At 39.3% G+C, this 72089-nt stretch overlaps 1 protein-coding gene across 1 annotated transcript; it reads right to left on the reverse strand.

Annotated features, from left to right (window-relative positions):
* Positions 1-6946: 6946 nt before the first annotated feature.
* FDX1 (ferredoxin 1) lies at positions 6947-41200 on the reverse strand. The gene is made up of 4 exons (XM_006072575.4): positions 40848-41200; positions 35047-35171; positions 16524-16653; positions 6947-7609 (listed from the first exon to the last, which is right to left on the reverse strand). The coding sequence occupies exons 1-4, from the start codon at positions 41024-41026 to the stop codon at positions 7483-7485; spliced, it is 561 nt and encodes a 186-aa protein (XP_006072637.2). The 5' UTR covers positions 41027-41200; the 3' UTR covers positions 6947-7482.
* Positions 41201-72089: the final 30889 nt, after the last annotated feature.

Consider the following 72089-nt stretch of genomic DNA (forward strand, 5'->3'; position numbering starts at 1 on the left):
AGGCAAGAATACTGGAGTGGGTTGCCATGCCCTCCATCCAGGGGATCTTCCCGACCCAGGGATTGAACCTGAGTTTCTTGCACCTCCTGCGTTGGCAGGCGGATTGTTTACCACTGAGACACCAGAGAAGCCCCAAGAACAGCTATATCCCAAGATTTTAACCCTGAAAGTTGTTGATAGTATATAAACCTTTTGCTTTCCTTTGGTTTAGTGGACTCGTTTAACATAATCACACTTACTTAATCCAAACCCCTAACCTGAGATTTTCTCCTCTCGAGCCCCTCCCACTTTACCCCTGAATCCGTTCAGAGCACAGTGGTGGGCAAAGGAAGTGGGTCTTTTCATAGGAATTTCATTCAATAAATTCAACCAATATTTAATGACCACCACCTACATGTCAGATACTCCTCTCAAGGCATTTGGAACATAACAAGTAAAAGACTGAATGATTTACCTTATCATGAGCAATCATCATGCTTTAAAATATTTGGGGTGTCAAGAAATGGATAAAAATTTTTTGAGCTGATTTTAAAACTATATTAAAACTCATATGTATATCTTACTTTAGTGGGAAGGGAGTAAGCTGATTACAGAAGTGCTGCTATTCTTTTCAAAACATGTTTCCACTAAAAAAAAAAAAAACAGGTTTCCATATAGCAATTTGTATTAATATTTTAGTATATGAATAAATGTGTGGTTTGAAAGAACTGACATTGCTCTAAAAAGTAAAAAACTTATTCTTTCATTTTTCAGCAGTGGGGCCCTCACTTCTGTCACTTGTATTGAAAGTTGCTCCTTGCTTTTTCTTTCAATAAAAAGACAGCTATTTCCAGTTCAGACACAGCTGTATTATCTTATTTGCTTCCTTTTGTAGTTATTATAGCCTAGAAATTTTCAACTCATAACTACTTCTTGATAATTTAATATATGTGGTTATCAACAGAATATGTCTAATATAAATTATAATAAAGCACTATAATAAAACAATTTTTAGTGCATTCATCAGATGGGTAGTAGGCTTAAGATTAATCCCTTTGCACATCTGCTTTTCAAAAATAACATTCTGAATATAAAAGTCAAAGAATCAAGTCTCAGTTTGCAATTCATATGTAACAGGAATTTCATGTTTTAATACCTAAGGGTTAGATTTTGTCAAGAAGCAACCAACAATCACACAGTGCTTTACAGTTAACAAAAAACGTCTATATGCATCACCTTAAATAATTACTAAACTGTGTCCAGCAGATACAACTACACAGATGACAAAGCAGTTTGGTTCAAGTATGGGTATTATCATCTCTACTTAACAGACATGTAACCAGAGACTCCGCAGGGTTAAGTGACTACCTCAAGATGGAACATTCATGAGGAGGCATAGCCAGGCCTCAGGTGGACACTGTACAGTTTTCTACAAATTATAAAAAGCTCTCATACAAAGGTATAGTGACCACATGTTTAACTCATTAGCAAGGAGATTAGCAGAATGACAAGACTGGTTCAAAGAAAGACATGAGAAACTGATACACAGACACACACGTGCGCATGCACAAGGAAAAGAGAATGCTGTTTTAAGACTGCAGAGATACAAAACTGGCTGTCTTACAAGGCAAGAAAACCGTAACTCTTAAAGAGTTACCTTTTCTACCAAACTATTCCTTTGCAACTTACCAGTCTTCTCTAAATTATATCACATCTAACTTTAGAGGGACCGGGCCCTAGTCAATAGTAAGGACCAAGTAAGCTTCCTCCTCCAGAGCAGGAGTCAGCAAATTTTCTCTGTGCAGGGCCAGACAGCAAATATATATATACACTTCAGGCGTTCTAGGCCATCTGGTCCCTGTCATAACTACTCAACTCTGTTGTCGCAGCATCAAAGCAGCCATAGGCAATAAATAATGAATGAGTGTGGCTATGCTGCCCTAAGACATTACTTACATAAAACAGGGGATGGGCTTGATTTGACCCACAGGATACTTTGCCAACTCCCTTGCCCTAGAGCTTCAGATGATCCTTGGGTGGCCCAGTTAGACAAGCCACTTCACAACTTTGAAGTGACCTGCAGTAATCTTTCTGCTTTATTTCCAAGTTTTAGATAAATTTTTAAAATGGTGGTACCCAGGCTTTCAAACAACTTTTGCTGTGCTTTTCCTGCACAATGTAAGACAGCTTACTTTGCTGTCTCTCTAAGGCTCATTCAGACTTTGGATTTCTGTTACAGAACAAAAGGCTCTCCTTAAAAAACATTAGGGGCTTCCCCGGTGGCTCAGCAGTGAAGAACTTGCCTGCAATGCAGGAGACACAGCACAAGCTGTGCTTCAATTCCTGGGTCAGGAAGACCCCCTGGAGAAGGAAATGGCAACCCACTGCAGTATTCTTGCCTGGAAAACCCCATGGACAGTCCATGGGGTCACAAGAGTCTGACATGACTTAGTGACTAAACAACAAAAGAACATTAAAACAAAACCACTGAGTTTTCAATGTCTTTGCTTGCTTGGTTTGGGGCGATTCTGACTTCCTATTCCTTTTCACAGGCCTGAAGAAAGCTCATCAGAACCGATGGAAAACCCAATGCTGATGATAACTCACTGAAGGCTACCATACAGGGTGCCAGGGCTTTCCTGGCGGTCCAGTGGTCAAGACTCTGCTTCCACTGCAGGGGGTACAGGTTCAATTCCTGGCCAGGGAAAGTCACGCATGCCAAGCAGTGTGGTGAAAAAAATTACAGGATGTCAGACACTTCTAAGATGAAGCACCACTGATCTGCAGGCATGGTGGTAACAGTGTCACATGACTCAAGAGAATGGAGTCCATGTATCACCTATAGGACCTCAGCACTCAGACTTCAGGAACCAGTGACATCTAAGACCAGCAGAGGGATCTGCACTGACCTCATTCAAAACTGTTTCGGCCAAAATGTTAAAAAAAAAAAAAAAAAGCCCTCATTCTTCTCATGGCTGAGCAGCATTCCATTGTGTATATACAAAACTCCTTATCCATTCGTTTGTTCATGGGCATTTAGGTTGCTTTTGTACTTTGGCTATTATAAATAATGCTGTTCTGAACATTGAGAGACACGAATCTCTTTGAATTAAGTTTTCATCTTTTTCAGGTATATGCCCAGGAGTGGGACTGCTGGAACATAAGATAGTTTTGCTTTTACTTTTCTGAGAAAGCTCCATACTGTTTTCCAGTGACTGCATCAACTTACATTCCCACCAACAGTGTACAAGGGTACCCTTTTCTCCACATCCTTGAAAACCTTTGTTGTGTTCTTGATGATCAGCATTCTGATAGGTGTGAAGTAATATCTCATTGCGGTTTTGATTTGCATTTCCCTGATAATTAACAATGTTGAGCACCTTTTCATGTGTCAGTTGGCTATCTGCATGTCCTCCTTGGAAAAATGTCTACCCGGGTCTTTCACTCATTTTTAATTGGGTTGTTTTTTTGATATGATGTGTAGAGGATGTTTGTGTGTTTTGGATATTAACCCCTTATCAGTCATATCATTTACAAATATTTTCTCTCATTCAGTAGGTTGTGTTTTCATTTTGTCTATGTTTTCCTCTGCTGTGCAAAAGCTTTTAAGTTTAATTAGGTCCCATTAGTTTATTTTTTGCCTTTGTTTCCTTTGCTTTAGGAGACAGATCCAAAAAATACTGCAACAATTTAAGTCAAATTTTGTCCTTTACAACAACATGGATGGACTTGGAGAGTATTATGCTAAGTGAAATAAGTTAAACACTGTATGACATTACTTATATGTGGAACCTAAAAAACACAATAAACTAGTGAATATAACAAAAAAGAAACATGTACAGATATAAAAAAACAAAAGTGGTTACCAGTGGAGGGAAGGATGGGGACAATATAAGGCTAGGGGGTTAAACAGTACAAACTGTTACATATAAGCTACAAGGATACAACACAGGGAATATAGCCAGTATTTTAATTATAAATGACTATACGCTTTAAAAACTGTGAATCACTACACTGTACACCTGTAACTTACATAATATGGTATATGAACTATACTTCAATTGAAAAAAAAAAGATCATAAGTTGAACACCATCCTTTTAAATATAATGGAGATTATCTAACCTCTCAAGAAAATACTCCTATGTATCTGACTCCCGTTAAGTTGGAGTTAGGGTGCAGGCACAGTATAAGGCCTATACTGGGCTCATGTAATCCCATCAGTAACAGGTGACTACTGAAGAGCAAAGTGCCAGAAGCACGTTCCTTGTAAGACCAGGTTTTGATTAATTCACCTATGTACTGTATACCTTGTTGTTTAGTCGCTGAGTCACATCTGACGCTTTTACGATCACAATGGACTATAGCCTGCCAGGCTCCTCTGTGCATGGGAATTCCCATAGAGAAATACTACAATGGGTTGCCATTTCTTTCTCCAGGGGGTCTTCCCAACCCAGGGATTGAATCTGCAGCTTCTGCACTGCAGGCAGATTCTTTACCACCGAGCCACCAGGGCTTCCCACTGTATACCTACTATGGGCTAAATACCACAACAGAAACTGCAAAGCTGAACACAACGTAGTCCTTACCCTAGAAGTGACCAGCAGACAAAGGGACAGAGGGAGCCAGAAAGGCACAATGGCTTTTCTTAATTTTATAATATTATTATCAAATCAAGTCTAAAAATTAAATGACCAATAATATATCCAGATAATAAGATAAGCAAATGGGATTCAAAAGGGGAGAGGAATAAGACATTGATTGCTAAGTCACTTCAGTCGTGTCCGACTCTGTGCAACCCCATAGACGGCAGCCCACCAGGCTCACCCGTCCCTGGGATTCTCCAGGCAAGAACACTGGAGTGGGCTGCCATTTCCTTCTCCAATGCATGAAAGTGAAAAGTGAAAGTGAAGTCGCTCAGTCATGTCCGACTCTTAGCGACCCCATGGATTGCAGCCTAACAGGCTCCTCCGTCCATGGGATTTTCCAAGCAAGAGTACTGGAGTGGGGTGCCATTGCCTTCTCCGAAGACATTGATTAGGTGATTTATGACTAACAGTTTTTGCAAAAGTAACACCTCTCACTGTAAAGATCTTTCCCATCAACTTCTCAAGTTGCTTTGAGTAGATTTAAATTATCTTTTAACTTTCTGTTTCTGTTGTCATAGCCACATTTATTTCTGTCTGCTGGTGATCATGTCTTCCTCCTGCCAGCTGGCTGTCTAATTTATCAGTTTCTAGCAACTTTGAAACAGAAGAAAATCTGATAAAAGTAACTTGATATCATGTGATGTGTTGATATGTTAAAGGAATCCTGTTGCTGCTTTACAAAGATCATGCTTCTATTCTTCAAAACTTTTTCAACAAGAAACAAAGTTTACATGTAATTTCTGAATATCTATGAATGGTTTACACTTAGAATAAATTTTCACAGGCTGTTTTTAGGAATATGCATACAATTATTTTGTGTTTTTTTTAATTTATAGTGATGCTATCCGACAAATAAGAAAGTCATCAAAGAAATTCTGATCCCAAAATGTGGTTTACCACAAAATTTCAAGTAGCTTAAAAAAAGGAAAAGCAATTGTAAGAGCTGTAAAAAAGAAGAAAAGAAATAGGAAAACATATACTGAATCTAAATTTACCTCAGAAAACATTTTTCCAAGTGAAATGTTCTATTGCTTAATGACCACAAAAACCACATGGACCACCATGTGATACTTAAGTAGTTATTTAAAAAGGAGGAGAGTTGTCCTTTAAGACAAAAATTTGAGAGTATTTTTCACAGTGAAACTTAAGCAAAAGGTTTTGGAAATTCTTAGAATTGTTCACTTAAATTCAGCAGTTCTGAATTACTTCCATAGTTACAGGATGGTTTTATCTGTGAAAACCAAATTCAACATTAAGTATTAGCACGTAACCAACAATTATATCGAGTACTGTGCCAAAGGAAGGTGCATTTCTTGACGGCAAAGTGACAGAGAAATGTAAACTAAAAATTACCCAGCTTTGCAAGGAAGCCTATCTTTCTTCTCCTGGCTTTAAACCATCAAGAAGAAAACTATGAGGAGTCAGAAAAAAACAAACGAACCATCATAATAAAGGAGACGTAAGAATCTTTTGAAACACAATTCAAGAGTAAAACCTAGCCCTCTTAAAAAGTTTAGAATACTGTTAATTAAAAGGCTAATCTTCACAGGCAATGAAGTGCTAGTAAATTAATCTGAAAGTAATGGTTACTGTGATGGCTTAAAAATGTTGTCTGCAAATTCTCTGACATCCCACAATGCAAATGATGGGTCAGACTTGGTGTCTCACTTCTAATGAAACAAACAAGCAAAAGCAATACTCCATGACTTTCAGCTTCTGCCTAGCAATGCTTATATGCCCTATTAGGGCACTGGCTCTCAGAAACCACCTACCGCATTATAAGGACACCTGGCTTACACGAAGGGACCGTACATACATGAGGGTCCTGCTAGATCCCCAGCGGACACCAGCATCAACCTGTCAGTCACATGAGGGAATCATAAGACTTCAGATGATTCTAGTACCTGGCTTCTAATGCTCAAAGTGCACAGATGTACTTGAAGCTAACTCAACTTTACAATTCACTTTGCACTAATTTTTTTCTGCCCTTCCCCATTAGTCCAAAATAGTTACTGTTTCATTATACTTCCAAGAGCATACTTCATACCCTTTTATTGTCATTTATCAGTTTATTCACAATAAAGATAAAATGTCTGCCATGCATGGATGGTGATCTGAGGGGCTCAAGCCCCCCGTCCTCCAGGACCCTGCCTGCGTGCTCACTGCACACCACGTGGCTGTCCTGGCCGAGGGGATGGTAGCCCCCTCGTTCCCTTCTTAGGACAGAGAAAACCTAATCCATAAGATATCCATTCTGTCACAGGGAGAGATTTATAAATAAGCATTACTTTTTAAATATTATAAAGACAGACCATTCTGATCAGGATTTAAAAAAAAAACACATTTAATTTTTAGTTTACTCCTCCACCTCAGTCAGAATTGAGACCAAACATCTTTGACAGTGCTTGATTATCAGTGCTCAGACTTTAAATAAGATATCCCTAATTTTCCCAGTTTCGATCTAAACATGTACGGTTCTAGTACTGATCTTCTAATTTGCAGTATGACCCTAGACAAGCCATCTTACATCTCTGCCTCCATCCACATTCAAGAGAGATAATGACACCTTTTTAACCTACTTACTTATTGGTAAGTAGGCATAAGATTTATGTTGCTGATCAATCACAGGTAAAATATATAAGGTTTTATCATACTAACTACTTTCTAATACTTGTTTTTATAATTTAATCAAAATAAAAATGGCATACTTTCAGAACTACAAAATTCAGCAGTTATATCAGATAAATTTAGTAAATCTAGTCATAATGATAAATCCATTCATCCATGTTCTCATTTAATTACATTAAGAAATAATAATTATAAAAATAGGGTAAAATGTTGTGAAAATATTCCTATTTATTCTATCTTTGAGGAGTTCATGCCCATATCAATGGACTCTCTGGCATCAGACACGGCATCAGGTACTCGAACAGTCATATTGTCCATAGCCTTTGTCAAACAGATCTGGCAGCCCAACCGCGATCTGTATAAGAAAGGGGGAAGGTACGGTTTAGTATTAAGTATATCTTATTCACAAGGCAACGTAGTTAATAGGACCTTTTCTTACCCAGAACACTGGGATTTATTTACCCTTTAAGTTTTCATTAAGTCAAAAAAGATACATCCAACCCTTTCAACTAGAGAATAACAGAATGTAAACATGAAAACAAAAAGTTTGATATGTCAAAGTTTTATTTTAATCTCTAGCTTCTATCTTCTACTAATTGTTTCATCAGAACTACTGATTTTTGGTGACAGGAACGACAGGCAATGAAACAATGAGAAGACACAACATTGGAGAAGAGAACTGGGGTTTCAGCAATGCCAAGAAAATAATTACCTTACAGTCACAACTACACTGGGAGGTGCAGGCACATCAGAGGTATCCATCCCTTCAACTGAGTTATGGGAAATATGTTAATACTATGTATTGGATTTCATTACCATTCAAAATAATTCCAGCCCAAAAAGATTACACTATGGCTGATTCATGTTGTTGTTTGCCAGAAACCAATACAATACTGTAAAGCAATTATGCTTTAAATAAAAATAATTTCTAGAAAAAAAAAGACTACAAAACAAAAATTAAAAATACAGAAACAGCATAAATTGATAAAAGGAAAGTAAATATTTATCACTGGAAGAATAACTGTAATTCCATTTTTTTCACAGAATTATGACCAATTTTATGTTTAAAAAGGAATCTTAAACAGTGATGTACAAATCTATGTCTACGTAGCTCTAAGGATAAACAAATCTTTCAACAAGCATAAAATGTTAAGTTATAAGATCATTTTACACCATATTTTAATTAGCAGAGCTTTTTCTTTCTTAATGGCACATAAAAATAAATACTGTATTTGTCTCATACTCCAACTGCCTTCAAAAAATTTGACGGAATGTGATATGCAGGTCTTGATTTCATCAACATACTCATCAAGCACCTGCTGAACATCTAAAGGGACAGAACTAAACGTCAGTGGGTTTGCAAAGAGCAGTTCACTTCGATCCTTACTAAACACCTCTTACATGCCGGGCACCAGGGAAGGCAGGAGGAGGCAGCACGGGGGCTAGAACCACACAGACCAGGGGTCCAGATCCAGCACTGAATGTGATGTGTTCACAGGCAACTTTCTTAATCCTGACAAATATTAGTTTCCTAATGTCATCCTAAAGATGGATAATAAGTGGGTTCCTCACAGGACTGCTGTAAGGATTATTTGCTAATATCAGTATTAAGGTGTGAACTTTAAATCAAACAGAAGAGCTGAGACACATTCACAGGTAATTAACATGTGAGACTGTGACAAATGTCATGAGAGAGAAAGCTGAAAGGTCTGAGGAGAAAGCACTGATTTCTGGCTGGGCAGATGGTGTTCTACTGGGTTCTGAAGACTGGGTAGGATTTAGTATTTAATAAAAGATAAAGAAGAAAGGCATTTGAGACAAAGGTAATAGGGGTTCAAGGCATGTTTGAGTTAATATGGATTTCTGACTTGGCTGCTGTGCAGGCCAGACAAGGACAGGAAGAGTGATGGGCTAGAAAGGTAGTCAGGCCACGGACAGCTCTGAACATCAATGAAGGGGTGGTTCATGTTTTCACTAGTGAGCAATGAGGGACTCTGGGAGGGACCCTGAAAGGGAGTAAGTTCTACAGTCATTGGCTTCCCTGCTGGCTCAGTAGTAAAGAACGCACCTGCCAATGTAGGAGACACAGGTTTGATCCCTGGGTTGGGAAGATCCCCAGCAGAAGGAAATCAGGTTCAGTTCATGGGGTCAAAAAAGAGTCAGACACAACATAGTGACTCAACAACAACGAACAACTACAGTCATGGAAAACATTGACTGCTGATAGAAAAAAATCCCTTTCTGCCAGTAGTTCCTATTTGTTGAATTAGAAAATCTTGAGCAAAGAATGCTCAAACTACCACACAACTGCAATCATCTCACATGCTAGTAAAATAATGCTCAAAATTCTCCAAGCCAGGCTTCAACAGTACATGAACAATTAAATTCCAGATGTACAAGCTGGATTTAGAAAAGGCAGAGGAACCAGAGATCAAATTGCCAACATATGCTGGATCATCCAAAAAGCAAGAGAGTTCCAGAAAAATATCTACTTCTCCTTTATTGACTGTGCCAAAGTCTTTGATTGTGTGGACCACAACAAACTCTGGAAAATTCTTAAAGAGATGGGAATACCAGACCACCTTACCTGCCTCTTGAGAAATTTGTATGCAGGTCAAGAAGCTACAGTTAGAACTGGACATGGAACAAAAGACTGGTTCCAAATACAGAAAGGAGTCAGTCAAAGCTGTATATTGTCACTATGCTTATTTAACTTACAGGCAGAGAACATCATGAGAAATGCTGGCCTGGAGGAAGCACAAGCTAGAATCAAGACTGCCAGGAGAAATATCAATAACCTCAGATATGCAGATGACACCACCCTATGGCAGAAAGTGAAGAAGAACTAAAGAGCGTCTTGATGAAAATAAGAGGAAAGTGAAAAAATTGGCATAAAACTCAACATTCAGAAAACTAAGATCATAGCATCTGGTCCCATCACTTCATGGCAAATAGATGGGGAAACGGTGGAAACAATGACAGACTTTATCTTCTTGGGCTCCAAAATCACTGCAGATGGTGACTGTAGCCACAAAATTAAAAGACACTTGCTCTTTGGAAAAAAAAGTTATGAACAACCTAGACAGCATATTAAAAAGCAGAGACATTACTTTTGCCAACAAAGGTCCGTCTAGTTAATGCTATGGTTTTTCCAGTGGTCATGTATGGATGTGAGAGCTGGACTATAAAGAAAGGTGAGCACTGAAGAATTGATACTTTTGAACTTTGGTGTTGGAGAAGACTCTTGAGAGCCCCTTGGACTGCAAGGAGATCCAACCAGTCAATCCTAAAGGAAATCAGTCCTGGGTGTTCATTGGAAGGACTGATGCTGAAGCTGAAACTCCAATACTTTGGTCACCTGACACGAAGAACTGACTCATTGGAAAAGACCCTGATGCTGGGAAAGATTGAAGGCAGGAGGAGAAGGGGACGACAGAGGATGAGATAGTTGGATGGCATCACCAACTCAATGGACATGAGTTTGAGTGAACTCCGGGAGTTGGTGATGGACAGGGAGGCCTGGTGTGCTGCAGTTCATGGGGTTGCAGAGTCAGACGGACTGAGTGACCGAACTGAACTAAACTGAAAATCTTCAATTATGTATTAAGCTCTCTCAACAAGAGAGAAAATGAGGCAAGTCAATTTCGAGCCAAGGCAAGTCAAGCAAAAATAAGACAAGACAAAGATTGTGGTGAGCCTGAGACAGACTATTGGTTATACTCTTGGTGTTCATATAAAATTAAGTAGAGTAATGCTAGTCTTCAAGGAACTTGGGGAAGAGGATGGAAAAAGCTATCAATGATATAGGGCAGAAACAAGTAAGCACAGTAACAGAAGAACCAGAAGTACATAGGAGAACACGGGGAACCCCTCCTGGTTCTGTAACCTAGGAGGTAAGGAAGTGGTGCTGGGACCACTCTCAATTCCCTACTTTCTCCTGGAAGGTCTTCGGCTCTAAGGTGGATCAGTGTAGAATCTCTAGAGAAGGAGCCGGACAGCAAGTCTTCCTTGATTTCATTATTAATTAATTTTGGGAATTCCCATAATTTTTTTTTAAAGAAAAATACAGTTTATTTCAAGCTTACAGAAACTTTCAGAGTGCAGCTGTGCTCCATTTGTCCATCTGTCTGTTTGTCCAAAGTAACAGGTTGTTGGGGTAGGCCCAGAAACTGCTCCCTTGTTGAGCTCTGAAGCTCAGCTCCCAGAAGGATGCTTCCAAAACTACTCACAGGTCAAGCCACAGATTAAACAATAAGGTATTATTTATTGAGGTGACTTCGATGGGATGAGGTGTTTGGAAAGAGGTTGGAGGAGACAGAAAACAAAGCCCAGGTCCTCTGAGCTCACTGCCTAGACAAGGTCTTAGACATCCTGAAGGAACCTAGGGCCAGACCCTGGGCTGCAGGAAGGAAACATCCCTGGGAGGTTCAGGAGCACAGAGCTGTTCTGCTGGGGAGGGTGGGGGGGGGGGGGCAGGTACCACAGCTACTTTCATATCTTCAACTAATCTCTCTTCTATTTGCAAGCTCATCTCACCACTCCTTAACCAGCAGGAATACTGGTTCTCCTGCTGGCTCTCCCCCTTCACACATTCACATGCCTACTATCAACCAGCATTTAGCTTCTCCTCCAGTCATTCCCATAATTAATAATTCCCATAATTAATTTTCATTATTAACCCCACAAAATCTCCCACTTGTGCAAACCCTGAAGACATTTTCTACAGCCACTTTGTCATACACACCTGACAGCGAAATATACTAGGTGTGTTAACTTGACTTCTAAAGTTTGGTTTTCAAAGCAAAGAAGGAACTTCAAACTGTAAGAAACCAAGGGCTTTGGGGTCCAATGTAACTGACTGAAACCAGGGCTCTGTCATTCTCCAGCTATGTGGCCTTGAGCAAATCTCTGAGAACGAAGCCCTGTTCTATAAGGTGGTGATAATACTGCAAACTCTGAAGGTTAGAAACAATCTTTGTTAAGATTGTAGGCATTACAGTAAATGTCTGGCATTTGAGTTAATACTTTATAGTTAAAATGCCAACAACAACCATTGAGTGAATGCTTTTTCCATCAGACACTATTTAAGGAGCTGCACGTGCATAGCTGACATGACATAACAATCCTATGAGGTAGGTACTATTTTATTATCCCCATTTTACAAATATGAAAATGAGGCCTCTGTGTAGGTTATCCATGGAAACTGGTTGCAGGGAGCAATGACAACTATCAAAAATAGCAAAAGAGACACTGATGTATAGAACAGTCTTATGGACTCTGTGAGAGAGGGAGAGGGTGGGAAGATTTGGGAGAATGGCATTGAAACATGTAAAATATCATGTATGTAATGAGTTGCCAGTCCAGGTTCGATGCACGATACTGGATGCTTGGGGCTGGTGCACTGGGACGACCCAGAGGGATGGAATGGGGAGGGAGGAGGGAGGAGGGTTCAGGATGGGGAACACATGTATACCTGTGGCAGATTCATTTTGATATTTGGCAAAACTAATACAATTATGTAAAGTTTAAAAATAAAATAAAATTAAAAAAAAAAATAGATTCACAAATCATTCCTGAAGCTATCAACCATCAATTCCAAAAACAGCTGGTGATGATGCCCTTTCTGAGTCAGGCACTAGAGATACAATGATCAAATACTGGATCATCAGTTTCCTTTCAACAAAAGTAAAAAAAAATTAATTGGAAGTATTAGAAGATAAGTTCTAGATCCTAATAAATCTTCTTTCATCTATTTTTATTCAAGGAATTAATATTTGCCACAATTTAATGAGTTGAGATGAAATTTGATGCTTTTTATGGTATTCTTGAAGGACACATTTGATAATTGAAAATTATAATGAAAAGTTTTACCTACTTGAGAGAATACAGTTTTTAGAAAAACTTAAAATATAATAATAGTTAAAATGAATAGTTTTAATTGTACATTAAATAAAATTACTCAGAACTTATTCTTGTTATTAAAGGATCATCAGTCCATTATTAATCAAGGCTAAGTACACTCTCTAATAACATTAAAATGCTCTTCAATCTAAAAATTAAGGACACTTATATCTAACTTAATTTTAAAATAAACCTAGATCTAAAGACTGAGTTTCCTTTAATCTTTGGAAATACATAGTACCCTAGAAACAGAAGTTTACATGCCGTTACCACTTTTGAACAAAATTATTTTCATTCCATTTTATCAGTACTTTCTAAATCCTACCTGTTAAAAGCATTATACTCTTTCCCCACACCCTACTTATTTAACTTATATGCAGAGTACATCATGAGAAACGCTGGGAGGGAAGAAGCACAAGCTGGAATCAAGATTACCAGGAGATTCCTTAAAAAACTGGAAATAGAACTGCCTTATGATCCAGCAATCCCACTGCTGGGCATACACACTGAGGAAACCAGAAGGGAAAGAGACACGTGTACCCCAATGTTCATCGCAGCACTGTTTATAATAGCCAGGACATGGAAGCAACCTAGATGTCCATCAGCAGATGAATGGATAAGAAAGCTGTGGTACATATACACAATGGAGTATTATTCAGCCATTAAAAAGAATACATTTGAATCAGTTCTAATGAGGTGGATGAAACTGGAGCCTATTATACAGAGTGAAGTAAGCCAAAAAGAAAAACACCAATACAGTATACTAACGCATATATATGGAATTTAGAAAGATGGTAACAATAACCCTGTGTACGAGACAGCAAAAGAGACACTGATGTATAGAACAGTCTTATGGACTCTGTGGGAGAGGGAGAGGGTGGGAAGATTGGGGAGAATGGCATTGAAACATGTAAAATATCATGTATGAAATGAGTTGCCAGTCCAGGTTCGATGCACGATACTGGATGCTTGGGGCTGGTGCACTGGGACGACCCAGAGGGATGGAACGGGGAGGGAGGAGGGAGGAGGGTTCGGGATGGGGAACACATGTATACCCGTGGCGGATTAATTTTGATATTTGGCAAATCTAATACAGTTATGTAAAGTTTAAAAATAAAATAAAATTTAAAAAAAAATAAAAAATAAATAAAATAAAATTAAAAAAAAAAAAAAAAAAAGATTACCAGGAGAAATATCAATAACCTCAGATATGCAGATGACACCACCCTTATGGCAGAAAGTGAAGAAGAACTAAAGAGCCTCTTGATGAAAGTGAAAGAGGAGAGTGAAAAAGTTGGCTTAAAGCTCAACACTCAGAAAACGAAGATCATGGCATCTGGTCCCATCACTTCATGGGAAATAGATGGGGAAACAGTGGAAACAGTGGCTGACTTTACTTTTCTGGGCTCCAAAATCACTGCAGATGGTGATTGCAGCCATGAAATTAAAAGACGCTTACTCCTTGGAAGGAAAGTTATGACCAACCTAGACATATTAAAAAGCAGACATTACTTTGCCAACAAAGGTCTGTCTAGGCAAGGCTATGGTTTGGCAAGGCTATGGTTTTTCCAGTGGTCATGTATGGATGTGAGAGTTGGACTGTGAAGAAAGCTGAGCACTGAAGAATTGATGCTTTTGAACTGTGGTGTTGGAGAAGACTCTTGAGAGTCCCTTGGACTGCAAGGAGATACAACCAGTCCATTCTAAAGGAGATCAGTCCTGAGTGTTTACTGGAAGGACTGATGTTGAAGCTGAAACTCCAATAACTTTGGCCACCTGATGCCAAGAGTTGACTCATTGGAAAAGACCCTGATGCTGGGAAAGATTGAAGGCAGGAGGAGAAGGGGATGACAGAGGATGAGATGGTTGGATGGCATCACCAACTCACTGGACATGGGTTTGGGTAAACTCCAGGGGTTGGTGATGGACAGGGAGGCCTGGCATGCTATGGTTCATGGTGTCGCAAAGAGTTGGACACGAGTGAGCAACTGAACTGAACTGAACTTTCCCACAGAGCATTTCTACTAAAATTCTGTGCACTTAAGAATACCAGCTATAAAATGTCATAAAAGCTATTTCTTGCTTTCCATTATTTTGTTCTAAAACTTCTGAATTTTACTATCAAAATTTTTGGCTAGCTTACATTTGCAATAGGTCTTATATCTTCTCACAGTCTTGTATCTCTCCTTTAATGAAGCTCTCCCTTTCCTCCCATTTTTTCTTTTTGTTCAGAGTATTATCTGTTACATGCACCTATAAATTTTATCTGAATAAAAGAGCAAGCAGTTAGCTATGGTTTACCCCTCACACTGAGAGAAACAATTTTCAGAACCAAATCGACACAACCACTGAGTGTGTTGTGTGTGTTATCCTTTAAAACAGAAAAGGGGTTGTTGATAGAGAATGTGGCACCTGAAGATGTGAGGGGAAACTGGTAGGTGGCAGCCACAATAAATACCAATGAACTAAAAACTTTTGTTGAGGAAACAGAGTTTACATCAAGGGTCTAGGAAAATGGTGGTTACATAATACACATGAAATAAAGTTTATTATTACTTTTTTATTGTTTTCAACTATTTTTCATTAGGGCCACCAAACTGGAGTTAAAAGTCAAAGCCAACCTAAAGTAAACTTTGATTATCTTGCCCTTTGAAACATTAAATTAACTTCATATCTTCGCTAACTCAAACCAAAAGACTAGATAATTAAAAAAAAAAAAAAAAGTATCACTTGATTTCACTTACTACTATAAATCTTACCACTTCACTTTGATATATGGCAAAACCAATACAATATTGTAAACTTAAAATAAAATAAAATAAAATGAGAAAAAAAGAAAAAAAAGAATAATTCTATTAAAAACAAGAATAAGATCTGAGTTTCTTCAATGTACAATTAAAACTACTCATTTTAACATAACTATTATATAAAGTTTCTGAAAACTGTATTCTCACAAGTAGGTAAAACTTTTCATTATAATTTCTTTCAATTATCAAATCTGTCCTTCAAGAATACCATAAAAATGCATTATATTTCATCCCAACTCATTAAATTGTGACAAATATTAATTCCTTGAATAAAAACAGATGAAAGAAGATTTATTAGGATCCAGAACTTATCTTCTAATACTTCCAGTTAACTTTTTTTTTACTTTTGTTAAAAGGAAAGCTTCATAAGGGTTAAACTGTAGAATACATGGAGAAATGTCATATATTTGATATTCAAAGTTTGCGACTTATCTGTCTACACTGGGAGAACACTATTACATGCATGCAGATTACACATCTCTGGTCAGAGACAGACATGAACAAATAAAACTTTCACCCTCCCAGATGATTCTTAGAACAGAAATGGTCTGAAAATCTTACCTATCTGTTAGTCCATATGCCAGATCAAGCATGTCATTCTCCTCATCAGTGATTGCTTCCAATTTCTCAAATATGTGCTGTTCAAAGATGAGGTGACAAGTAGAACAAGCCAAGGTTCCCTCACATGCACCTACAAAAGCGACAAATATTGAACACGCTCCTCTCTACATTCAGCAAGATTCAAAATCGACTGAAATTAAGTAATTTCTAAATTTAAAAATCAGCATTAGCACACATCAATGGTAGGACTTTATTTCTGAATAATAATGAGAATTAGGGACAACTCCACATACCCAATACACACAGAGTTGGAAATCACTTTCAAATATTACTTTTAAGAGGTTATGGGTTAGATGCTGTGAGGGAGACTCAAAAATACAAATCCTAATATGAAAGTTTACTGTTAATGAGACATGTATAGATACAAAAATATATGCCTTTTAAATTTATATAGTTAATAATTTACATACAGCTGTGGAAGTTACTTACCTTTTCCTGGAGAACTCAACACAATTGATAGGAGCTTTTGTGGTATATAAGAGGGATCAGAAAGTAATCAAACTGACATCTAAATAAAGTTAAATATTCTTCCCTCTCAATCTTTCTTTATAATCAAGATTGCCGGAGAAATATCAATAACCTCAGATACGCAGATGACACCATCCTCACGGCAGAAAGTGAAGAGGAACTAAAAAGCCTCTTGATGAAAGTGAAAGTGGAGAGTGAAAAAGTTGGCTTAAAGCTCAACATTCAAAAAATGAAGACCATGGCATCTGGTCCCATCACTTCATGGGAAATAGATGGGGAAACAGTGGAAATAGTGTCCGACTTTATTTTTTTGGGCTCCAAAATCACTGCAGATGGTGACTGCAGCCATGAAATTAAAAGACGCTTACTCCTTGGAAGGAAAGTTATGACCAACCTAGATAGCATATTCAAAAGCAGAGACGTTACTTTGCCAACAAAGGTTCGTCTAGTCAAGGCTATGGTTTTTCCTGTAGTCATGTATGGATTGTGAGAGTTGGACTGTGAAGAAGGCTGAGCGCCGAAGAATTCACGCTTTTGAACTGTGGTGTTGGAGAAGACTCTTGAGAGTCCCTTGGACTGCAAGGAGATCCAACCAGTCCATTCTAAAGGAGATCAGCCCTGGATGTTCTTTGGAAGGAATGATGCTAAAGCTGAAACTCCAGTACTTTGGCTACCTCATGCGAAGAGTTGACTCATTGGAAGACTCTGATGCTGGGAGGGGTGGGGGGCAGGAGGAGAAGGGGATGACAGAGGATGAGATGGCTGGATGGCATCACCGACTCGATGGATGTGAGTCTGGGTGAACTCCAGGAGTTGGTGATGGACAGGGAGGCCTGGCGTGCTGCGATTCATGGGGTCGCAAAGAGTCAAACATGACTGAGCGACTGAACTGAACTGATAATCAGGACATAATCAAAGAAGTCACTTTAAAGAGTCACACTGGTTTAAAATAAAGAGAATATTTCTCCTGCCCCATGTTTTTAAAAGTCATTAATTTTACAGTTGTTTATTGAGTGCCTATTACACGCCAGGCACTATAAAAAGGGAACTGAAAAGTCATCTAGTCCAACCAAACTCTGACTGAATATGCTTTCCAATACCCTTTTCCCAGGGTTTACCCAGCTCCTGCTCAAAAACTTCTGACAAAGAAATCCTCCTGCTGAAGCTGGTCGATCTCACATTTGGCTGCTTCTGGGCTCAAGTCTGTCATTCTGTAACTTTCCACCTACTGCTCCAACTCTACCCCATGGAGTCCAGTGTTTTTTTTCCTTCTGGTTCTACTGAGGAAAAATTAACAAAATTGTTAAGATATTTAAAGCACACATCATAATGATTTGATATATGCATGTACTGTGAAAGGACTCCTCTCAGGACTCCAGTTAATACACCTGCAACCCCATATATGTCTATTTATTTATTTTCCATGAGAATATGTAAGGTCTACTCTCTCAGCAACAGAGTTATAGCTACCATGATTTACATTTGATCCTCAGTTCTTACTATTAGAAGTACAATTTTAAAGCCTTTTACCTATTCATCTATTTCTGTGATCTCCGCCAAGCCCCTGGCAACCACTTTTCTACTGTCTGTGTCTATGAGCTTATTTAGTGAATCCTTCTAAACAACAGATTTTCATATTATTTAAAAATGTTCTTCTCCAGGCTGAGCATACCCAGGTCCTTCAGATTTTTCTTACATAGTAACATAGTTCTAAATCCCTTCTCTCAGTCTGGTTGGGTTTTCCTTAAAATACAGCATCCAAAAGATGACCCGATAAAACAGAATCATCCATAATCATGTTCTCATTAAATTCTACCAAAAAAAGTTATTTTGGTTTCCTTTTTAAATAATTTTTAAAGCCATTATACAATTGTAAAGATTATAGACTCTTGGAAGTAACATCAGTTGGATTTAGATTCTCTTGGTCAATAAACATTATATAAAATGTTAATAGAACTATTATCAATAGTTAGTGAATTTCTTACTTTTCCTGTGAAAAAATTTATCATTGTAACAAGAATTGTTCTTTCACAATTTAAACATTTGTTACTCGTATTATTTTAAAACATAAAGAAAGAAGAGAGGCTTCCTTAAACATTCATTTTTATTAAATTTCATTCAAAGCAGATTTTATTAAATCTCATTCAAAGCGAAACAAGATGAAGCAGAGACATACCATACAGTGACGTATAGGGGTCATAAGCATGGACTCTGGAGCCAGATTGCCTGGCTTCAATCTCAGCTCCACTTTTTACTAATGGCATCACCTTGGGCTCCTCCACCCTCCATGCCTGAATTTCCTCAGTAGTAACTGTACCAACCTCACAGGGCAGTTGCAAGCATTACATATGAATGTGTGCTTAACATATGTACTTGCAACCATGGCTGACTGGGAGAGTAAGACCTATTCAAGTACTGGCAATTATTATTATTTGGAAGTTATAAGAAAACTTTTAAAGAATTTCAACTTTCTTATATATTAAATTATATGTATGTTTATATATTAAATATATAAATATGTATATACAGTACATTTATGTAATATACAAATATATACCCACACCAATTAGTTATTTGAACAAGCACTTTACTTTTCTACTTTTGCATAAATTTGAGGCTTTTCACACAAAAAGGTAAATGGATATATTTTACTTAAAAGGAAGTGGGCTTCCTCTGCTTAAAAAAAGGTAGGTAAGTTGTTGTTTAGTCGCTAAGTTGTGTCTGACTCTTGCGACCCCATGGACTACAGCCCACCCAGCTCCTCTGTCCATGGGAATTTCTCCGGCAAGAATCCTGGAGTGGGCTGCCATTTCCTTCTCCAGGGGATCTTCCCAACCCAAGAATTAAACACACGTCTCCTGCAGTGGCAGGCGGATTCTTTAGCGCTGAGCCACCAAGGAGGTAGGCAGAGAGATAGAAAGAAAGAAAACCTCTGCAGTAAAAGGAGAACAACCCAAAAGGAGTGCAACCCTGAGGCCAGCTGGGCTCTGGATGAATCTGCCATACTGTCCGCTGTGTCCTGGGCAGGCATCTCAAGGACCTCAATTTTCTTCTCATCTGTATCATGGGAGATTGAGGTAGATGATACCTAAGGGCCTGTTCACTCTAATATTTTATGACTCCACAAAGAAGAATTGTAGTTCTTAATGGATTTGTTCACTAGTATTCAATAAATACATACTAATTTTGTTTTCTGTTTTTATCTGATCAGTACCCAATCCAGACAAACTCAAAACTAAAATGTCAAATCCATCTGGAGATACTGGGGGACAAAGTTCAGGAAATTCAGCATCTTTTGTCTTAAAATGTAAGTAAAACCCTCCCTAAAATATACCAAGCAACTACCCTAATTTAAAAAGCTTTAAAAAGCTTCAAATTTTTATTATTAAAAAAACAAACCCTGAGAACTGCAAGCGATGCGTAACAGAAGATACAAGAAAAACAAACTCACGATCCTGGGCAGAATGCGGAGTTGGGAGCTGGCTACAGAGGCAGACGGTGGACCAAGCACCGAGGTCTCCTAAGCTCTCCTAAGGAGCCTGAGCGTGTGCTGTAAGCACGCACACACTGGGTGGGTAAACTAGCACACTCTCAGTGGGTGGGTTGCCTCAGAGATGTTTCTGGCTGGGGATTACCAGCAACTGTCACTCTACCACCCTTCTTGAATCCAGCCCCTGGAAAACAGTGGTTGCTGCTGAAGTTCCAGGAAGCTACTAAAGGATTTTGAGTAGGAAAGTGACATGGCATGTTTATTTTGGATAGATCCTGCTGGTGCCTGTGTGTAAAGGATGGGTTTGACATGGACAAGACAGAAGCTCAAGTCATGACATTTCACCAGAGAGGAGGGGGAAAAGAGGAAAGGAAGGATAAGAGACTGAGAGAGTCAAGGAGACACTTTCCCACACCCACCAAGAAAAGGACTTAAAATACAGATGTGTCAACTGGAAAACAGAGAACCAGAAAAGGGTGATATCAAAAAGCCCAGGGAAGGAGCCAGTGCATACAATATGGTCTCAATCATCTTGGAATTCACAGCAAAGTCCACATGCCAATAACTCCCTGCAGAAAATTTAGGACATTCTTTTTACCACCTGGTCAGTCAAAATAAAGAGTTATCATCCGTGTTCTAGGTCTTCGCTTTCTTCCCTAGGAAAACTCAATTCTTTTAACCTTCTCTTAAAGGCTTTATTTTCATTCTCTAATAATTTTCATAGCTCCTCTCAGGAACCTTGCCAGCTGATTCCACATCTTGCTTAGGATGCCAAGTTCAGAGCTGAAGATAGTATTCTAATAAGAATCTGACAAATGTTGAATATATACAAAAGATTAACTTTTGGTTCCTACACTCAAGTTCCTATTACACATTCCAGCCCCACATTTATTCTTTAGATAAACACATCATGCTTGGGATTCCTCCTGATTTTACAGGAGAAAAAGTTTCTTTCAAACTTTTTCTATCACAGGTTGTCAATAGATATGCTTTTCTTATTCTTTGTACTGGGAAGAAACTCAAATATAATAGAAACTTTAAGGTTCAGGATGAAATCAACTCAGCCTGTATAAAATGGCTATCACTGAACCAGAGACACATATGGTCATGTTGTGGTACAAATATCACTACAGAAAAAAAGTGTGGAGCAAAGATTTTCAAACCCTGTGAATAGTACTTAAAAGAAGAAACAGTCTATCCTGCAAAACTCCAAAATAATACAACAATCTGAGCATTTTTTGGGAGGGTTTTTTTTCCCTTAAACTGTATGTTCTATAAAAAAAGAAAAAAATTAGAGAACAGTGAAGACATGTCTCTGATAAGGTGTTTGGAGGAAAAAAAGATTTTAAAAGACAGCCTAAAACTGTGAGAAGAAAACTTTAAGTTACTCCTTTTTAAATTTTTTCTTTTCATCTCATGATTTCATGGTGGGTATTTCTGCCAATTTGTTTCCTGGTCTTGTAGTCAGAGATAGGCCCCCAGTCAATAAGCATCTGACTTTTATCTTTTCGGTATACAGGTCTATGAATCTTAACACATGTATACGTTTGTGCACCCACTACCACAACCAGGACACAAAGCAGGTTCATCACCCAGAAGAAAATCATCATGCCTGCTGTGCTCTCGGAGGCACAGCCTGCATTTCTCCATTCAGGAAACAATTCCATTTACAATAGCATCAAAAAGAATAAAATACCCAGGAATAAATGTACCTAAGGAGGTAGAAGAACTATACTCAGAAAACTGTAAGACACTGATGAAATGAAAGACAATACAAACAGACAGAAAGATACATTGTGTTCATGGGTTAGAAAAATTAATATTGTTAATATGACCACACTATCCAAGGCAATCTACAGATTCAATACACTTCCTATCAAATTACCAATGGCACTGTCCACAAAACTAGAACAAAATTTTTTTAATTTGTATGGAAACACACAAGACCTGAAAAAGCCAAAATAATCTTGAAAAACAACAGAACTGTAAGTATCAATTTCCTTGACCTCAAACTATACTACAAAGCTACAGTAAACAAAAGAACATGGGACTAGCATAAAAACAGACACACAGATTAACGGAACAGAATAGACAGCCCAGAAAACAACCCACCCATCCATGGTCAATTACTCTATGACAAAGGAGGCAGTGATTTACAATGGAGAAGAGAGTCTCTTCATTAAATAGTGCTGGGAAAATGCTATTACATATTAAAGAATGAAATTAGAACAATTCTCTAACACCATAGATAAAAATGAACTCAAAATGGAGACAACACAGTCTCTTCAGTAAATGCTGCTGGGAAAACTGGCTATTAAATGTAAAAGAATGAAACCAGAACATTCTCTAACACCATATACAAAAATAAACTTAAAATGGATTAAAGACCTAACTGTAAAACCTGAAACAATGAAATTCCTAGAAAAAAACAGAATATTCTTCGACATCATAGCAATATTTTTTTTTGGATCTGTCTAATAAAGCAAAGGACATGAAAACAAAAATAAACAAATGGGACCTAATTAAACTTTAAAGCTTTTGCAGAATTAAGAAAACCATTGACAAAATGAAAAGACAACCTACTGAACAGGAGAAAATATTTGGACACAACTGAGCGACTTTCACAAGATATGAAGACAACCTAAGTGTATGCCTATGGATGAATGAGTAAGATATTATACATACACCACACACACACACACACAATTGAGTATTATTCAGCAATAAAACAGAAGAAAATCCTGGCACTTGTGAGACAAGAATAAACCTTGAGATATTATGCTAAGTTGAAATAAGTAAGACAAAGAAAGACAAAAACAGTACGATCTCACTTATATGTAGAATCTAAAGTCAAATTCATAGAAAAAGAGAGTGATGGCAGGGGCTAAAGGAAATGGGGCGAGTTGTCAAAGGGTGTAAACTTCCAGCTTTAAGATGAACAGGGTCTGGGGATCTACTGTAAAACATGGTGACTATAGATACAACACTGTGTTATATATTTGACATTTGCTGAGAGTAATCCTAAATGTTTTAACCACCAAAAAATAGGAATGATGTGAGGTTAACCCTATTGTGATAATCATTTTGCAACTGATATGTGTATCAAACCATTACATTGTACATCTTAAACTTACACAATGTTAGTTGTCAATTATATGTCAATAAAGCTAGGAAACAAAACCAATAGTGGTGATGGTTACATAACTGAATATGCTAAAAAAAAACCAAAACACTGTATACTTTCAATGAGTAAACTATATGGTATGTGAATTAAATCTCAGTAAAGCTCTTTCAAAAAAAATCAACTAGATGTATTTTTTTTGCTATTATTAGACTGTCTTGCTTACTGTAACATCAAGTTTTAGTATCTGTACTACACATACTTCTTCCAACTTTATCCTTCTCTTCTAAAACTGGCTGTTGTAGTTCCTTTGTTTTTCTGTAAAAAGTTCAGAATCGCTTGTTTGTATCTACAAAAAATCCTGCTGAGATTTTAACAGGAAATGTAACAAATCTTATAGCAATAAAAACTGACATCTTTACTATGCTGTCTTCCAATTCATGAATATAGTATGTCTCTCAACTACTTAAGTCTTTGCTTTCTTTCATCAGTTTTATAATTTTCAAGATATTGATGTTATATTGTGTTAAACCTAAAAATTTCATTTGGGGTAGGTATTGTAAATGTTCTTTTAAAAAACTTTTTTGGTTCCCAACTATTCATGCTGGTATACAGAAATACAATTGATTTTCATGTGTTGATCACATACTAGGACCTTGCTAAACTCACTTAGGTCTAAGTTTTTTGTTTTTTGTTTTTTTTTAAGATTCCTTGTGATTTTCTATGTAAACAGCCATCTAAAAACCTTTTAAATCAGTATGCCTTTGATTTTTTTTGTTTGTTTGTTTCATTACATAGACTAAGACTTTCATCATGATGTTATAAGATGGTAAGAACAGACATCCTAAGCTTGTTCCTAATCTTAGGAGAAAGGCATTTCATCCTTCACTATTAGGCATGATGTCAGCTGTAGGTTTTCGTAGATACCTTTATCAGCACCGGATCTACACAAGAGCTGATCTGGCACTGCCCACTTGTCTTCAGTTAAAATGCAGGAGCTGCCACCAATTCTGTATCCTATTTGACACCAAGTTCATGTCCTTACTGACCATCCCTGCAGCTCCAAACTCCACTAAAACCACAACCCAAACTGCACACGCTACAGGCAAGAACAAAGTGAATGACGCTCCCCTTGGGCTTCATCTTCTAACTTTTCTTCCGCATTATAGAATTCCCAGGTTCCTATCCACCGTGAAATCACCAGCATTGAAAATCAGCAGTAAATATATTCCTACTACCAAACTGGGATGCAAAGGGGAGTTCCTATAGCATATGAGGGGGTACGTGCATTGTGCATATGCAGTAGGTGAGCCCAAGGAGTTTAGAAGTTCTTGATCTAGTATTAAAAGTTAGACATTAAAATGCAGTCTCTCATAGAAACCAGGGTATAAATGGTTAGTTAGCTATTAAGTTAGTTCTGTGAGTTGGCCTGAAAATTTAGCCATCATGTGTAACAGTATTTCCATGGGAAAACAAATTCCAAATGCTAAGAAGCTGACCGAAAATGAATCTGGTGAACAAAACCTATCCCAAGAATGAAAAGTGTTTGTTGTTTTTTATGCTAATCACATACAATAGGGAATAAGTCCACAAAACAGTGGGAGACAACTTATCAAACAAAAAAGGATACACAAGCAGCAGCTACTATAGAACCTTCAATCTAAAAATGATAATCTAAAATAAATTTTAAAAGTTAAAATGATAGCTGATCAAAATATGGGTACATTGATACAATAATACATGTGGAGAGATGGGAACTGAAAGTACAAGTTATGTGACTTATACACAATCCCAAAGTAGTACTGACAACTGTTGGTTTTAAGTGTCTTTGTAAGTGGTTGGCTATATAAAAGTAAATTAATAGATAAATTGTGTAGATATGTGTGTATATACACATGTATATTTGTATCTATATACTTATATATAGAGATACATACAATATATTAAACATAACATGATCACATTTTATGAGGAATACATTCTCAAAGATTTTGAAATTGTTAGAAGTCTCATAATATGAGAGTTATATTCTCAATGAAACAAAATGGATTCTTATGGTCCATAAAGCTTTAATCTTCAAATCATTATTTTTGTTGCAAAATATACTTAAGCAGAACAAATATTTGAAGTGAAACTTTTCACACTACTATGTCCACCTTTCAAATAATCAGAAATACTCCATGCCTTACAACAGACGATAACCCGATATGACTCAGGGACACATTACAGCCTCGTGAGCCCGCGGCACCAACATTTTACCATCGTCCAATAACTGTCATGAACTTAAAGACATACACGGTTCAGTGCTGCCGTAATTTTGCTGGCATTTTGCCTAATAATTCAGAGTTCTTTCTCCTAAATTAGCAGTAATAGAAATTATGACAGGTTTTTGGCTTCCTTCACTGCATTCTGTCACATTTAACTTCTGTTCCAAAATAATTCATTTTCAGATGCATTTTTCAGCATTAACACTTAATGAATGCTTGGCTGAAACCGTCATGGGCTTTAAAATGATATTAAACTATAACCACAGTTTAAAATATCAGCACTACAGTCAACAAAAATCACACAGACATCAGATATCTGGAAACAGCACAGTTTACATGATACTGACAAAAGCTGACAGATATTGGCTTATAATTGTAAAAGGTATCAAAACAAATATACAATTTATAATTCACACAGTCTGCCAGCTTGAAATTATGGGATTCTTGACAAAAGTTTTGGGCTTCACAGTACTTCTGATTTTACTAGAGTAAGAAACTTAATATTATTAATCTGTACAATTTCAAATGTGTATAATTTTAAAATTATGTTAAGAATAAGTAAGATATTTTGTTAAGTAAGGTATTTTGTTTAGTAAGGCAAGGCTATTGGCTAATTTCAAGGCTGATGATGAATAAAACTTGTTTTTTGTTTTTAACAAGACTAATACTAAAGATTAAAATTCCTGTCATAAAAAACTAATTCCCAGAATAAGTTAGCTATCTGCAGACTACTACTCCTTTCATGTAACTTAAGAGTTTTCCACCAGGAATAGATTGTTTCATGGGTGTGTAAGTGTGTGTATGTCTGTAGCTTATATTATACTAAGAAAACTTGGAGCTCTATAATGATGCTGACAAGAAAGATTGCTAACCCCTTTCTCAAACAAAACTCCAGAGGACAGCTATGCTGGAATATTATATCCTAAAAATATGAAATGATATATAAATACTAAAACCTAATTTTCTAGAGTAAAGCTTGATTTCAGAGCCAGAAAGAATCAATTAACATGACATGAATAAATATTTATATGATCATTAGCAGGACCACGCAATTTGAATAATTTCCCTCAAAACAGTCACACAAAGGAAATACATAGTAAGAAAATATAAATAGTCTTGAGATAATAAAGGAGGTAAATTTGATCAGAGAGGTGTAACTGCCCCCTAGTGACAGAATACTATAATACTGAAAACTTAAAAGATCATCCAAGAAAACCTACATTAACATAAAAGTTGAAAATAAGAATTTTTATAAATTTATTGCTTCCAAAATTTACTTTTTACTCACTGATCCATTCATTACTTCACTTCATATAAGAATCACTTAATCCTTCAATACAGTCCCCAGGGAGAAAGATGCAGAAATAAACAAATACATAAATAGATTATGATGCGATGAAAGAAATGAACAGGATGCTGTGATGGAGAAAAACAGATTCAGGGTAATAAAAGAATTCCTATTTTGGACTGGGTGGTTGGGCAAAGTCCCTCTAAGGAAGTAACAAACTGAGACCAGAAAGATGAAAAGCAACACATAAAGGATTCTTCAGGAGGGAGAGGAAGTGTCCCAGGTAGAAAAAAATGTATAGTGTATATACAAAGTCTTCAAGCTAGAAATTCTAGGTGAGTTAAGCTCTTGATAAATGGCCACTGTGGCCAAAGTGACAGAAAGAACAATGAGAAGTGGGAGAGAGGAGGAAGGGCAGAAGAAGCCAGGTAATGCAGAGGCTAGCATAAAGAATGTAGATTTTATCCTAAATGAAATGGGAATTTATTCATGGTTTTTAATCAGAGGATCTGTCTTATCTGTATTATGATGAATGACCCCAGCTGCTGGGTTCAAAAGCAGAAGTAGAGAAGTGCAGCTCCTGGAACACGTAACTGGCAACCCAGACAGTGACTGCAGAAATGGTGAGAACAGGACCCACTGGAGACAAACAGAGCACATCTGATTGGAACTGCTGACGGCCTGAAGGGAGAGGATGCGGAAGAAGGAAGAATAAAAGATGCTCTCCGGTTTCGGGTTTGAGCACCTGAGAGATGCTCACTGCTGATAGTCAAGATCCTTGGAACGGTAAGTTTAAATAAGAGGGGGGGGGGGGGGGGGGGGGCGGGGATCAAAAATCTGTTTAAATATGACAGCTTTTTTCAGTTCAGTTGCTCAGTCCTGTCTGATTCTTTGCAACCCCATGGACTGCAGCATGCCAGGCTTCCCTGTCCATCACCAACTCCCGGAGTTCACTCAAACTCATGTCCATCGAGTCAGTGATGCCATCCAACCATCTCATCCTCTGTCGTCCCCTTCTCCTCCTGCCTTCAATCTTTCCCAGCATCAGGGTCTTTTCAAATGAGTCAGCACTTCGCATCAGGTGACCAAAGTATTGGAGCTTCAGCTACAGCATGAGTCCTTTCAATGAATATTTAGGACTGATTTCCTTTAGGATTGACTGGTTGGATCTCCTTGCAGTCCAAGGGACTCTCAAGAGTCTTCTCCAACACCACAGTTCAAAAGCATCAATTCTTTGGCGCTCAGCTTTCTTTATAGTCCAATTCTCACATTCATACATGATTACTGGAAAAACCATAGCTTTGACTAGACAGACCTTTGTTGGCAAAGTAATGTCTCTGTTCTTTAATATGCTGTCTAGGTTGGTATTAGCTTTTCTTCCAAGGAGCAAGTGTCTTTTAATTTCATGGCTGAAGTCACCATCTGCAGTGATTTTGGAGTCCAAGAAAATAAAATCTGTCACTGTTTCCCCATCTATTTGCCATGAAGTGATGAGACCAGATGCCATGATCTTAGTTTTCTGAATGTTGAGTCTTAAACCAACTTTTCACTCTCCTCTTTCACTTTCATCAAGAGGCTCCAAGAAAAGATATAAAGTAGGAAGTTGTGCAGTTTCCAAGAAAAGAATTAAATAGGAAGTTGAATCTGTAAGTCCAGGGCTCAGAGGGACACTGTGAGCTAACAACACACAGTCTATGGACATCTAGATGGGATTTAACATCACAGAAGGGATAAGATCACCCAGAGAGAAATCGTACAGACACTCTGAACTAGGCCAACCTCAGCTGTGTACAGTGTTCACCTGTTGAGTAAGACTAGAACAAGGGCAATATTTAAAGCATCTCCTGTATTCAGCTTTAGAAATGAATGAAATAGTTGGCCCTGCATACCTGCCAAGTCACTTCAGTCATGTCCGACTCTCTGCGACCCTATGCACTATACCCTGCCAAGCTCCTCTGTCCATGGGATTCTCCAGAGAAAAATACTGGAGTGGGTTGCCATTTCCTTCTCCAGGGGATCTTCCCGACCCAGGGATCAAACCTGCCTCTTTTATGTCTCCTGCATTGGCAGGTGGGTTCTTTACCAATAGCTCCACCTGGGACACATAGTTGTCCCTTACAGTGTTGTTATAATCTCTTCTTTGTAAACATGGTAGTTCAGACTTCTTGATTTCATTTCTTCCATTTTTATTCTAGAAAGTGACTTAGGCTTAACTCTTATCTTTTGTGAACCTAGTTTAGCTTATCTCAAATTTATATTTACATCCCAAAATTCTGGACACATTAGGATCCTTGATCTTTAAAGTATCTCTTCTATGTCCATGTAAACAAATGCAGAATTCTTACTGAATTACTAAAGACTGTATTGGCATTAAACTTTCGGTACTTTTAGGAAACTAGGGGGAAAGGACTCTTTCAGTGTTTATCTCTGTGTGTTAAGACTATAGGAAGTTACAATTTTTTAATGTGTTTTTAAAATTTGTTATAATGAACAATGAACCTGTAGTAATAACTATGCTAACAAGAATAGCTAACATTAATTTAGCCTTGCTTAGATAAACTCATTTGATCTCTATAGCAACCTTACAAAGTACTTAAGTACTAACATTATTCCTATGTCACCCTTAAGGGGACAAGGTATGAAGAGGTTAGAGATCTAACCGAAGGTCACAAAGGTGACAAAGTGACAGAGCTGGGAAACAAACACAGGTGGTAACTCCACTCTTAACATTCCAGCCAACAGCTTTCCAAAAAGAAAATATATATATTTTAAATTGTGACTCATTGTATGAGTCCCATTTTACATTACAACCTGGTATACATATACTTTATAAAATAGCTAAACAAGCATTTCATGGAATAATACAAAAGATGGTGTTTTTATATTTTCTTTTTAATTACTTTAACTGCTGAGAGCTACTAAACTGATTATATGACTAATGGTTGCAAACTGCAATGTGAAAAAGTGTTATTGCAATATATAGTCATGAATGATGAAAGAAAAAATACTTTAAAAAAATTTAAAGTACTTTCAAGTATTAAGGTCTAAATATGCTTTTATTTCAAAGAAATGGAAAGCAACTCATGAAAATTATCTACTGTAATAAAGTATTTTACATTATTTTGAGAAAAATGTAACTCCGTGTAAAACAGAGGTTAAGAGCCTTTCAAATAAATGTTTAAAATTAATTTTCATTTTCATTAGTTTTTTTGGTCAAACAGCACATTTAAAGAGCCTTTGCTAATGGCTAAAAATAAATAATACCTCATCAGAAAAGCAGGCAAATAATTTGAGCAATTAATAAAACAAATTTTACTAAGTAATTCTTTCCCTAGGAATTTACCACAAGGAAATGACAGAACACAAACACAGAAAAGTATTCTTGGGGGTGTTCACCTTAAGGGTATTTGTAATAGCTGAAAAATGGAAGCTACCTAAATGTTCAAAGAAAGAAATGGATTAAATATACCATGGAATTAAAAGCTTCCCTCCTGCTTCCCTCCTACCAGTAGGTAACCACTGATTATTTGTTTTCAAGACTCCTTCCACAGTTTTGTTTTGTTTTTTTAATGGAGTAATATAGTATCCCCTTGCATGACTAAATATGTCTTCTATCAATGGGCATTTGCTTCTTTCAAATCTTTTGCTCTCACAAATAACTCTGGAGTAAAGGGTCTAGTATATATGTATTTTCATAAAGCTGAGATTGAAGCTGTGGAGAAATGTATAGAAACAGATTTACTGGATCACAGCCTTCACATTAGCCGTTCCAGAACACAAAAGATTAGCTTTCTCAAGAACAGCAAAAACGTTCTATACTTCTTTAATGAACCCTCACACCCAGTGGTAACAAAGTCCACACATAGTGATGTACAAAGGCCAAAGATCATCCCCACATACCATAAGCTCTCTTAACTTTGGTAACAGCTGATTCAACATTTTGTCTAATAAGTCTAATAGCTGGGACTCCTCGGGGACAGCTTCTATTGACTGCTTTTCTTCCTGAGTATGGGCCATACTTTCCTGTTTTCTTAGGCATCTTGAATTTTTTATTGCAAAGTAGAATAATATAATATGGCAACTCTGGAAATCAGGGCTCACCACTGTCTCCCCTAGGTTTGTTGCTGCGGCTGGCTTTTTGGTGGTTGTTCTTGCAGCTATTTATTTCTTTAGTGACTTTCCCAAACTAACTCTGAGGTCTGTATTCCCAGCAGCACGTGATCAGCGATGTCTCTGTTCAGTGAGCTTAGTGATCAGCTGAGATCACTATCTGGAGGTTTTCTTCAGGGCTTTGAACCAGTAAGGCTTCCACCCTCTGCTGAGGAGCTCAGTTCATGATTAGGCACACCTTCAACATTCAAGTACTCTGCATGTCTGTCTTGGCCTTCACCTGCATGAGAGCCTCAAGATCAGCCAGAGACGCACAGATGGGAGACTAAGGCCCTATCGGGTCTTTTCTGGGCATAAATACAGTCCTGCATTTGTGCATGGCCTTCAGATCCCCAAAGTATTTCAAAGCCATTTCATACAGACATTTCATTCCCCAGATTTTTCTTTTAGGCTTTCTGGCCAGGCTCCTGTTTGCTCCAAGAGGCATCACAGCCTCAGGCAGCAAAACTACAGGTCATTATTTCAGACGAAAGTCCTAAGGACAGAGCCTCCTCACAGAGCAATCTCTGAGGCAAATCGAATAACAACTCCTTGGAATGAAGCTTTTCTGGGAAGCTGCAAAGTAAGTGATGACATTCTGGAGAACACTTCTGAGCAAGTCAAATCAGTTTGTTCCTCCAGTGGCTGCAAGGCTGCCAGTTTTTAAGGTTACTGCTGAACAGGGAAGAGGAGGAGAGCAGACCAAGTTAAAATACCATAAATTCTACTGTTCTTACCAACGTAGCCACTGTGCTAAGCACTTCACTTTCAATATACTACTTAATCTTCAACAATCCTATGATGTTAGAACTATTACAACCATATTTTACAGAAGAGGAAACTGAGGCATACAGATATAAAGCAGCTTGCTCCAGATATTATGGCTAGTAAGTGACAATGTTGGTTTATGAAGCACAATTTGTCTGATTCCAGGGTCTATTCTCAATTACACTGCAGTGTATTACTTTTCATTTGTGAGAGAACAATTCAGAGAAACCAAGCTTAGTCAACTAAGTGCTGCTGAATATGAACTCATGAGGGAACTCAATTATATATAAATTTTACAGAATATATATGGAATTACCCATGGGTTCTTTTCCATAAATCAGTCAATCTATGGTATGGATCTGAATCATGTGAATTCAAAAGGATATCTGCACAACTTCCCACTCTCCCTATACTATCAGGACATAACATATTTTAATATTTCTACAGATTTCTGAAACTCAATCCCAGCCAAGAACCACCGCTTTAGAGTAAGAAATTCCTTAAAACTAGAACTCGGAGAAGGCAATGGCACCCCACTCCAGTACTCCTGCCTGGAAAATCCCATGGATGGAGGAGCCTGGAAGGCTGCAGTCCATGGGGTCGCTGAGGGTCGGACACGACTGAGCGACTTCACTTTGACTTTTCACTTTCATGCATTGGAGAAGGAAATGGCAACCCACTCCGGTGTTCTTGCCTGGAGAATCCCAGGGACAGGGGAGCCTGGTGGGCTGTCATCTATGGGGTCGCATAGAGTCGGACACAACTGAAGTGACTTAGCAGCAAAACTAGAACTATAGCAACTATGTCATCACCTAATTTCTGTAACAAGCGTTCACAAAGGAAAGACACTTCTTAAGAGAAAAATGGTTTCTTACAGGAAAAAGCCGAAGTTTTGGAGTTATGAGAAACTTAGGCTTGAATTTTATAAGGCATTCTCACTTGTTACTGTATAATCCAGGGAACATTAAGTTTCTCTGAACTTTATTAGTTTCTTCACCTATAAACTGGAAGTTAAAAAAAAAAAAAAAAAAACTGCCTCTTAGAGTTGTTAAAATAATAGATAACATATGCTGGAATATAGTAGGTCCAGTTATAGTTATCCCTGTAATTGACATTAGATTCAGAAATTCAGCAAATATTACTCAGTGCCAACTCTGGTTACCTGAGTGATAAGAGTCTTCCAAAAGCACACAATCTAATAAAGGGAAGGGACATTCTCTCTAAAAAAGAAAACTGAAATGAGTATTAACATATAGAAGTATATTTAATATATCATGGGGAAACGGAAGGGAAGAAATAATTCTGATCGGAAAAGAGCTCTTAAAAGTACAATATGAACAGTCCCTTGAATGAAAAATAGTCAGATATGCTCCTTGGACCTGACTGCAGACTAGTGGTTCTCAAACTTTCGCATGCATCAAATTACATGGAGGGCTTGTTAAAATACACATTTCTGGGCCTATCCCAGACTTTCTGATTCAGGAAGTCTAGAGTGGGGCCTGAGAATGTGAATTTCCCAAGTGGCACTGATGGAACCCTCTTAGAGAACTACCATTCTAGACTAGAGAGAATGCTCAAGCAAAACTGGCAAGTGACATACAGTGTATCCCTGAGCTCTAAGATGGCAGTTTCCTGGATATGGGCTTTCTGTGAGTGGTTAAGGAATAAGGTGAAAAGTCTAGGAGTGAAAATTTCCTAAACAAAACACTCCCTTAATAAGAAATAGATTAACTACCCTTTCAAGGAAGGTGAGTTGACATCCCTGACTGTATAGTGCATGCATGCTAGGTCACTTTAATCATGACCAACTCTCTGAGATCTCATGGACTGTAGCCAGCCAGGCTCCCCTGTCCATGGGAATCTCCAGGCAAGAAAACTGGAGAGGGTTGCCATGCCTTCCTCCAGGAGGCTTTCCCAACACAGGGATCAAACCTGTGTCTCTTAAGTCTCCTGCATTGGCAAGCAGGTTCTTTACCACTGGGAAGCCCACCTGAGCCACAGAGATCTTCAATGTATGGTGATGAATGCTATTTGGACTTACTGTGATCTGTACATCACTTTGCAGTACATACAAGTATCAAACCATTATGTTGTATGCCTGGAACTAATATGTCAACTACATCTCGATTAAAAAGTAGTAAGTAAAACAAAACTCACTTAAAACAAAAAGAATGCATAAGTTCAATGCAACTAAGAAAATACCAGTCTGGGAATTCCCTTGGCAGTCCAGTGGTTAGGACTCTTGGCACTTTTACTGCCAAGAGCCTGGGTTCAATCCTTGGTTGAGGAACTAAGATCCCATAGCCTCTGTAATATGACATTATGACATTTAGTATCTCAACCTGGTATTTTCCTTTTTGTTTTAATTTATTTAATTGGAGGCTAATTACAATATTGTGGTGGTTTTTGCCATACATTGACATGAATTAGCCATGTGTCCCCCATCCTGAACCCCCCTTCTACCTCCCTCTCCATCCCATCCCTCAGGGTCATCCCAGTGCACCAGCCCTGAGCATCCTGTCTCATGCATCAAACCTGGACTGGCGATCTGTTTCACATATGATAGTATTCATATTTCAATGCTATTCTCTCAAATCATCCCACCCTCGCCTTCTCCCACAGAGTCCCTGGTATTTTTCAATTCCACACACTACTCCCAGCTTTGCATCACACATATAATCAATAAGGTAATGAGGCAACAGACTTTAGGGCATATAGCTAATTAAATGTTCAAAGAATAGAAACACGGTGTCACTCTTATTCTTCATAAGTGAGAATATAACACTAAAGCATCCTGAATTTTAATAGTTCACTTAGCATGCTATAGTTAAAATTCTTCAAAAAGAAAAAAACAAAGCTGAAACCTATTTAATAGTTTCACTTATACATTTTAAGGAATGTTCCATACTCACCAAAACCATCAATATCTAGATTATTTTCAACCACAACATCTAGCAGAGAATCACCAACTTTTCCTTTGGTTGTTAATGTTTCACCATCACGGTTTATAAAGTGGACTGTTATTTTATCTTCTGAGCTGGAAAAGGAAACAGTTCTTTATTACTTTCAGTAATTTCAACATACTTTAAAATAGTTGCTTGAAGAATCCGTAAGGTGAAATAATTAGGTTGTGTGTGGGTCTGTGTGCACGCAAATATGCTCCTTTATAGGATTTTCTTTTCTTTCTCAAGTTTATTTGGGAAGGAGACACCAGAAACCAGAGGTATAACTATCTACCCACCAACTGGAAGGGAAGTTCTGCCACCCTAAAGGAAATAGCGAGTACGCCACTATCAAGGCCACCTGAAGTATGTCTTCCCAGTGGTCACCATCAGTCACAGTGACATGAAATCATTAGCAATCATTATCACTTGTGAAGTCTGTTTTGCTCTCACACAGGTCCTCCAAAAACCAACATCTCTATGAATGTGTCCCTAAAAACTAGATGAGGGCTGTGGAGAGCTTTAAACACAAATCATCATGCTATTGATAAGGCAATTGTTATGCAAGTGTCTGACAAATACAGTCACCAAGAGGCAGCAGTTTGATAGCTTTGAGTAGCTGAACATTTCGTTTTGGTCGAAAACCAAAGGGACTAGGAAAGGGTTTTCTGTTTAAATCTGTGGGAAGATAAATATAACCCTCCTTATATTTTTCACTATTATAGGATATCTATCAGTCAGTCATCAGTCTGCTAACTTACTTACATTTCTTACCCTTCTCTCAAACATGAGTCCAAATTTTGGGAAAAGAAATCATACTATCAACTAATTGGTCATTTAAATTTTTACTTCATAATTGAAAAGATGTACTTCAGCTTAAAATAATTAGTTGTAATTTTCACCACTCCCAATAGGCAGTCATAGTCCATCAAAGAAAACTTTGTTTAATGTAAGTAAAACCTAGAATTGTATAATTTCAGAGCTATAAATATCATACAAATTACCAAGTCCAGTCATGTCATTTCACAATAAAGGCAGCCTTATCAGATAATATCTTCCCTAATAATTCAAGGCCGAAAAAAAAAAGATTCTATTAAAAATTGATCAGAATTGTGTTGAGAAAGACAGAATGTCCCTTAAATGGGCCTGTACTCTCCAACTTCTTTTCACAGGGAAAAAAAATTGCTTGTGGCGGATTCATTTTGATATTTGGCAAAACTAATACAATTATATAAAGTTTAAAAATAAAATAAAATTTAAAAATAAATTAATTAATTAATTAAAAAAAATAAAATAAAGCAAGTATTCCCAAACATGCATGATTTTCAACTAGGCAACTGGCATTTTTTCAAAGAAGAATGACCAAGAATGAAGATACTCTGGAGGCAGGGAGACCTCGTTGGAGGTTATGAAAGGGCATAAATGAAGCAACAGTGTAGGAGATACTAATTTAAGAGATATTCAGGAGGCAGAATTAAAAGGTTCTGGAGAGGGAGGAAGTAATGCTAAAATTTCTTGCCTGGGCAATGGGGAATACAGGTTAACTGAGGATTAACTGAGGAGGAAAAGGAGTTTTGGGGAAGATCGGAAATGAGTTCAAGTTTAGATGTGTTTGATTTAATAATAGAAAAAAACATATGCTTCAACACGTTTGAACCTTGAAAACATTTACACTCAAGTTATATAAGCCTGGTTATATATATATTAATACATAAATTTCCCAGGAAAGGCAAATTATAAAGACAGAGAGCAGATGAGTGGTTGCCTGGGACTAGGGTTGGACATGGGGACCAACTGTAAAATGTCAAACTGTCTGGTGAAACGAAATTGTTCCAGCGCTGGATTGTGTTTATGGCTGGACAAATCTAAGATATGGTAATGGCTGCAGAACCCTAAAGATTTGCTAAAAAAAATCACTGAATTTTATATTTATCAGTATATTTTATGATTTATGTTATACCGCAAATAAATGTTTTCCTAATTCTATCCAAAGTTAAGATATGCTTAAGCTAAAGATAGAAAATTGATGTGTCAACACTAGTGATTATTAAATCGTTTAAATCATTAAATTGTTAAATTTAGAAAAATCTTTATTCCCAGTTTACTAAACTGTGTACTATTATCAGAAATAAAACTTATCTTGAACATAAAAATAATAATAGAAAAAACAAAGGTCCAAAGGCCAAAGGGAAATATATGTTTGAGACCCACAGACGTCTAGAGATTTGACATAAAAAAACACCTGGTACACTAAGCGACAGTAAGTACAACAGAAAGATTTCCATAGTTTACCCACACTTCTGAAGGCTGGACGTTTGGGGACTGCTGCTCTTCTGGGGCACCCTAGAGCCTAAGCTTTGTTATTGTTGTTTAGTCACTAAGTTGTGTCCATGGACTATAGCCCTCCAGGCTCCTCTGCCCATAGGATTTCCCAGGCAAGAATACTGGAGTGGGTTGCCATTTCCTTCTCCGGGGAATCTTCCTGACCCAGGGATCCAACCCATGTCTCCTGCATTGGCAGGCGAATTCTTGACCACTGAGTCACCAGAGAAGCCAACAGCAAAGGAATTTCAACTCTGACACCAGATTCCTCTTCTTTAAAATCAGGGTATCATTTATCTCATAGTTTTGGTAACATATGGAAAATTCCTAACAGAGTAGAGCTCAACAAACACTGATTGATAACTTTTATTTAAAGTCCCAGTCCTTTTGCTGCTAAGGGGCCTGAACTGCTGCTACATATTAAAGGTGTGCATGCTAAGTTGCTTCAGTCATGTTCAACTCTTTGCACCCTATGGACTGCAGCCCGCGAGACTCCTCTGTTTATAGATTCTCCAGGCAAGAATACTGGAGTGGCTTGCCATGCCCTCCCTCCAGAGGACCTTCCCGAACTAAGGAAAGAATCCATTAAAGGTGTTCAGCCCCAGAAAAAAACTGCAGAATTAAGAGTAATCACAGGTTTACCAAAGGACAGCAGAGAAAGCAGAAATGAGAGTAAAAGTAATTGTGCAGTTGAGAAAGTATGGAATACAAGAGTCAGAAGACATAAATTCCAGCCCTGGTTCCAACGTACTCATTAGGTGACCATGGGTAAGTGGCAATAACGGTGACTTCACTAAGCTGCGGAGAGATTTAAAGGAGAGAAAGTTTGTGGAAACATTTTATTCCCTAAAAAGCATCATACATGTGTACTTTACTCACCTAACTTTATTCATTTTTAACAATTGGTACTGATGGGTTTTGCAGATTTCTCTTCCCCAATTTTAAGAACTAGCAAAAAGTTTTTAGCTATTCCCCAGAAGATCAAGATTTCAAGTACTGGAAAATAACTATGATCCCTCTAAATCCTCTATCATCATCAATATATCAACCAGCACCACAAACAACTACTTCCTTCAACTGTTAGCCTTTATGCACCACGCACTGCCATTTATTCTGTTCAGCCACAGCAGATATCTCAACCAAGTTGTCAGTGGCTGTTGTGGTAAAGCTCTTAACCGACTTCTGACAGACAGGGGAGTTATGGCTGCTGACGCTCACCCTTTCACTACCTGGGGCGGCCTGGGACAGACAGTCCAAGAAAAGGGCCCCATCTAGAGCGCCCCACTTCCACAGCCACCTTAACTCTTCCAAATGACCCTACGGGCTAAAGAATTATCAACTCTAATGGTGCTCAAAAAACAAACAAAAACTATGTGAGTTCTAGTCCCAGTTTTGCCTGCTACTTAATATAAAATTTTTATTCTCATTTATCTACTTTCCCTGCCTCAGGAGATTTTCTTAAGGATCAAGTGAAATAATACACGTGAAAGCCCTTTGCAACCTAAATCACTACAACATGTAAAGTACTAGGACAGGGTATTTTGGAGTTAAAGTTTTTTGACTCTCAGTTACTGAAAGCTTACTTACATGTTAAACTTCAAAGTCAGAACTACAGCCTCTAGACTGCTCTGTCCAATTAAACTTGAGCAATAACAGAGATATTCTATAGCTGTATATAACTGATGTCCCAGACAGTAGCTACTAGCTATGTGAGGTTATTCAGTATTTGAAATGTGGCCACTGGAACTGGGAAACTGATTCTTTAATTTTATTCAACTTTAATTATCTTAAATGGCTACATGTGGTTACTGGTGACCATACTGGATAGCCTGGGAAATTTAGTTGCAGCTCCAAAGTCTGTGATGGCACAGACCATCAACAGAAACTGTGCCAATGGGGCGGAAGGTAGGTTTAAGACGGAACAAAACAGATGTGCTTCCCTTTAAGACAACCTGATATACCAAATCAAACAGTAACTTGGAGGAGATAATTCCCACTCACGAAAGCACTCATTTTCCTTTAAATATGTTACATAAATGTGTTCAATAAGAGTCCCAATTTATACACAATTTTTCAAGAAAGCAACCAACGTAGAAAATAAGGCATCCAGGTAGATGGACGTCAAAGACAGGAAAGTAACAAATAACCCCATCTTGCCTTAACAAATAACCCCAGCTCGCCTTCCCCATTATCTCCTTCACAGTTCATGCAACAAAAATTTAGTGAGCACCCACTACCTCACAGATTAAGGGGGAAAAGATGAGTAGGTCCCACACCCTATTCTCAGGAACTTCACAAAAAAGAAACTAGAGAGGAACACAAAGCCAGCTGTTTTTCCCTGCTTCCTACTACAGGACAGCATGTCAGAGAGCTGTTCAGAGACCTATATTATATTAAGGCTCCATCCACCACAGTGCTATACTCTGAAATTATGAGTTCATCTCTATTGTATCTAAAGAGGATTGTGTCTTTAAGAAACAAATCTACCCAAGAATATAAAACTGCAACATATTCTGGGCAAATTTTTTTTCACATCTCTTTCGACATTTAGTACACAAAACTCAACGCTGTGGGCTTAGGAGGCGGCTGAGGCTAACAGGTGGGATTTACTGAGCCCCCCAGACTCCTTGCAATATGTGTATGCTCTTATTTGTTTCTTTAAATAATCCTGTGAGGCCTACACGACTCTTATCCCCCAGTTACAGACATTAGACAAACTGGATAATAAGTGTCAAAGCCCAGTTTAAAACCTTGGCTTGCCAGTCCAACACAGGGCACTTTTTATGCGACAGCAACCAGAAGGAGTGGAGAAGGGCATGGCATCCTACTCCAGTATTCTTGCCTAGAGAATCCGACGGACAGTGGAGCCTAGTGGGCAACAGTCCATGGGGTCGCAACGACTTGGACACGCCTGAAGCGACTTAGCACGCACCAGGGGGAGCACACAGGGAAGCTCGGGGACAAGCGGGTGTACCCTAAATGGACAAGAACTTGGAGACAGAACGTTTCCAGAGCCGGCAGGAGGAAGAGAGCCCAGAAGAAAGCCCTGGCCGCGACACAAACTGGGCGCGAGGTTCACCCCGGTCTCCGGCAGGGCGAAGGTTAGATCCACGCCAAACAGCACGGGGAACCAGCAGCAGCAAAGTGCCAGCTTTCCCAAGGGCACAGGAGGCGCTGGGACAGGGAAATCGGGGGTCCCAGGCCCCCGTTCCCCGCCAAGCGTCGATGGACCTGAGAAGCAACTTGGCAACCGGACAAGGAGGAAGCGACCGCACGGGACGACCACCCCGGGGACATGGAGAAGGCAGCGGGGCTGGGCTTGTGGCCCGCAGACCGGCGCCCGGGAGAGGACGACAAACCTGGAAACCTCTGGAGGCGACGGAGGCGCCGCCACCAGAGGACCCACGAGCTCGGCGCGCCCTCGCGCGCGCCCCCCGCGCGCGCCTCACCTGCTCTGCGCTCGCCCCGATACGCTCAGCGTCCGCGTCGCCGCTGCGCCGCCGCCCAGGCCAGGCCCTCGGCTCCCGCGGAAGCCGCCGGCTCCCGCGCGCGGTCGTGCGAGAAGCCGCCACCGGCCGGCCGTGTCGCCGAGGGCGGCGGAGGCGACGCGCAGGAGGCGGGCGGCCATAGCCTGTCGGGGAACTACGGGAGGCGACGCAGGCCGCACAGCAGCGGCTGCGGGGCAGACTCAGCGAGTACGGGCGGGCTGAAGCCGCGCGGGTCTGCGGAGAGAAGAGAGGCGCAGAGAGGCGCAGCGGACTCTCAGGGCCGGGGTTCCCTTCAGGGCCTGCTGCGTTAGCCACCGGGGCCCCGCGCGCCTTCCGGGTGACTATAAGGCCCGCGCGCCTGAGCGCAGCCCCGCCCCCTGCCGGCGCTCCGCCCCGCCCCCTGGCCCTGGCTTTAGGGGCGGGGCTCCGCGCCTCTTTTTACTACTGACCAGGTTTTGTCTTGATCTTGCTGCTTCGTTGGCATCTAGGGTCCCCAAGTGAGAACATTAAATTTTAAAAGATAGCAAAACGTCTGACGAAAAGATACAATAAAACAATCCCCAGTTAACTATACCGCTCTTTTTTTTTCTGCACCTCCTTCTCCTGTCTATTAAAAAAAAGTGGGAGATGGCCATCTTGGAGTTCAAAAACTAGAAAAGAGAATTACAACAGTTGTTTAAAAAGGACTGTAGGAAATTTCAACATGCTAATAGGCAAACACAAAGAAGAATAAAGAAGAATAACTGTGACAATAAAGTTATAAATAATCACAGTAATGAATGAACAAGGATACTGGAGAAGGCAAGTGATGTTCCCAGACTTGGAGTGGCAAATAAATGCTCGTTGAGCAGCTGAAATCCACGAGCATGAACAGGAAACTTTGATGAACTGAGAGCTTTTTAAAAGAGTTTTACAAAACCAGGAAGATGAATTTAAAAATACACTTCATCGTGGTTAATACGTTGTGGGGAACGCATGGGCTTTGAGGTCAGAAATAGCGATGTTCAAATCCAAGGTCTACCACTTTTAAGCTCTTGAGACCTTGGATAAATTACTCTCTTAGAGGATCAGAATCCCCAGAACAGTTTTACGTGGATAAGATGTTCCATCCTTCAGGGCCAGCCTGAGGGTTAGACAAACTAACCCGCACTATGGGGTAAGGATGGGATAGTGCGTCACAAAGAGCCATAACTCTTCCTGGGCCTTCCTGCCTAAGGCTACTCTTTAAAGGTTAAAGTCACGTGGCTCTTGCAAATATGCTAAACACAAGAAAAGATACTTTAAAGAATACCCAGAACAAGAAAGTATAGGCCTAAGGAAAGCCTCTCTGGAGACAATGTACGGTGAGTATTGAACCAGAGGGCAGAGAGACCCGCAGTCTATCAGCTCCTGAATTGCCTCAATCTTCCGATAAAGAGAAAGACCTTCAAGTTGAACCGTTCTCAGAAAACCCTGAGAGTAGCCTGGGAGAGGAGGTTGCTTAAAAAAACAGTTAATCATTTTTTTAAGATGAAATCTCCAAGGTCAGATGAATTACTTGTAGGAGAAGAAATGGAAACGAACAAATGCTCCAGAAACTTCTCAGGCCTCCTGTAAATCCAGCTTCAGCTCTGCTGAGGCACTTACAGATTTCTGCTTTGTGGAGTTTTTGTTTGTATACATACTTCCTTTTAGTAGCCCCCATGCTTCCAGGGCCATGGCCTTGAGCATATCAGGGTTTCAATAAGTATCTGTAAATAAATGAATAGTATAATCTCCATTAGTAATCATCAGAATTCATGAATCATGTGCAGGAAGATTCAAGAAGAAAAAAAAAAGTTTTCCAGATTTTCAAAGGGCAGTAAGGGTAGATTCCGAAAATCACAGACATGCAGATTCAGCAGTATTCCAAAGGGAATTTATAAACATAGGTTCATAAACAGAGATTAAAAAGTAATATGGAATTACTGAGGACAAGCTTTTGCTGATGTATTTATCTAAAACTCCCACTGTCCCATCTGTCACTCCTGTCAAAATCCGCCTGTATTCTGAAAGTGTGAAAGTGAAAGTCTCTCAGTTGTGTCTGACTCTTCCTGACCCATGGACTATATAGTCCACAGAGTTCTCCAGGCCAGAATACTGGAGTGAGTAGCTAATCCCTTCTCCAGGGGAATCTTCCCAACCCAGGGCTCAGACCCAGGTCTCCTGCATTGTAAGCAGATTCTTTACCAGCTGAGCCACAAGGGAAGCTCAAGAATACTGAAGTGAGTAGCCTATCCCTTCACTCATCTCATATTTGATCTTTCCCATGACGTCATAGCTACTAATCGCAAAAGATCATCCCTCCCTCTGCTAAATGCCTGAGACCTTTGTTTATTCCTGGAAACTTTATGGTCCCCATTGTTTCAAATAGGATACTGTTCATGAAAGTGTGTTGTAAACTGTAAAGTGTTACAAAAATTCTGGTTCAGTGTTTATTGAGCACCTACTCTGAGCTTCAGGGTACCATGTGCTCTATCATAAATACTTTGTATAGCTCCTCTAGAGTGAAAGTATCAAAAGTAGGAAGGCTGTCTTAATCATCTTCATATTCCCAGCACCTGGCATAGTGCCTGGCACAAAAGCAACCATTTAATAGTATCTTTGTTAAGAACTGTGTTACAGACTTTCACAATGTTTTAAAATTAAAGTGTCCTTGATTTACAATATTATGTTTCAGGTATTCACCAAAGTGATTCAGTTACTTTTTTTTTTTTCAGAGTATTTTCCACCATATGTTATTACAAGATACTGAATATAGTTCCCTTTACTACACAATAAATCCTTTTTGCTTATCTATTTTATGTATAGTAGTTTGTATCTGTTAATACCATACTATTTATCCCACCCACTTTCCTCTTTGGTAACCATAAGATTGTTTTCTAAGTCTGTCAGTCTGTTTCTATTTTGTATATAGATTCATTGGTGTTACTTTTTATATTCCACCTATAAGTGATATCACATAACTCTTGTCTTTGTCTGTCTGTCTTACTTCACTAAGTATAATAAACTCTAGGTCCATCCATGTTGCTGAAAATAACAATATTTCATTCTTATTTGTGGCTGAGTAATATATACACCAGCATCAGCCCCATGGCCAGACCACAGGACCCGATCAGCACCAGGGACTCAGTGCTGGCAACGCAAGGCACCTATAGAATGCTGTACATGTTGATGCCTGGCGCCATCTGCATGCAGTATTGGGGGAACCTCGGCACGACCCCACTCGAGATGACTGATACCCCTCCCCTTCTAGCCCTAGAATGCCCACCAGTGATGTCTATAATACTTATCTCACATCTTAAGCCACTTGTCTTTTGATGAGCACTTGGATTGTTATGTCTTGGCTGTTGTAAATAGTGCTATGAACATGTATGTTTTTGAATTTGAGTTTTCATCTTTTCTGGATATAGACTCCAAGAGTGGGATTTCTGGGTTATATGATAGCTCTCTTTTAGTTTTTTAAGGAAACTCCATACTGTTTTCCATAATGGCTGTAGCAATTAACATTCCCATCAACATTATAGGAAAGTTCCCTTTTCTCCACACCCTCTCCAGCATTTATTTGTAGACTTTTTGATAATAGCTATTCTGACAGGATTGAATTGGTATTGCATTGTGGGTTTGATTTGCATTTCTCTAATAGTTAATATTGTTGATCATCTTTTCATATGCCTGTTGGCCATCTACATGTCTTCCTTGGAGAAAAGTGTTTATAGATCTTCTGCTCATTTTTTGTTTGAATTGTTTGTTTTTTTGATATTGAAGTATAAGAGCTGTTTGTTAGAAATTAAGCCCTCGTCTGTTGCATCTTTTGCAAATATTCTCTCCATTCCATAGATTGTCTTTTCATGTTGTTGATGGGGTATTTTTGCTGAGGAAAAGCTTTTACATTTTATGAGGTCCCATTTGTTTGGTGGCACTAGTGGTAAAGATTCTGCCTGCCAATGAAGTAGACACAAGAGATACCAGTCAATCCCTGGGTTGGGAAGATCCCCTGGAGAAGGGAATGGCTAATCACGCCAGTATTCTTGTCTGTAAAATCCCATGGACAGAGGAGCCTGGCGGGCTACAGTCCATGTGGTCACAAAGAGTCAGACATAACTGAGCAAGAAACAGGACATATTTATTTTTACTCTTATTTTCTTTGCCTTGCAAGACTGAGCTATGAAAATATTGCTACAATTTACATCAGAGAATGTTTTGCCAGTGTTCTCTTCTAGGAGTTTTATGGTATCATATCTTATGGTGGTGGTGGTAGTTTAGTCGCTAAGTTGTGTCCGACTCTTGCGATCGTTGCCTGTCAGACTCCTCTGTCCATGGGTTTCTCCAGGCAAGAATACTGAAATGAGTTGCCATTTCCTTCTCCAAGGGATCTTCCTGACCCAGGAATTGAACCTGGGTCTCCTGCATTGCAGGCAGATGATTTACCAACTGAGCTATGAGGTCTTTAAACCATTTTGAATTTATTTTTGTATATGATGTGAAGGAGTGTTCTAATTTCACTTGTTTACATGTGACTATCCAGATTTCCCAAAACCATTTATTGAAAATCTGTCTTTTCTCCATTGTATAGTCTTACCTCCTTTGTCATAGGTTAATTGACCATAGGTATGTGGGTTTATTTCTGGGTCTCTATTCTCTTCCATAGAAGATCTATATGTCTGTTTTGAGCCAATACCGTACTGTTTTGATTACTGTAGCTTTGTAGTATAGTCTGAAGTTTGGAAGGGTTACACCCCTAGTTTTGTTCTTTATTCCTCAAGATTGCTTGGACAATTCTAGGGCTTTTATGATTCCATATAAATTTTAGGGTTATTTGTTCTAGAAACTTTCATAATTTTTATGTCATACCATTAGCTCAGCAACCCTGTAGAGAAGACATAAATATTTACTGACATTAGCAGTGTGAAAAATCATGATGCTAGTGCTGAAGACACAGCAGTGAACAAAACAATCCCTACCCTCTTATTTTACAGATGAGCAAACTGAAGTACACAGTGGTTGTGACTTTCTTAGAATTATACTGCTATTAAGTTGTGAATCTAAAATTTAAATCCAGGTCTTCCTGGTCCCAAGTCTGGGGCATAAGCCTAAGAAATGACCATTTTATTATATATATTTACACATAAAATTTTATTATTATATTATTGTACATTATATTATTATGAATATATTTATATCACACATATTTTTCACATCTATATTCAATAGTAGATGCTTTAGAGGCTATGCAATCCATATAATTTAGAAATAGGATCAGAAATTAGCATTACCTAAAATTTTAAAAAGAAGTATGAAATTAAGCTAAGTATATTTCACTCCCAAGAAATTACTCCACCCCCAGTGATTTATTAATATGGCTGATAAAATTGGTGAATTTCCTAACTTTAAATTAAATCACCAGTATGTAAATAAATTGCTATCTTTGTCTTAATTGATCTTCCTGTCTGCAGTTAGCATCCATCATACTCCCTGGCTCAGATGGTAAAAAACTGCCTGCAGTGCAGGAGACCTGGGTTCAATCCCTGGGTGGGGAAGATCCCCTGGAGTAGGAAATGGTAACCCACTCCAGTATTCTTGCCTGGAGAATTCCATGGACAGAGGAGCCTGGCAGTCTACAGTCCATGGGGTTGCAGTTGGACAAGACTAAGCAACTAACACTTTCACTTTCATACTACCAGTAGGCTTGGAGAAGACTCTTGAGAGTCCCTTGGACTGCAAGGAGATCCAACCAGTCCATTCTAAAGGAGATCAGCCCTGGGATTTCTTTGGAAGGAATGATGCTAAAGCTGAAACTCCAGTACTTTGGCCACCTCATGCGAAGAGTTGACTCATTGGAAAAGACTCTGATGCTGGGAGGGATTGGGGGCAAGAGGAGAAGGGGACGACAGAGGATGAGATGGCTGGATGGCATCACTGACTCGATGGACGTGAGTCTGAGTGAACTCCGGGAGTTGGTGATGGACAGGGAGGCCTGGCGTGCTGTGATTCATGGGGTGGCAAAGAGTCGGACACAACTGAGCGACTGATCTGATCTGATGATCAAGTTACTTTTGTCAGCCTTAAAAATAAAATAGCCAGTTATTCAACCACCAAAATGAGATTATTCAGGAATAGCAGAGGAATTGCAACTCAGGCCATGCAAACTATGGCAAACTACAGGCAAGATCAGAAAACAAAAAAGGGGGGGGGGGGGGTGCTGCTTTTATAGAGGGAGGGGCTGTTTTGAACAAAAATTCACTGGAGGCCAATGAGAGTCCAATACTTTGGTCACCTGATGGGAAGAACCGACTCATTGGAAAAGACCCTGATGCTGGGAAAGATTGAAGGCAGGAGGAGAAGGGGACGACAGAGGATGAGATGGCTGGATGGCATCACCGACTCAATGGACATGAGTTGGAGCAAACTCTGGAAGATGGTGAAGGACAGAGAAGCCTGGTATGCTGCAGTTCATGGGGTCGCAGAGTAGAACTGGGCTGAGCGACTAAACAACAATAAATGAGAGTTCAGGGTGGTAACGGCTTTTCATTGACCGGGAGTGTAGTAGTTTCTCATTGGCTGGGTTGTTGCTGGGCAACAGCCTACAGTTGGGTATGTAAAGTAAGCTGCTTCCTGTTAGAGAGTGAAAGATAGCTTCTTCCTGATGGAGTCTGGAAAGGGCAGTTAGTAATAGTGTATGAGAGCTCCCCCTTCAGGACTTCCCAACTCCATTGTATTTAATTTTTTTTTTTTAAATATGTATGTATTTGGCTGCACAAAGTCTTAGCTGCGGCATGTGGGATCTAGTTCCCTGGTCAGGGAGGGATTGAACCCAGGCCCCCTGTAATGGGAGCGCTGAGTCTTAACCACTGGACCACCAAGGAAGTCCCTGATTCCATTTTAAATGAGGTTTCCTTTATTTTCACTTTCTGTTTGAAATCCTTGAATGACATTCCATCATCATGTGCTGTTCCATCACCCTTGAAGTGACAGTCATCATTTATTAGTAGAATAAAACAAACTGTTAAACTGGACCCACAGTGTCCTTCAAGCTCTTTCCATCACCCATCCGTCCTGCCTCAAGCTTTTCTCCCCTGAATTATGTTATGTACTCTTCTGCCTGTGCCTGGCTGAAGTGTAACCAGCCTCCAGGACACAGTTCACCCCTTGCAAGAAGCATTCTCTGACATAAACAACTTTTGTGAACCTTGTTGCTGCTGCTGCTGCTAAGTTGCTTCAGTCGTGTCTGACTCTGTGCGACCCTGACTCTGTGCAGGCATGGACTGCAGCCTACCAGGCTTCTCCATCCATGGAATTCTCCAGGCAAGAACACTGGAGTGGGTTGCCATTTCCTTCTCCAATGCATGAAAGTGGAAAGTGAAAGTGAAGTCACTCAGTCGTGTCTGACTCTTAGCAACCCCATGGACTGCAGCCTACCAGGCTCCTCCATCCATGGGATTTTCCGGGCAACAGTACTGGAGTGGGGTGCCATTGCCTTCTCCCTTGTGAACCTTACAACACTACAAATCCCTCTGTCATTGGTGGCAGTTAAATCATTATGTGCAATAGGAACTTGGACCAAGTGGCATGTGCAGTTTCAGGTTCCATTTCTTCAAGTTTACTTTCTAGGTACATCTAAACTTTTAAATATGACCCTCAAATGTTAATAGTTGGTTGTCTCTTTTTGTGATCTTAGCCAGTCCTGATGAACAGTTCACTTGGGCATACAAAATGAGGTATTCTAATTCAGCCAGTCCTTCGTCATTGATTGCCTAGGCTACTTCTGCAAAGAGAGATTTGCCCTCATCTTCTATTCAGATATTCTGAGGTAGAGCCTGTATGGGAAAAGCAGAATAGATGTTTGATTGCCTCCTTTTATTTATCTGTCATACTTACAAGTTTATTCTTATTTTCCATTTATTCAAAAGCTGGTTTAGAAAGTGATAATTTTCTAACAAATGGTGTATTTTACCTAATTTGCAGTACTTATTGACATAAAAATTTTCCTGTTATTTATCTTTAAAAAATCTCTGATGTGTCTATAGCTATACTGAAAATTATATTTCATAGGTTATTTTCTGGTTCATCTCCCTATTTTTTTTCAATAATCTTGCCAAAAGTTGATTTTATTAAGCTTTTCAAATAATAACTCTGGGCATTGGTCTGTGCTGTACCTTTGTTTTCTAATTTTATTTATTCATTTATATTAACAACTTCTTTCACTCTAAATTCCTTAGATTTACTTGGTTGTTCTTTTTCTAACTTCTTCAACCTACCAGCCTAAGCTCATTAATTTTCAATTTTTTTTAAGTATTTAAGCTTCTCTATTTAAATTTTCCCAAGTTCTATGTTTGGCTGCATCCACAATTTGAAACAGAACACTTCATTGTTTTGTTTAAGTATTTCCAAATTTCTACTCTGTTTATTCATTGACAGTCAGCCATTTGGAAGTATGTTTTGATGTCTAAATGTACAAAGGTTAGAAATCAATAGCATGGCAGAAGCAAAGATCAGTGAGCCTGAAAACAGCAATGTAAACTCTCCAAAATGGCATCCAAAGATTAAAAAGAAGAAAGCTGGGTAAAAAGAGAAAGAACATGGCATCATTGGCCTCTGTTACAATATCAGGTGGCCTAACATACTTCTATTTGAAGTCCCAGAAGAAATAGATGAGGCTGAAATAGAGACATTTTAAAGCCAACAAAAATTAATAGAGCTATCGCCCTCAGACTCTCATTAGAACTCACAAAAAGGATGTTCGTAGTAGGCAGCTTCCAACCTGGCTCCCACTGATCCCCACCTACCGGGGTTCATGCCTAGGTTTAATCCCCTTGTCTGGAACATAGATTGGACCAGGTGATTTGCTTCTAACAAATAAATACAAATAAATAACAAATAAATTAGATTACTAAAAAACTATAACTTCTGTCTTGCTGAGTCTTGTTCTATTATACTCCAGGCTTCCATGATATGAAGAAGCTGCCATGTTTGTGAGGCTCACTAGGCAAAGAACAGAGAGTTGCCTCTAGAAAACAGCCAGCAATGAACCAAGACCTCAGTCCAATTGTCTACTCTCAAAGAACTGAATCCTGTCAACAAATATTTGAGTGAGGTGGAAACAGATACTTCCTCGGTTGAACCTTGACATAATCACATCCCCCATTGATTGCAGCCTGGGAGAGACCCTGAAGCTGTGGGCCCAGCAAAGCCACAACAGATTCTGACATCCAGAAACCATGAGATAATAAATACTATTTCAATTCATTACATATTAGAGCAATTTGTTATGCAACAATAGACAATACAGTGTTCTTCTAGAATAGCAAAGCTGAATGCAATAGGAAGGACTAAGAGGTAAGACGAAATTATAAGCAAAAAAATTAGCAGCTGTATCATGCATGCTCGGTTGTGTCCGACTCTTTGTGACTCTATGGACTGTATAGCCCACCGGGTTCCTCTGTCTGTGGAATTTTCCAGGCAAGAATACGGAGTGGGTTGTCATTTTCTGCTCCAAGGGATCTTCCCAACCCAGAGATCGAACCCCAGTCTCTTGTGTCTCCTGCACTGGCTGTCGGATTATTTACCACTGCTCCACCTGGGAAGCAACTGTATAGGTAAATTTAAATAACAATAACTATGATCTCATCAGAAGACACAGATAAAAACAGAACTATATTACTGGAACAAAATGTCATATAAATTCATTTTGATATTTGGCAAATCTAATACAGTTATGTTAAGTTTAAAAATAAAATAAAATTAAAAAAAAAAAAAAGAATTGAAAAAAAAAAAAAAAAAATGTCATATAAAGCAGGAGTAGTGAGCCAAAGTGTTATTAGCAGGATCCTTTTCCCCTTTCTTCCTTTTAGGAATAGAATACCCTGAATTTTAGCTAAACACATGACTTAGCAGCCAGAGGCCACATTTCTCGGCTTCTTTTTTAGCTAGGTGTGTCCTTATTATAGTTTCTGCTAGTTGTACACAGGTGGAAGTGATGTGTGCAACCATATAATCTTTTTTTATGAGGAAACGTTCTCTATTTTCCTTTTCCACAGGCTAGAAAATGGCAGCAACCAGAATGCTCACATGAGATTCATTAAAGCATGAAAGATAGCAGAGTGTCAGAACCAACCCACCAGCCTAAGCTCCTGAAGAAACCTCATGTAGTGGAGTTGCCAGCCTATGTTTGTGTGGCAGCGCCTCTCCCCACCACACAGCCATCTTGGCTCACTTCTGAAATGTCGCGTGAGAGAGAAGTCAACATTTATGCTCTTTAACCTACTTGAAGTCTTTTCGTTATCCTTGCAATTTAGCATCTATCCTGATAAGTACATCATTGAAGCTCCAAAAGAAAGAATAAAATGAGGGGAGAAACATTTAAAAGACACATATTTTAAGAGTAAAATGAAATAGTGAAAGTAAGTTCCACTATATCAAAAGCAAATGGACTAAATACACCAATGAATAAGCAGACTTTTATTTAGGAAGCAAAAATTCTATACTACCACATTTAGAAATGACTCATCAAAATTATAAAGACAAAAAGATTGAAGCTAAAAGGTTAAAAAAACAAATACTAGGTAAAAACAATTCAAATAAAGTTAATTTTTTGTATTGCTGTTTGATTAAATGGACTTTCAAGGGGAAAAGCATTATAAAGGATAAATAAAGCCACTATCTAATGCTAAACATTTAAATTAACTTGCAGTATCTAGTAATTCCAAACCTACAAATTTCTAAGGACATGGCCTATATGTTTGTGTATGTGTGTATACATAGTATTTATTAGACAGAATTTCATGGATAATGGGCAAATATGCCATCATATTGAGAGACTTTTTTTAATGTATCTCTTTCAATAATGAATAGATCAATCCATAAGAATATCGTAAATTTCATACATTAGTAACCTGTACTTAAATAATCCAATTTTCTAATAAGTTTAGAGAGAACGTTTGACAATATACTAGGTAATAAAGTGTCAGCACATTTCAAAAAAATGATATCATAGAGAAAAAAAGTAGTTGAAATAAGTTAAAATGTGTTATTTACATATCTTTGTTCTACAATATAAGTACATCAGAAGATAGAAACTTTCCAAATGAATTTATGTTACGTTAATGATCCCTGAGATATCAAGTCCTGATATTTCACTGTTGGCATCACTGGTTTGCAGGACCACACGGCGCTGTGAGTCAGTAACAAACCTCAGTAGTCTTCATTCACAGTGTTGCTATTGTAAAAGATGAACAGCACAGTGTTGATTTATTTTCATTAAGTTTTGTCAGACAAAAGAGTCTGAAATTCCTTCAACTCTACAATTTTATAAACATAGTGTATGCCATATTTTCGGAGAAGGCAGTGGCACCCTACTCCAGTACTCTTGCCTGGAAAATCCCATGGATGGAAGAGCCTGGTAGGCTGCAGTCCATGGAGTAGCTAAGAGTTGGACACGACTGAGCAACTTCACTTTCATTTTCACTTTCATGCATTGGAGAAGGAAATGGCATCCCACTCCAGTACTCTTACCCGGAGAATCCCAGGGACGGGGGAGCCTGGTGGGCTCCCGTCTATGGGGTCGCACAGAGTCGGACACGACTGAAGCGACTTAGCAGCAGCAGCAGCAGCATGCCATATTTTAAATTTCTGAAACATAGACCAAACTATTTCTTGCCAAAAGAGTTTCCAAAAGGTCCAATTTCACAAGCATGACAAAACCACCCCGTGCATTTATACATCTTTATGTAAATGTTCCAACAGAGATGGATTCAGCATTGCCCTGAAATACCAGTGATTTGACTTTCTTGCCAGTTCCTCAAAAGTCTTCTTGCAGCCTCAGGTCCAGGCTAGGCCATCTCAAATGTTGTAGAACAGCAAACTAGCATATAGTGTGCCTAACTCATCTGTGGTTCAAGCCAGTGGAATGTCTAGTTTTAGTACTATTTGTTTATTCATGGCACTATTCATTCAAATTTTTTTAGCACAAAACATGTAATAAATGGAGTTAAGTTCTACGTTCTTGCAAAAGATTGCTACCTTGATGTTGCCAACTAAGGAATGTCACTCACCACCTAGCTCTACAAGAATCCAGTCATTAGCCACTGCTCCCACTGACCTGCAACACACCGAGAGAATTTAGGGTGAAGATCAGTGATGAGGCACGTTGTGCTCTGGGAAAACTGCAAAACAAGCCCTCAGATAGTTAGATATTTTCAGGAGGAAATTTCATAAATCCAGATTCTTGCATCTTCCCACACTTAGAAAAGCACTAAAATCATTAACTGAGAGACCCATGCCTCATGACTTACAGTAACCTTCTACCAAGATGTGTGCTTGGCTGCACGTAACCCTTCTCCAAAATCATGTATCTACTGACCTTCTCACCCCCAACCTCTCCGGGGCAGCTCCTCAGAGCTCTCTGAGGGGCGTCTCCTGGGCTTTAGTCAGTGAAGTGAAGTCGCTCAGTCGTGTCCGACTCTTTGCCACCCCATGGATCAGGTTCCTCTGTCCATGGGATTTTCCAGGCAAGAATTACTGGAGTGAGTTGCCATTTCCTCCTCCAGGAAATCTTCCCTACCCAGGGATCGAACCCAGGTCTCCACATTGTAGGCAGACGCTTTACCATCTGAGCCACTCAGTCCTTAGTAAGTCCCCAAATAAAACTGAAACTCATAGCTCTCATACTGTACAGTTTTTTCAGTAGACAGTTTATTAGTTCCCTTGTTGCTGTATTCATTATCTCACAATTCTCTAAGATGGATCCAAACTGGGACTCACTGGGCCAAGTCATGTCCAACTCTTTGTGACCCCATAAACTGCAGTGGGCAGGCCTTCATTCCTTTCTGGGTACTCAAGGAGAGAATCTGCCTCCTTGCCTCTCCTGGCTTTAGTGGCCACCTGCATTCCCTAAGCTCATTTCTGTTTTTCAGAGCTAACTATAGCTGGTCTGCTGGGTGAGACCCCACATCACATCTCCATGACTTTTTAACCAACATCATCTCTCTGACCACAGCAGGTTCTTGCTTTTGGTGTTAGTCGCTCAGTCCTGTCTGATTCTTTACAATCCCATAGACTGTGGCCTGCCAGGCTCCTCTGTCCTTGTGATTCTCCAGGCGAGAATACTGGAGTGGGTAGCCATTCCCTTCTCCCGGGGATATTCCCCACCCAGGGATTGAAGCAGGATTTCCTGCATTGCAGGCAGGTTCTTTACCATCTGAGCCACCATGGAAGCCCTCTCGCTTTTAAGGACTCATGAATAGTTTGGACTCATCTGGATGATAATAGGATAATCATTCTCAAGATTCCTACCCCTAATAACATCTGCAAAAACTCATTTGACATATAAATGAACACTTTTACAGGTCCCAAATATTAAGAAGAGAGTGCGTGCATGCTAAGTCACTTCAGTCGTGTCCAGCTCTTTGTGACCCCGTGGACTGTAGCTTGCCAGGTTCCTATGTCCATCGTATTCTCAGGGCAAGAATACTGGAGTGGATTGCCATGCCCTCCTCCAGAGGATCTTCTTGACTCAGGGATGGAACCCACGTCCCTTTTATCTCCTTCGCTGGCAAGCAGGTTCTCTATCACTAGCGCCACTGATAATATAATAGCTAATATTTATTGTGTGCTTACTCGGTGCAGCACTTGCTTTACATGTTTGACTTTTTAAATCTTCATGAAAAATCCTATGAGGTGGCTATCAGCATTATTACTATTTTATTTGATGAGTAAGTTGAGGCAAAATTTATATTTAAATGAGGTGTGCAGTGTTACCAAAAGAAATGATACTAGATGACCTTCAGTACAGTAGTTTTTCTAACATACAAACAGAAATGTATACTCTATTCTATAATATGATAGGGGTATATTACATTCTATACCCCACAAACGCATTTATTCCTTTCCTCCCTTGGAGTCTAGGGGAAAAATAGACAGAATCTATACATTTCTGTCTTATTGATTCAGAAAGAATTGCCTCCACTGGGATCGTGTGTGTGTGTGTGTGTGTGTGAGAGAGAGAGAGAGAGACAGGGAGGGAGAGGGAGAGATTGACTTACTATCAAAAGGGATTTCCTCCAGTTCTATCCTGCATCGTTTATACCAGTTTCACTCTGTGATATCTGTTCACGACATTATATGTGTATTATTTTGCCTTTGGAGTTATTAATATGCAGTTTTTAATTTGAGTTACTGTATGCAGGCCGTATGAGAACTCAGCAAAAAATAGAATTCAGTTATTAGGGCTGTGGGAGAACTCAAGGCCAGTCTCCAGGAATGCAGCATTTGATCTTTCTGGATTAAGATTGAGCAACTACACAGCAGTTGCCAAATTTCCTTGAACTTCCTCAGCCTAAAACTCTTGAGTTACAGAAAAATATTTTTTGTTTTGTTCCAGAGTCATTTGTTATGTGTTAGTCTATTGCAAAGCTTCAGACTTGGGGGCTCTGCTTTGAAGAATCCATTTCTACTAAAATTTACCTTGAATTTTGACCAGCATTTCAACTTACCAACTCTTTTCTAAAAGCTATATCTTCCTGCAAATTAAAATCACCCTGCATACCATTTTCCCTGTCAAACTACTTAAAAATCCACTGTTTAGACAGCACAATGTTGGTGGCGCTGTGGGGAAGCAGGCACTCTGATACAGTCTTACTTGACGTGGACAATGGTCCGACTTCTATGGGGAACAGTCTAGGCTTAGCAGGTGGCGCTAGTGGTAAAGAACCCGCCTGCCAATGCAGGAGATGTGGGTTCGATCCCTTGGTCAGGAAGATCCCCTGGAGGAAGAACTGGCAACCCACTCCAGTATTCTTGCTTGTAAAATCCCATGGAAAGAGGAGCCTGGTGGGGTGCAGTCCATGGGGTCACAAAGACTCAGACACAACTGAGCACATGTCAGTATTTACAAAAGTTACAAATTCATTTACTCTTGAACTCAGGAATTCCACTTCTGGGAATTTGTCCTTCTGATACAGATGTGTATAATATGAAATGGTATGTGTATAGTTTTATTTATTTGTAGCATTGTCTATAATAGCAAAATATTAAAAATGGCCTTCAAGTGTCCTTCATTAGGAAATCAGTTAAATAAACTGTGGCATTGTCCCACAATTCAATAATATACAGCTGGAAAAAATAAAGGAAGGTCTTTGTGTGTACTGCTGTAAGGTAATTTCCAAGGTACATTGTTAAGAGAAAAAGACAAGGTGTGAACTAGGGAGTTGTTATTGTTCAGTTGCTCGGTCACATCCGACTCTTTGCAGCCCCATGAACTGCAGCATGCCAGGATTCCCTGTCATTCACCATCTCCCGGAGTTTGCTCAAACTCTTGTCCACTGAATTAGTAATGCCATCCAACCATCATGTCCTCTGTCATCCCCTTCTCCTCCTGCCTTCAATCTTTCCCAGCATCAGGGTCTTTTCCAATGAGTCCGTTCTTTGCATCAGGTGGCCAAAGTATTGGAGTTTCAGCTTCAGCATCAGACCTCCCAGTGAATATTCAGGATTGATTTCCTTTAGGATCCACTGGTTTGATCTCCTTGCAGTCCAAGGGACTCTCAAGAGTCTTCTTCCATACCATAGTTCGAAAGCATCAATTCTTTGGTGCTCAGCCTTCTTTGTGGTCCAACTCTCACATTCGTACGTGACTACTGGAAAAACCATAGCTTTGACTATACAGACCTTTGTTGGCAAAGTAATGTGCCTGTTTTTTAATATGCTGTCTAGGTTTGTCGTAGCTTTTCTTCCAAGGGGCAAGCATCTTTTAATTTCACAGCTGCAGTCACCATCTGCAGTGATTTGGAGCCCAAGAAAATAAAGTCTGTCACAGTTTCCATTGTTTCCCTATTTATTTGCCATGATATGATGGACCAGATGCCATGATCTTAGTTTTTTGAATGTTGAGCTTGAAGCCAGCTTTTTCACTCTCCTCTTTCACCTTCGTGAAGAGGTTCTTTAGTTCCTCTTCGCTTTCTGCCATTAGAGTGAGTTGCCATTTCCTTCTCCAGGAGATATTCCTAGTCCAGGGATTGAACCTGGTCTCCTTCATGGCAAGCAGTCTTCTGGACTACAGGTGGATTATTTACCGACTGAGCCGCCATATATACTTATAATGTATATGTAAGTATAGTATATATAGAAGCAAACAAAAGTTTATAATGATGTGTAGTAATAGATGTTAACTAGATTTATTATGGTGATCATTTTGCAGCATATGCAAATATATAATCATTATGGTATACACTTGGATATTATTTTTCACATTTTTATAATACAAAAATGTTTTACTGAATTCTGCATAATGTACAGAATTTGTAAACATGTACATATTTACAAAGGAATGATCTTATATACATTTGCATGTGTAAAATAGATAACTAGTGCTGTGTAATACAGGGAGCTCAGCTTGGTGCTCTGTGATAACCTGGAGGGGTGGGATGGTGGGGTGCAGGGTGGGAGGGAGGCTTACAAGGGAGGGGACATATGTATACTTATAGCTGATTCATGTTGTACAGCATAAACCAACATGACATTATAAAGCAGTTACACTCCAATTTAAAATTTTTTAAAGTTAAAAAAGAGAATGATACACACAACTGCAGGGAGAAAAAAGAGAAAGAAGCCAAACACAGAAATTGTATATTGTACGATTCCATGATATTAAGTCTGCATGCTTCATGCTAAGTCGCTTCAATCATATCCAACTCTATGGACCGTGGTTCACCAGGTTCCTCTTTCCATGGGATTTTCCAGGCAAGAATACAGAATGGGTTGCCATGCCCTCTTCCAGGGGATCTTCCCAACCCAGGGACTGAACCCAAGTCTCTTCTGTCTCTTGCATTGGCAGGCAGGTGCTTTACCACTGTGCCACCTGGGAAGCTGATATTGTCTAGAACTGGTTAAACCAGTGATGTTGGAAATCTGATCAGTGGTTGCCTGGGTTTGAGGATGAGAAAGCACTGAGAGCAAGAAGTGTGAGGGAACTTTCTAGGGTGATGCAAATGTCCTATATGTTCACTGTAGTAGTAGTAACTAGTTAAAGTACATATACCAAAAACTCATAGAAGAGTATACTTAAAATGTAAGCATTTATTATACTGTATATAAAATACACCTCCATGGAGTTGGTTTAAAAACACACCTCCCTTCAGCCACTGTTCTTTGTTCCCTTTTACAGAAAAATTCCTCAAAATAGTTCTGTGTGTTCTGTGTTCGTTTTCCCTCCTCCATTCTCTCTTTGACCATTAAAGTCAGACTTCTGTGTCATCACTTCACTGAGATTGCCTGAGTCAAGATAATCAACAATTTCCACGTGGTAAATGTCATGGCCAATTTTCAGTCCTCCTCTTGATTCATCAGCAGCATTTGTCATATCAATTACTCTTTCCCTCTACAAATGTTTCCTCCCCTTGTCTTTAAGAACACAATTTTTTACACTGAAGTGTAGTTGGCTTACAATATTGTATTAGTTTCTGGCATGCTAACACAGAAACTGTATGTGTGTGTGTGTGTGTATATATATATCCATATATATATCCATATATATATGGAATCTTAAAGTGATATAAATGAATATATAAATATATACATATATTCTTTTCCATTATAGATTATTACAAGATGTGGAATATAGTTCCCTGTGCTATAGAGTAGGACCATGTTGTTTGTTTATTTTATACATAGTAGTTTGTATTTGCTAATCCCAAACTCTTACTTTATCCCTCCCCCACCCACTTCCCTCTTTGGTAACCATAAGTTTGTTTTCTATGTCTGTGAGTCTGTTTCTGCTTTGTAAATAAGTTCATTTATATCATCTTTTTAGATTTCACATAAAATGATATAATATGATCTTTACCTTTGGAACTTATTTCACTTAGTATTATAATTTCCATGTGCATTTGTGTTGCTGCAAATGGCATGATTTCATTCCTTTTAGGGCTGAGTAGTCTTTCACTTCAAGGACAGGGAGACCTGGTGTGCTGCAGTCATGGGATCACAAAGAGTCTGACACGACTTAGAAATTCAACAACAACAACAGTATTCCAATATATGTAACATATCCATTGTGATCCATCATTTCACGTTCTTCATCCATTCATATATTGATGACACTTAGATTGCTTCAATGTCTTAGCTATATAAATAGTGAGGCTGTGAACACCGGGGTGCATGTATCTTTTTGAATTAGAATTTTCTCCAGATTCATGCTCAGGAACAGGATTGCTGGATCATATGGTAACTCTATTTTTAGGAATAATTTCTATTTTAAGGAACTTCCATGCTGTTCTCCATAGTTAGTGGCTATCCCCATTTACATTCTCATCAACAGTGTAGGAGGGTTCCTTTTTCTCCAAACTAGGAGGGTAGCAACTTTAACATACTCCCAACAAATATATTACATACTTTGATTTAAATAAATCAATGTTCTGTCCATAGTAGGCATTCAATAAATATTAGTTGAAAGAATTAATGAACTAAAGATATTTATCCTTGGACTTGAGAGTAGAAGTACTGTGAAACAGCCAGAAATGAAATTCGAAGTGCTAGAAATATGTGGATAACCTGGTGGACCGATTTTCCTGAGATAAGGAGGGCAAAGGGATTGGAAAGTCATATAAACAATGTGTTCACTTAGAACCCAAGACCCAGGTCAGTTCCTGTGATTCTAATAGAAGTAACAATTATCAACAGAAGATCTTCCATAAAGGGAAACTTTGCATATTGAAAATAGTAATTGAGAATCACTGAAAATGAATAGAAGTTTCAGCTTCCATAAGCTCCCGTTAACCCACTATTGACTGTTAAGGAACATGGGAACGTTCCTCTAAAGGAGGAAATGTGTCCATGAGGTATGATCAAAAACTATTTAAACTCCTTCTGTCCAGGAATAATAGAGCTTCACAGAGTCACATTTAAGTATAATGTTAAAGTAAGATATATTAGAGTTCTGTTTAATTTGAAGATTTGCAAGCAAAACCACAACAGGGAAATTAGGCAAGCACTGGTCATTTTTGTCCAATAGATGGAGCCAGAATAGAAAGGAAGCAATTTTTGGCAGATTGTGAAATCACACAAAGAAGGATTGGAACTGGGAATCTACTGTGGATTCCAGACCCTTAGAGCTCATTAGGCATCTAGCCAGGGCTCTGTCTAGTCGGTTGGTGTGGGGGGAGGTGAAGGAGGGTGAAATGAACTCCATGAATGTATAGAGTATATATAGCAACACAAAGCAATGTACCGTGGAAAGAAAAACAATTCTGATTTTAATTTAGACACCAAAGGTTTGTTTTTTCAAGTGTGCACAACTTTGAACTTTAGAAACTGAGGTGGGATGGAGGCTGATTTGTGACATACTTTGGGTTATATATAAAAGATTAATAGTTATATTGAAATTATAAGGCTAATCTTTGTATTAAAATTAAAGTCATGAGACTGTGGGTTTATGGTAAACACATGTGTGCTAGAAGGAAAGAAAGAAAAAAGTGTAAAAAGAAGGCTTGTGATTACCCAAATTACTATGACTGATTAATAACCAGACACATAATGTTTCTGCAAGATTTCAACATTGTGATGCTACTAAAATTTATTGAATTACAAATAATGAATTATAGTTCATGGATGAACTTAGTACTCTACCACTTTTAAGATGGTCTCATGTAGATCATCCTGAGAGCAAACCTCAGAGACAGAAATTGATAACTGACCCAAGATTAACAGGGCAATCAGTAAAAATAGATACCCCATCTTATGTACCTCCACGCCTTTGTCAACCACCAAGAGCCCCCTGCCTCCTTGATTCTTTGAATAGACTTAGTGGGTGTGACTGAATAAGAATAAGTTCTCCAGAGATGGGAGCTATCCTCTGAGGAGTGTGATGACACGGTGAGTGAAGAGAGAGTTCAGGAAGGAGAGCTGGGCTGAGTGAGCTTGGACTCATAGTACTGGCCCTCTCTTATCCACACGGTGAGGGAGGGCTCTGTCCTCTCCATCAACCCATGAGGACAGTGAGGGGAGAGAAGGACCAGGGAAACTCATAAGATTACTGGGCTGCATAAGGGCCTCCAGGAATGTAAAGTGAACCCAGTTCATGAGGTTGCATGCTCTGCTGCTACACTCAATGAGGGAAGACAGGGCCACCTGGAGTTAATAAGGTTGGGATGGGCCAAGAGAGTAGAGTCCCATGATATGGAAAAGGGTGCTTGGAGTGTGTTCTAGGAGATGGTTATAACGATCAGCCATTGAATTTCAGTTGGATAAGAACATCAGTGAGGATGGAAAGTCGTAGGCGCGGTCTGAGCCCATTCTCAATAGCCAAGGTTATAGAAGGACAAGGGCTGTAAGAAAGCAAGGAGGAACCTGACCCTGATGGCCTCTTACAGAGAGTAGAACCCAATCTCTAAGCCAGTGATCTGGTTCCCTCTGCCTTAAACAACTCTTGGGTCTGCTGGTTCACAAAATTGCCTTTAAAATCAAAATTGCCTTTAGAATCAAACCCATACCTGCCAGAGATGCTTGGAGGGCTCAAACAAAACCTTGTGCACACCAGGAGACCCTACAGAGACTGAGCCAGACCTGCCTTTGAGTGTTTGAGAGTCTCCTGCAGCAGTACGGGTCAGCAGTGGCCTGCCACAGGGCCAGGGTCTCTGGGTGCAGAGCTGGGTATGGCATAAGCTCTCTTGAAGGAGGTTGCCATTTACCCCACCATACAGCCCCCCAGAACTTACACAGGACTGGGAAAATAGACTCTTGGAGGCCACAAACAAAACCTTGTGTACACCAGGACCCAGGAGAAAGGAGCAGTGGCCCCACAAGAGACTGACCCAGATTTGTCTGTGACTGTCTAGAAGTTTCCGGTGGAGGCATGGGTCAGCGGTGGCCTGCTGCAGGGTTGGGACACTGAGTGTGGCAGGACCTGTTAAAGGACTTTATTTTGGGGGGCTCCAAAATCACTACAGTTGGTGACTGCAGCCATGAAATTAAAAGACACTTGCTCCTTGGAAGAAAAGCTATGACCAACGTAGACAGTATATTAAAAAGCAAAGACAATCTTTGCCGACAAAGGTCTGTCTAGTCAAAGCTATGGTTTTTCCAGTAGTCGTGTATGGATGTGAGAGTTAGACTATAAAGAAAGCTGAGCACTGAAGAACTGATGCTTCTGAACTATGGTGTTTGAGAAGACTCTTGAGAGTCCCTTGGACTGCTAGGAGATCAAGCCAGTCAATCCTAAAGGAAATAAGTCCTGAATATTGGAGGGACTGATACTGAAGCTGAAACTCCAATACTTTGGTCACCTGATGTGAAGAACTGACTCACTGGAAAAGACCCTGAGGCTGGGAAAGATTGAAGGCAAGAGGAGAAGGGGATGACAGAGGATGAGATGGTTGGATGGCATCAGCGACTCAATGGACATGAGTTTGAGTAAGCTCCAGGAGTTGGTGATGGACAGGGAGGCCTGGCATGCTGCAGTCCATGGGGTTGCAAAGAGTTGGACATGACTGAGTGACTGAACTGAACTGAACATCACTATTAAGACTAAAACTAACAAGTAGGAATGAAAGATCTAGCTTGAAAATCGAGTTTTCAGAAAAAATATTTGTCTATTTGCATTTCATGGTGCTGTTGCAAAATGTGACTCATACACTCAAAGTCCAGAAAGAAACTAAATTACAGTGCTTTAAAAGAAAACAATTATTCCTGATGTACTCTAAATTTTCCTAAAAGAAGTTAAAAGAAGGCTGACAGAAAAATCCTTATTTGTAGCCTGCAAAGGAGATTCCTGCCATGGAGGCAATTGGCTATTTGCCCCAGGATATGTCACAAATGAGGTGAAAATGTGAGCATTTGGCTCTTGTTCAGGCTCAGGTTGGGGTTTGGCCAGGCCTGTGGTTCCCGGGAAGTCTGTCCAGGGACCTGTCTTGATTTGTCTTCCGACCACCCACTACATGTTTTGCAGGGACAGGATCACAGGCCTCAGAGGATGTTGTTCCAAGGAGACTAGAAAGCCAGAAGGAAGCAAAGGGTAGCATTCCCTACCCCACACGGTTCTCCCACTCTTGTCTGTCTGTAGGAGTAACACTAATGCCTGTAATATTTCATCCCACTGCATGAGGCTGGGGTGTTCCCATCAGATGAGTAATACTGGAGAAGGGGCTTTCTGTTCTCCACGCACAGAAGGGCATGTCACTCACATACTTCACAATCCAGAATGATTGAAGACAAAAATCCAAAATTATATCTATTTTTAAAATTTTTGTTTTAAATACTGTAGTTTTTAGTGTAGAAAAATAAATGTGAGGTTTTTTTTTTTTCCTCTTAAGAGCTATTCACCCTTGTTTCTTAAGGGAGAAAGAAAAATATTTATTAATTAGTGTTTGGGATATCAGAGAAGCTTCATTCTCCAACAAACTCCAACTGGATCAGAGATATAAATGTCTAAAAGAAAATTTAGAGGCTTCCTTGGTGGTCCAGTGGTTAAGAATCTCCCTTGCAATGCAGAGTTCAATCCCTGGTCTGGGAAGATCCCACATGCCGTGCAGCAACTAAGCCTGAGACCAACTACTGAGACCACTCTCTAGAGGCCACAAGCTGCAACTTCTAGGCCCACCAGCTGCAGTTACTGAAACCTGCTTGCCTGGAGCTCATGCTGCACAACAAGAGAATCCACTGAAATGAGAAGACTGAGCACTGCAACTAGAGAGTTGCCTGCACACAGCAATGAAGATCCAGCACAGCTAAAAATAGAGAAAAGAAAATCTAAAGGTATTAGAAGACTTAGAAAGAATTCCCAAATAGAGTAGACTGACCATATGCTTTTATTTTCTGTGTGTAGGATAAATAAAAACTCCCAAAGATATGTCTGTGCCCTAATCCCCAGAACCTATGAATGTTACTTCAAATGATAAAGACTTTGCAGATGTGATTAAGGCCCTTGAGGTAGGGCGATTACTCTGGATTATCTGAGTGGGCCCTAAATGCAGCAACAAGCATCTTCTTAGGAAAGAGAAGGCAGAGGTGTTACACAGACACTGGGGAAGGCAATGAGATCCCAGGGACAGAGACTGGAGTGATGCAGCCACAAGCCAAGGAATGCTGGCAGCCATCAAAAGCTGGGAGAGCTGGGAACAGATTATCCCCTGGAGCCTCCAAGAGGAATGTGGCCCTGCTGACACCTTGATTTCAGATGTCTGGCCTCTAGAAACGAAAAATAAATTTCTGTTTTTTTAAGTCACCAATTTAGTGGCAATTTGCATAGTGACCCTACACTTGATCTTAGCCGAAAGGCCAAGAAGCGATGCATAGTGACCCTAGAAAACAAATACACTTCCGGATCCACCCAAACTTCACCAAAATAACAGTGAAAAGAAGGAAAATGACACAACTCACAAAGATAAAAAGAACAGCAGAAAAGAATTCCTGTAAATTTTTGGAAAATAGAAAAATGAATGAGTGAGAGGCAACTAATTTATCAAAAGTAAGAAAACAGCAACCCTGAGAGCCAGGAGAAAGGGCTGTGTGCAAGATGAGTCACTTCTCCCAGAGGGTCACCAAGCACCAGGCAGGGGTGGGGGCGGAGAGTGGGGCTGAAGCTGGAAGACTTCCAGTGGCTTTAAGAACACCACATTGGGTCACTCGCCCCACCCCCTGCTTGATACTGATCAGCCAAGAGCCCAGTACACCCCTGTTTCTGGCCTCCCACACCTCAGTCCATTCGCCTGATCCCATCACCACATGACAGACACATCAGTTCTACTCATACTCCTTCTGTTGTAGAGAACTGGTCTCAAGGTTCTTCCTAGATGTGGGTGGGCTGGGGGATACCACGCAGCGCCCACATGGCTTCCCACTACCCTGCTGTTCTGCAAAGGAAGGCATGCTTTCTGATGGCCCAACAGCAGCATCTGCCACACTCTCTAAGGCACATCAGATTCTTTACTGTCTGAGTCACCAGGGAATCCATATATCTAACATGTCTTAAAATGTCATTTCACAATTTTTTAGCCTTTTCCTTTAGGAGGCGGCAACTGCATTTTTTAAATGCTATCCATCTGTCTAACCTCGAACATCAGTTCAACTGTAACATTTGGATTTCTTATTTTTTCTTTTCATACGAAAAAATTTCTTAAGATGTTTAAGTATATATTGATGAAATGCATGGTCTGGAGACATTCCTGAGTACTGTTATGCAAAATATAATAATGATAAATTTAAAAACAGGTTATACATTTGAGGAAATATAAAACAGACTGGGAAGCTATTCCCCAAAATGTTGGCAGTGATTATTTCTGGATAGTAGAGCAATTAATAGGTGAATTTGTTTTTCTCTTTGCTTTTCCATATATTTTACAATGAACATGGTATTTTTTTAAAACCCTGTTTTATCCTTCAAGCCTGATGGTCTTAAAGTGTCACCTGGCACCCAAACATTCCCAATATCACTGAGCTCTTTATTTCTTAACTGTAGAATGAAAATGACAGAAACTTTAGGCCCACCATAAGGACTATTGAAGGAGAGATTTCAGAGCTAAATGATTCTTTCAATATTCTTCAAATCTATAATCAGATTTATTGTGCATGCGTGCAAGTTGCTTCAGTCGTGTCCAACTCTACCACCCTACGGACTGTGGCCCACCAGGCTCCTCTGTCAATGGGATTTTCCAGACAAGAATACTGGAGTGGGTGCCATGCCTTTCTCCAAAGATTTACTGTAAAGTTAATAAAATTTATGCTTTGGAGTAAACCCCCTTCACTTGCTCTTATCCTTTCCATAACCTTGTGTCTCTCTCTCTTTTTTTTTTATGTGTATCATGGTTGTGACTATATTTTTATAATTTTATTTATTTTTGGCTATGCTGGGTCTTCATTATTATTCAGGCTTTTCTCTAGTTGCCACGAGCAGGGGCTACTCTCTAGCTGCGGTGAGTGGGCTTCTCATCACAGTGGCTTCTCTCCTTGAAGAGCACAGGCTCTAGGGTGGGTGGGCTTCAGTAGCTGTGGCTCCGGGCTCTAGAGCACAGGCTCAGTAGTTGTGATGCATAGGTTTATTTGCTCTGCGGCATGTGGGATCTTTGCAGATCAAGGATCAAACCCGTGTTTCCTACATTGGCAAGCAGATTGTTCTACCACTGAGCCAACAAGGAAGCCCCCACTGTATCTTATTTTGAACTCATAATTTTGTATTATTTTCTTCACAGGGCTCATAAATTACAGTTACAGAACCTACAAAACCAAGACCCACCACTGCCAAAGCACATCAAAATACTGTTTGACAATTTTTTAACATCCTTGAATGAGATAGTCTAGTTATCATTTATTCTGAGGGGATGTAGGGAAGATATCTATAAGCTCCCCCACTAAACTGAGAGGCCAAGCCTCGCAAACTTTTGCACCCCTGTTGCCTTGCACACTTCTGGCACATTTCAAGTATTCAAAGACCATTTGTAGCACCATTAAATGGCAGTGAGTTTAAAGGGAAAAGTAAAGGATCTCTTAACCAATTCTTGTCCTTGGAGTAGTTGAGGGGTAGTCCTTGTAGAGCTATTTCTGATGGCTAGCAGAAAGGGTGCACCCATCTCAAATAACTGGGGCCACAGCATGACCCCTGGTCCCCAGAGTTTTTGATTTGTCTGTGGGCTGGTAAGTGGATCGGCCAGGTGAGTCATCACGATGGGACAATGCAGGCAGAAGAGATACATTAGCATGTTTATCTATGAAACAGAGAAGAAGACATGTCTGGTGTGTGACTTTTACATCCCTCAAATACAGGAATGCAAACTGGTGTGGGACACCAAAAGACAAGAGTGAGAGTAAAAAAGTCAGGTGCCATGTGACCAGCACTTCCATTTCTGGGTATATACCTATAAGGAATGACAGCTGGGATTTGATCAGATATTTGTACACCCATGTTCATAGCAGCATTACTCACAATAACCAAAAAGGGAAAGCGACCCATGCCCATTGACAGATGAACAGATAAACAAAATGAGCATACATACAATGGAATATTATTCAGTCTTTAAAGGAATGAAATTCTAACACATGCTACACTGAACCTTAAGGACATTATGCTGAGTGAAGAAAGCCAATCACCAGAGGACAGATATTGTACAAATCCGCCTATTTGAGGTGTCCAGAGTAGTCAAATTCATAGAGACAGAATGTAGAATGATGGTTACTAGGCCCTGGGGGAAGGGAAAAGTAGGGAGTTATTGTTTAATGGGTACAGAGTTCCTATTTTTCAAGATGAAAAGAGTTCTAGAGATGGATGGTGGTGATGGTTCCACAATAATGTGAATATACTTAAAGCACTGAACGTCACACGTAAAAATGGCTGAAATGGTCAGTTTTATGTTATTTATATTTTATTGCCAAAAAATGCCTATAGATGGAATGAGGAAGTAAGTATTTCCTATATTTTATGAATATCTTAAGAAGAAGTTGGATGTTTATTCCAGAACTGTTCTGTAATATAGATTTGAATTATTTGTAGATGTTAATAGGAGAAGGCAATGGCACCCCACTCCAGTACTCTTGCCTGGAAAATCCCATGGATGGAGAAGCCTGGTAGGCTTCAGTCCATGGGGTCGCAAAGAGTCAGACATGACTGAGTGACTTCACTTTTACTTTTCACTTTCATGCACTGGAGAAGGAAATGGCAACCCACTCCAGTGTTCTTGCCTGGAGAATCCCAGGGACGGGGGAGCCTGGTGGGCTGCCATCTATGGGGTCGCACAGAGTCAGACACGACTGAAGTGGCTTAGCAGCAGCAGTAGCAGTAGATGTTAATAATGATTGCTAACACCTAATGAGTCAGGGACTGTACTAAGGGATTTACGTACATTATCTTAATTCTCATAACCTATGAGGTAGCCTCTGAGATAAATGCTTTTTGTTATGGTCATTTTCAAGTTCAAAAAAGTGAGGCTTAGTTTAAATCATTTGCCCAGGCTGCAAGGTTGATGCCCAGGGTGATGGTAGAGCCAAGATTTGACAGATTTATTAGTGTTAAGCGTATTGCTCATTTCAGAGCTGTAATTCTGCTTTTTATAATAAAAAATTTCTGATTGTCTTAGTCTTAATATTTTGTCCTTACACAGAAGAAATTCCTAAAACAAGAAATCTGAATCAAGAAAATCCAAATTATATTGATAGGCCAAAGGATATGAGTTGAACAGCAATTCTTACCAAATTGTGCTTAAAACAATGCCAGCAAGTAGTTCCTCAAATTTACTATGGAGTTGGGGAAGTCAAGTCTAAATTCAGAGGTAAGGGGACTGGAAAAGCAACAGTGACCAAATATTCCTTTGGGGATACAAATAATCTTGTAAAGTAATTGTAAATATCACTTTAAATTTTTTATTTTCAGACTTCATAACTGCAATTTCTGGCACATTATTCAGCATAAACTTTTTTTAATAAGCATTAACTGGATAAAACACTTGACTTAACTAAGGAATTCAGGATTACAGTCTGTTCATTTCTAGGACTCCATCTTCCCCCAAAGGATTAACTGGATATACTACTACATTTGCTTTTCAGACATGTATTAATCCGTACACACATACACACACACAACACGGTGGATTATGCACATGCATTTCCTTCTACTACCTCCCATAGTCCCATCAAAGTGACAGAAAAAGTCTTTAAAGAGAATGAGATAAAAACAGGACTAGGAAACAAGAAACAGTATCATCAACAGACCAGAAGTTTTGAGAAATTTGTGAAAGACCGAAAGCAGATGGATGGACCGAGATAAAGTGTATGGCAAACTGCAGGCCAGGACACAAGAAAGGAACATGTTTCCCTAAGGAGGCCCTGGACGGGAGCTCACACTCAGCAGGCTATACACTGATGAGCTGTGGGGCGATGACAAGTGGCCTCATCAGAGAGCTAGACTCAGTGCATAGGGACAGCTAGGCCCCTTGCCTTTGACCTGCGCAAACAAAGCTTGGCAGCTGAGACTTTTGCCCTCAGGCCAAAAGCCAGACACACTGCCCTTTAGGAAGCAAGCTGTCAGCTCAGAGAGGGTTCTTGGTCAGGATTTTGTGGCCTACTTGGTAAAAGATAATGAAGAAATTCTGATCTCTACAGTAAACTCAGAGTTCATTGTACTTAGTGCATGTAAATGGAGAAGGAAACGGCAACCCACTCCAGTATTCTTGCCTGGAGAATCCCAGGGACAGAGGAGCCTGGTGGGCTGCCGTCTATGAAGTCGCACAGAGTTGGACACGACTGACGCGACTTAGCAACAGCAGCAGCAGCAGCAGCAGCAGTGCATGTGAAATTGTGTTAGTCGGTCAGTCGTGTCCAACACTTTGCAACCCCATGGACTATAGCCCATAGGCTCCTCTGTCCATGGAATTGTCCAGGCAAGAATATTGGAGTGGATAGCCAAAATCACTCTTAAAATGCATCTCCACCCATTCCACCTGAAAACTTCTGTTTCCCCCACCCCCTCAATTCTGTCCCCCACCTCCCCACACCCTCCACCACCCTAACCCCCACTTGCTTGTTTGTTTCTTCACCCACAGGAAACCCTACCGAGAAGTCTTCCTGTCCACAAACCATACCTACTAATATAAAAGCTGTCAGTCATTCAAGAGCTTCTTGGGAAAACAAATCTAAACAATTGAAGAGGAGGAAACCCAGACAAGCTACCTCTACTAAATTAAGGTGTTTGTTTAGTTCTTAATTTATTCATACAAATGGACAACAGGAAACACCAAACTTGTGAGGAAAAAAAACAATGCAAAAGGGAAAGACTTAGAAAATAAATTAGATAACTGAGGTTGGAGGAAAAGATAATCCAAGCAGTTAAAAAGAATTTTTTTAAAAAAACCTAATACACACAAACCAATCACACTCTTTATTAATCAATTAAGAAAAGTAATATTTAAAACAATTCCAATAAGGGCAATAAAAATGTTAATTATATCATTGGTGAAATTTATAACCTATTGCATTCTTAAGACAATTACAGTTTGTGATAAAAAGTAATAATCAGAGAACTTGAAAGAGTTCATAGAAACTAAAAATGAAAATTCAATGGAATTGCTAAATAATATAGATACAATAGAAGATCAAGTTGGTTACCTGGAAGATAAAGGAAATAAAAAGACAGAGAATATGAGAAAAAAATTAACACATATAGAAGTTAGTGTTAGTAAATCTAATATTTATAAAATGTGATTCTAAAAGGTATAGCAACTATGGAGAAAAAGAAATAATCAAGAAGATAATGAAATAAATTTCCTTATACTAAGAGTTTTTAGATTGACAAAGTCCACCAATTACTGAGCAGGAAAAACAAACAAGAGCACATATATAGACACCCTGGTGAAATTTTAGAACTTCAAGAACAGAAAAGTGTTAGTCGCTCAGTTGTGTCTGACTCTTTGGGAAGCTTTGGACTGTAGCCTGCCAGGTTCCTTTGTCCATGGGATTCTCTAGGCAAGAATGCTGGAGTGGGTTGCCATTGCCTTCCCCAGGGGACCCAGGGATTGAACCTGGGTCTCCCACATTGCAGGCAGAGTCTTTACCATCTGAGCTACCAGGAAAATTTTAGAATTCTAAGAACAGAAAGAAACCCTAAAAGCTTCCAAAAAGGGAAGAAATAAAAAGGAATGATTATCAAACTGTCATCCAACTTCTTTTCAGCAATACTAGTAACAGAAGACAATAAGACAAATATATGTTGAGTGTATACTGTGTGCTAGACACTATTTTAGATCCTTGGGATATATCAGTGAATCAAACAGACCAAAATCCTGCTCCAATGGATCTTACATTCTATTGGCAAAAGTATTCAAAATTCTGAGGGGGAGAAAATGAATTTTAGAATTCTAAACCTGGCAAAGCTATCAGTAAAATGTGAGGGCTAAAAAAAAAAAAACAAATTATTTACTTATTTATTGTGGTGAAGGAAATACACCACTTATCATAGGGTGTCAAGCAAGGAGATTGGGCAACATGTTTTCAAAAGACTAGAACTCCCAAGTGGCTTTCAGGCAAGTATTTTTAACAATGCTTTTTTTAAAAATACAATTTAATTTCTTTCTTTATTTTCGGTTGTGCTGAGTCTTCATTGCTGTGTGGCCTTTTCTCTAATTGCAGAGACTAGGTTCAGTTCAGTTCAGTTGCTCAGTTTTGTCCAACTCCGTGACCCCATGGACTGCAGCACACCAGGCTTCCCTGGCTATCACCAATACCTGGAGCTTGCTCAAGCTCATGTCCATTGAGTCGGTGATGCCACCCAACCATTTCATCCTCTGTTGTCCCCTTCTCCTCCTGCCCTCAATCTTTCCCAGCATCAGGATCTTTTCCAATGAGTCAGTTCTTCACATCAGGTAGCCAAAGTATTGGAGTTTCAGCTTCAGCATCAGTCCTTCCAATGAATATTCAGGACTGATTTTAAGATTGACTGGTTTGATCTCCTGGCAACCCAAGGGACTCTCAAGAGTCTTCTCCAACACCACAGTTCAAAAGCATCAATTCTTTGGCACTCAGCTTTCTTTATAGTCCAACTCTCATATCCATACATGACTACTGGAAAAACCATAGCTTTGACTAGACAGACCTTTGTTGGCAAAGTAATATCTCTGCTTTTTAATATGCTTTCTAGGTTTGTCATAACTTTTCTTCCAAGGAGCAAGCGTCTTTTAATTTCATGGCTGTAAGTCATTTTGGAGTCCCAAAAAATAAAGTCTCTCACTGGTTCCATTGCTTCCCCATCTATATGCTATGAAGTGGTGGGACCAGATGACATGATCTTAGTTTTATGAATGCTGAGTTTTAAGCCATTTTCGCTCTCCTCTTTCACTTTCCTCAAGAGGCTCTTTAGTTCTTCACTTTCTGCCCTAAGGGTGGTGTCATCTGCATATTTGAAGTTATTGATATTTCCCCCAGCAATCTTGATTCCATTTTGTACTTCATCCAGCCCAGCATTTCACATGATGTACTCTGCATATAAGTTAAATAAGCAGGGTGACAATTTTCAGCGCTAACATACTCCTTTCCCGATTTGGAAACAGTCTGTTATTCCATGTCCAGTTCTAACTATTGCTTCTTGACCTGCATCAAGATTTCTCAGGAGGCAGGTAAGGTGGTCTGGTATTCCCATCTCTTGAAGAATTTTCCACAGTTTGTTGTGACCCACACAATGAAAGGCTTTGGTGTAGTCAATAAAGCAGAGGTAGACGTTTTTAC

Source organism: Bubalus bubalis, chromosome 16 (genome assembly GCF_019923935.1).
Source record: "Bubalus bubalis isolate 160015118507 breed Murrah chromosome 16, NDDB_SH_1, whole genome shotgun sequence".
In the NCBI taxonomy this organism is placed as follows: domain Eukaryota; kingdom Metazoa; phylum Chordata; class Mammalia; order Artiodactyla; family Bovidae; genus Bubalus; species Bubalus bubalis.

Coding starts and splice junctions, on each gene's coding strand:
- FDX1 (XM_006072575.4), bottom strand. CDS start 41,026: ATGGCCGCCCGCCTCCTGCGCGTCGCCTCCGCCGCCCTCGGCGACACG. Junction 35,172..40,847: donor TCGGGGCGAGCGCAGAGCAG/GTGAGGCGCGCG, acceptor TTCCTTTTCCAG/CTCAGAAGATAAAATAACAG. Junction 16,654..35,046: donor TCTAGATATTGATGGTTTTG/GTGAGTATGGAA, acceptor TCGCTTTTGTAG/GTGCATGTGAGGGAACCTTG.